This window comes from Oryza sativa, chromosome 9 (genome assembly GCF_034140825.1).
Source record: "Oryza sativa Japonica Group chromosome 9, ASM3414082v1".
Classification (NCBI taxonomy): Eukaryota; Viridiplantae; Streptophyta; class Magnoliopsida; order Poales; family Poaceae; genus Oryza; species Oryza sativa.
This window is the reverse complement of record NC_089043.1, coordinates 17640008-17707781: the sequence shown is the minus strand read 5'-3', so window position 1 is coordinate 17707781 and position 67774 is coordinate 17640008. Positions and strand designations below refer to the sequence as shown.

Below are 67774 nucleotides of genomic sequence, written 5' to 3'. Positions count from 1 at the left end.
CCGACTGGCTGGCTAACCCAGTTCTAGTTCGGAAGAAGACAGGGCAATGGCGCATGTGTGTTGACTACACGGACCTCAACAAGTCGTGCCCTAAAGATCCTTTCGGGTTGCCTCGCATTGACTAGGTAGTTGACTCAACAGCCAGCTGTGAGCTACTCAGGTTTTTGGATTGCTACTCAGGTTACCACCAAATCAGTCTGAAGGAGTCCGACTGCTTGAAGACATCATTCATCATGCTATTCGGCGCTTACTGTTATATCACTATGCCGTTTGGTTTGAAGAACGCTGGAGCTACTTACCAACGCATGATTTAAAGATGTTTTTCAACACGGATTGGCTGCAATGTGGAAGGATGGCTTGATTGCCGATTTGGAAAGAATACCTTTGCTAGTATATGTGCATTCAGGATGAAATTAAACCCTGAGAAGTGCACATTCGGAGTACCGTCATGGAAGCTACTTGGCTTTATGGTGACTCATAGGAGGAAAAAGATGGAAGAAAGAGAAAAAAAAGAAGGAAGAGGGAAGAAATAAATAAAAAAATTCCATGTCATTGTCCACGTGGCGTGCCACATAAGCAAGACCACGGTCAAACGCGGCTTTGCACCGGGATGATACAATAAACCAAGTTTAGGAACCTCGATGTGTGCTTTGAAAGTTCGTGGACCTAAGTGAAACCTCCTGACAAGTTTAAGGACCGCTGGTGCATTTTACTCTTTATATTATTTGCTAAAAGCGGATGGTGAATCCATTATGAGGTTATATTACTCGGATTTTATACCACATATGCTTTGATATAGAGCAAGTTTTAAATTGCTCATTTCATTTAATAAAGCAGTCAGTATAATATTTGGGTCAAGTTATCCAAAGTTTGACACATCGTATGCTTTATCATATGTTCACCTTGGTGATTAAATTTATAAACCACTCGGCTGGTTGTTTTTTCTTCATCATTGACTATATGTTTAGTTTACTCAACTAATCACTTAGTGGGGGCTACATCTATAAGGTGCATCTAGTCGATGCACCTAAATTTTTATTTCAGCCATTCACAGCCTTTGATTCAAGCACTCGGGAGACCAAGGCAGAGATAATTGAAGCACTCAAGATTTTTCTTTAATGACTCGGGGGAAGATTATTTCGTCGACTGTGAAGGATTCAGGGGCTACTATGGAGATTATGGGTACCACATACCCGCACGGCATGGATATCCGACTGGTTATTGGGGATAGTTTATACGTGTAGAATATGTTTAGGAAAGGATTCGGGTATTATGTTAACTTGTATATCAAGGAAATATCCCGTAGTCCTAATTGGTTACAATTGTAATATATCTGTAAGGCCTAATCCGTAAGGAATATGGTCTGTATCTTGTAATCTCGGCTCCTCCCCTATATAAGGAGGGGTCTGGGCGGTCCTAGGGGCATAACTTTTCTCCCAGTTCGTCAGATCAATAATAAACTCGGCGGAATATTTCCCCGGATATGAGTAGGGTATTATTTCTCATTGAGAGAGCCTGAACCTGTATAAATCATTTGTTTCCTAATCCATTCAGTTTTCTAGCTTGATTGTCACCCCTTTAGTATTGTCGAAATCTTGTTTCGACAAAACTAAAAAGATGTTGTACTGACTACTGCATAAATTTTCATTGTTACATGCCATGAAGTAATTAAAGGAAGACTCCTTTTATTATATCTTCAAGCAACTGAGTGCACACATGATCCCTTATTTTACAAGCTTTTCTTTTTTTTTTAAGAATTACACAGTGCATGAACGCACGCGCGCAAACCCATGAAGTAATTAAAGGAAGACTCCTTTTATTATACCTTCAAGCAACTGAGTGCACGCATGATCCCTTATTTTACAAGATTTTTTTTTTAAGAATTACACAGTGCATGAACGCACGCGCGCAAACCCTACCCCTATGAGTATCTTTTTTTTTTTGAGAATTACACAGTGCATGAAAGCACGTATGCAAACCCTACTCCTATGAGCATCTTCGAAGACGCATGATCCCTTATTTTACAAGCTTTTTACCCCTATGAGCATCTTCTTTTTTTTGAGAATTACACAGTGCATGAACGCGTAAACCCTACCCATATGAGTATCTTCTTTTTTTTTGAGAATTACACAGTGCATGAACGCACGCGCGCAAACCCTATCCATATGAGCATCTTCTTTTTTTTTTTGAGAATTACACAGTGCATGAACGCACACGCGTAAACCATACCCTTACGAGCATCTTCGAAAACTGGGCCGGCAAATAAATCCTGGAAAATTCACTTCCATGGGGAGTCAAACTCAGGACCTAAGGTATTACTGAGGCTCCTGTAACTACTAGGCTACTGGCCCTTTCACACTAGCTACTAGTATTAGATTAGCCAGGTAATCTCTGTAGAACAATTCCGTGATGGAGCAAGCAAATATCGCACTCAGAGTGGTTGTTGGCTCAATGCAGAGCATTTCCTCTGATTTAGATCGAACAGTTTCTAGATTAATTAAGTATTAATTAGTAGGAGTACTATCTCTTCATGACACTCCATTATATGGAAGTGCGACCGTGTCAACCCATACTAAGCAAAAATATCCATTATTGATGACTACATCGAAAATGAAAGAAAAATATCTAACCAAAATAAGTTTTTATGGCATACAACCAGGTAATCTCCAGTAGTATACTGTAGTTGTCACCTTTTTTAACGTGGTATTAGCTGCACTGGTAGTCTGGTAATGACGTTTCTCACAAGTTTGTGGCCTTTACAACAACAACAAAAGAAGGTACTCAGTGTAATAAACAACTTTCCTAGCAAATAGGAAAAAAAAGAGTGTACAGTGTAATAAATAGTGAGAATAAAGTCGAGATCGATCTTACTTGTTTCCAACAAAATATAAAAATGTATATAACAAATAGTGAGAATGAAGTCGAGATCGATCTTGTCAATAACAGAATATAAAAAAAAAAGAATCAAACTGTTTCAGAATCAAATCGAATCGAAATTAATGGAATTGAACATCCATGATCATTTCCTCAAATCGAATAGAGCATCTCCCAACCATGCAATCTCCCGGGCAAATGCTTGTTTTGGGCCCCACCTGTCAACGACTGTATCGCGCACCGACAGCGGCGAACTGACCGAGCTGGACCGCGAAGGGGTTGAATGCTACTCCTCCTACCGTGTTCGAGTTTGATCGATCTGTGCATTGATTAGCCGGCTCGGTCGGTCGATCGAGCTTGTAGTACTAGTCGTATGTGGTGTTAATGTGTGACTCGCACCGGCCGACCTAGCCTCGTTCCACGCTCTGCCACACTGTACCAACACAATGGGACACTCGAGTAGCTGACAGCAATGCTGCGTTGTTCCTGATTCCTCTAACTGTTCCATCTGATTGTTGCAAAGCTATAGCTTTTTTTTAAAAAAAATCACAGATATAGGCTTTTTATATAAACGTGCGCATAATCATGAGGGACGAATCTATAATGAAATGAAAAGATTCCATTTACTTATTTTACTCTGGTTTGAATCGAGTTTAGCTTAATACATATACGTAAGTTTTGGATCTAGGAGGTGTATATATGGTGAAAATAAATAAACTACAGCTAAAAAATTTTATGAATCGGGTTCCTGGGCACCCAACTAGATACATGTAGCTCTGGTCTGTACTCATCTCTATGAACGTACACACGCATATTCATCATTATGAACACACATACACATATTCTTTGCTTATGTGAAATATGAAATATGAAATTTTAAAACTCATCTCTAAAACGTACTTGCCGTTGTTAAAATATGAAATTTTAAAACTCAATTTTGGAGTTGGTTTTAGGGTATTTCTTCCAACGTATTTCTTTTCATATAAATTATTTCATTTTGCTAATAAGTCAATATTTCCTACTCCCCGATCCCATAATATAAGGCGCATACACATTCTAAGATTCAACATTTAAAACGTTTGATCAACACTTAGTATAATATGAAATGAATTTTATTTGTTAAAATATATATCATTATGTCAGGGTTACGGATAAGGTATAACCTCTACCCTTGGATGTACGTTGTATACTGATACGGTATACTTGCACGTATACGGATAGTTTCCGTATACATTAAGGAAATCTATCACGTGATAGGGATGGTATCTACAGATTGAAGGAGTTCTACTAGGACAAGACTAGGTCTTTACTATATCGTGAGAGGTCCGATATCTCCGAGTCCTACTTGGAGATCAACTGACCCGCAGTATATAAGGGACCCCCTAGGCAGGACCTAAGGCATTGAATCTCATCGCCAACACATCCACCACAGCCTACGGAGCCGAAGCGCGCAGGAGCCAAGTCGCTGGGAGATCTAGTCGGACCAACTCGACTACGGTCTCATCGGTATCGTCAAGTTCTGCTATTCCTTTTGTAATCTGTGGTTTCAATCATATAATCCCATACCAACTGGATTAGGGCTATTACCTACCAAGGGGCCTGAACCAGTATAATCATTGTCTTTTGTTTGCTTGATGTCGTACTATGTAGATCCTCGTACCAACGGACCCCAATACCCTCTATATCTGGTCTACGGGTATCCACCGTCGACAGTGGCGCGCCAGGTAGGGGATCTTGGTGCTCAGGGTTCTACTACTATGATTTCAAGCCTTCTCGACGACAGCGTCAACACCGGCATCTACCAAGGAGCTTCAACTTCAACGATGCTGGTGTGGACCCAAGTCGGCGAAATCATCTTCCCGGTCTACACCACAATGTCAATCTCGACTAGCCCAGCAATTATCGAGAGCGAGAACGGCGTGGTTACGACCCCGGTCGACTCCATGTCGAAAGATCCTCCCACAGAGGCGGAGAACGGAACATCGACAATATCCAAGCCCGAGAAGGATCCTAATGCGGCCAAATCTTGTCCTTCCCACAAGAAGTACGAGCCGACAAGGACAACTTCCGGGGTGACAAAAGCTTGGTGTCCCATCCACAGGACTAGCAAGCACACCTTGCAAGCTTGTTCGGTTTTTCTCAACGTACAAGCTGAAATCCGCGCCTGCAAAGAACGTGGAATTCAACGTACTTCCCCAACTCATGATGTTTATTGTCCCATCCACAAGGCAAAGACTCACGACCTCTCCAGCTGCAAGGTTCTTCTCAGCGCCATGAAGATGTCACTCCCTAAGGTCTAGCAGTCACGAATCTCTCCAAGAGATGCGAACAAGGAACAAGGTGCGGCGACTACATCAGATCGGTTCGTCGGCGTAATCGATATCGATCCCCACGAGCCATCTGTCCTACATCTGCTCGAAGACCAGGCCTCATCATCGACAAGTACACCACGTGACGTGTACGCCATCGATGGAACCAGCACATCTGGAGGCGTTAACACGGGAACGGCGGATCAATCGGTTACACTGACGTCGGCCCACCATATCAGAACCCTCAATGCGATACTGAACGAAATCCCTTTCGATCCCGTCTTGAACGCTGATCTCGATCAATGGGCAGAACGACTACGGGAATCAGTGGCTAATCTCAGTAACGCGTTCGCAGAGGCCGCCGCCAGGACCCCACCAGAACAACCGTGGGCCGACGGTGCTAATAGGGAACAGCCTGATCAGCGGTCGCCACCTTGTCAAGCTACCCCTCCACCTCGCGGAACCAGTGATCTCCACGACCATCTAAATGGCCGCCGAGAAGCACAACTCACTCAAGATAATGAAAACCGTTCCCGACATCGCGTCTCTTCACGACATCGCGAGAACGAAGAACAAGGAGGACGTCCGAGCGAGAACCGAGACCGTGATGATCGCCACAACCGCCGTGAACATACTAATCACGAGCAGCGGGTGCCATGCGACACCAGTCGAGGTCGGCACCGTGACAACGACAACGACGGAGATCAACGCCGGGACAACAACGATGGGCGACGACGAGGCTCGCAAGAACCCGAGCGTCGTCCTCGAAACCGCTCCCCGGAACCAAGTGACTCATCATCATCGTCGTCATCTTCGTCATCTTTATCATCGGACAGACATCCACGACGAGCATATGATCGCCGACAACCTACTGCCCCTGGCGGTGGGTGCAGGGCTTTCACTCGTACTCTGCGAGATGTTCGATGGCCTAAGAAGTTTCGACCGGGAGCAATAGAGAAATACGACGGAAGCACCGACCCTGAAGAATTTCTTCAGGTCTATTCCACAGTACTCTATGCTGCCGGAGCAGACGACAACGCATTGGCGAATTATTTGCCGGCTGCGTTGAAGGGATCTGCACGTTCATGGCTGGTTCACCTCCTGCCCTACTCAATTTCTTCGTGGGCAGATCTGTGGCAACAATTCGTCGCTAACTTCCAAGGAACATACAAGCGCCACGCGATCGAGGACAACCTACATGAGTTGACGCAGAATCCGAGCGAATCATTGAGGGACTATATTTGACGCTTTAATGAGTGCAGAAATACGATCCCCGAGATCACAGATGCTTCTGTAATCCGCGCTTTCAAGTCTGGCATCCGATATCGCTACACAACCCAGGAATTGGCGACAAGACGGATCACAACTGCTCGCAAGCTATTCGAGATTGCCGATCGATGCGCTCACGCGGATGATGCCCTGAGACACAAGAACAACAAGTCGAAAACAGGAGAGGAGAAGAAACCAGCCAAGGACGCGCCTGAGTCAAGCAAGAAAAAGAGTCGCAGGAGTGGGAAAGGGAAAGCTCAAACGGAGGTCCTCACAGCAGAACACATTGACCCACCCAAGCACCCGTACCCACAAGGCGACAACACGAAGAAAATATGGTGCCCTATACACAAGACGGACAAGCACTCTCTGGAGACTTGTTTCGTCTTCAAAAAGGCACTGACGAAGCAACTGGCGTTGGAGAAAGGCAAGCGAGTACGTGTAGTCGAGAAGACCACCGAAGCGGCTACTCAGGACTCAGACTCAGCATACCCAGACTCCGACCTCCATGTTTCGCACATCTTCGGAGGTTCCATGGCGTACTCTTCAAAGCGAGAGTACAAAAAAGTGGAGTATGAAGTTTGTTCGACATGGCAGGGGGCTGCGTCCAAGATGAATTGGTCAGAGCAGAAGATCGAGTTCTCAGAAGCAGACCACCCCAAGACTGCCGTTACTCCAGGGCGATATCCGATCGTTGTTGAGCCCACTATTCAGAACATCAAGGTCGCACGGGTTCTCATCGATGGTGGCACCTCCATCAACTTACTCTTCGCCAGCAGCTTGGACGCCATGGGGATCCCACGAAGCGAGTTGACACCCACTGATCAACCCTTTCATGGAATCACTCTTGAGTCGTCGTCCAAGCCATTAGGCAAGATCACGCTACCCGTGACTTTCGGCCAAGTAAACAACTTCCGAACAGAATAGATCACCTTTGATGTCGCTAAGTTTGACACAGCATATAATGCCATCATCGGGAGGACTGCACTTGCGAAGTTCATGGCCGCATCTCACTATGCGTATCAAGTACTCAAGATGCCTAGACCGAAGGGAACAATCACTATTCAGGGAAATGTGAAGCTGGCAGTGCAGTGCGTCAAGCGGAGCCTTGACATGGTCGAGCACACTCCCAACCCACCCGCCGCAGTTGAGCCGCCCAAGAAAGTGAGCAAAACCAAAAAGACGCCGAAGCCAGACGGCGCAATCAAGATCGTCCCGCTCTCCAGTGCCAACCCCGACAAGACCGTCAAGATCGGGGCGTTACTGGATGAGAAATAGGAACTCGCGCTCATCACCTTCCTCCGCGATAATGCAGACGTGTTCGCTTGGCAGCCGTCCAACATGCCGGGAGTCCCCATGGAGGTGATCGAGCACAAACTCATGGTGCGACTCGATGCCAAGCTAGTAAAACAAAAACTACGGAGATTTGCACCAGATCGGAAACAAGCCATACGAGAAGAACTAGACAAGCTTCTCAAAGCTGGCTTCATCAGAGAAGTTTTCCATCCAGAGTGGCTAGCCAACCCAGTCATGGTGCGCAAGGCCAACGGGAAGTGGAGGATGTGTGTCGACTTCACCGACCTCAACAAGGCGTGTCCCAAGGATCACTTCCCTCTTCCTCGAATAGACCAACTGGTGGACTCAACAGCCGGTTGTGAGTTGTTAAGTTTTCTTGACGCTTACTCCGGCTACCACCAGATCAGCATGGCAAAAGAGGAGGAGGAGAAGACAGCATTCATCACGCCGTTCGGTGTATTCTGCTCCGTCAAGATGCCGTTTGGACTGATAACCGCAGGAAACATTTTCCAGTGCACGGTTCAAGGGGCACTTAATGACCAGCTCGGACACAATGTCGATGCCTACGTCGACGACATTGTTGTCAAGACAAAGACAAGCGACTCATTGATCGATGACCTCTAGGAAACTTTTGACAACCTCCAACGATATCGCCTTATGCTCAACCCAGAGTAGTGCACGTTCGGAGTACCATCGGCAAGCTCCTCGGATTCCTCGTCTCCGGAAGAGGGATCGAAGCAAATCCCGAGAAGATCAAGGCGATCGAGAACATAAAGTCGCCCACAAGACTCAAGGAAGTCCAGAAGCTAACTGGATGCATGGCGGCATTGAGCAGGTTCGTCGCTAGGATGGGAGAGCGAGGATAACCTTTCTTCGCTCTGCTGAAGAAACAAGACAAATTTGTGTGGACACAGGAAGCCGAAGACGCGTTCATCGCGCTGAAGCACTACCTGTCAAATCCCCCTGTACTTGCTGCTCCCCAACCTAATGAAGAATTATTCCTCTATATCGTTGCCACGCCATATTCTGTGAGTACTGTGATTGTTGTCAAGAGAGAAGGTGCAAAGACCGGTTTACTACATCAGCGAAGCTCTCCACGACGCGAAGACAAGATACCCATAGATCCAAAAGCTGCTTTATGCAGTAATTATGACATCAAGAAAGTTACGCCACTACTTTCAAGCCCACAGAGTCACAGTTGTTTCCTCCTTCCCCCTTGGAGAAGTCATGAGAAACAAAGACGTTGTCGGCCGTATTGTGAAATGGGTAGTCGAGCTAAGCCAGTTTGATGTCCACTTTGTGCCACGAACAGCTATTAAGTCCCAAGTTCTCGCTGATTTTGTAGCCGACTGGACTATGCCTGAGAATAGGTCAGACAGTCCAACGGACAGCGAAACATGGACAATGGTGTTCGACGGCGCACTCAACAGCTAAGGAGCAGGGGTAGGGTTCATCTTGACATCACCTTCGGGAGATCAGTTCAAGCATGCAATTCACCTCAACTTCAGGGCGACCAACAGCACAGCCGAGTATGAAGGACTACTTGCCGGGATAAGAGCAGCAGCCACCACACTCGGAGTTAAACGAGTAATTGTGAAAGGGGACTCAGAACTAGTCACGAACCAGGTGCACAAAAACTACAAGTGCTCTACCTTGAGTTATCCAAGTACCTCGCAAAAGTCAGGAAGCTAGAGAAGAGGTTTGATGGGATCGAGGTCCGACACGTATACCGTAAGGACAACATCGAACCAGACGACGTCCCGATGAGAGCCACTCGAACCTGGCACTTTTTCTGGACATCCTGATAAAGCCATCGGTGAAAGAGGCAAGCGATGATGGTAGCACGGTTGTCCCCGACATCAGCTTGGGGGCTACAGAGGAGGAACACGTCGTTGCCGATATCGAGACCACAGACGACTGGCGGACCCCACTCACCAAGTTCCTGAGTAGCGACGAGTTGCTCGAAGACGATGCAGAAGCTGAGAACATAACTCGACAAGCCAAAATCTATCGTATGATCGGCAACGATCTGTACAAAAAGGCACCAAACAGAGTACTTCTCAAATGCATCTCGTCTGACGACGGCAAACATCTCCTCCTGGACATACATGAAGGGATCTGCGGGTCACACACCGGCGGACGGATGTTGGTAGGAAAAGCTTTTCGACAAGGGTTTTTTTGGCCGACCGCGCTCAAAGACGCCTGCGACATGGTGCAGCGGTGTGAAGCTTGTCATTTTCACAGCAAACACATAAGACTGCCAGCGCAAGCGCTCCAGACTATCCCTCTTACTTGGCCGTTCTCGTGCTGGGGGCTCGATATACTCGGACCATTCCCACGAGGACAGGGCGGCTACAAGTTCCTGTTTGTGGCCATCGACAAGTTCACCAAGTGGATTGAAGCGACGCCCACGGGGGAAATTAAGGCCGATAATGCCATCAAGTTTATCAAGGGATATTCTGTAGATATGAATTGCCTCACCGCATCATAACAAACAACGGCTCCCAGTTCATCAGTGTCGACTTCCAGGATTACTGCATTGGATTGGGAGTCAAAATTTGCTTCGCCTCTTTTTCTCACCCTCAGAGCAATGGGCAAGTCCAAAGGGCAAACGACATAGTGCTACAAGGGATCAAGACCTGCGTCTACGACAGACTCATGTCACACTAGGGTCAACACTTTTTCAACCAAGGCTGGTCAAGGGTCCAAGAGCCTTATCCTCCGAGAATGATTCTCCGATGACAAGGCTGGGGGCTAGGGAGAGTGTATGGCTCAAGTGACTGACCGAAGTCATAAAGTGAAAAAAACACTCATACACAACATACCCAGAGTAAGAAAACTTAGTTAGATAGACTTCATTTCTATTTTGCAAGGATTTCTTACAAGTCATAAATACTTCAAAGTATAACATGCTTTCTTGAGATATTTTTCTACAGGATACAAAAGCTACCAGGACGGCCAACGCCAATCCATGGAGCAGAAAACCTTCTCGGCAAGCGGCACCATCGATTGCGCAAGACCGTCGATCTCCGCGGGTGTCCTCCGAGAACGAGAGAACCCTTCGTGAAGGAACTCGAGGTGCATCTGCAGGCGGTGATCTCGGATGCAAGCCAGCACATGTCCCCCGGCGTAGCGGCTCGCTTGACGGCACTCCTGCTTCAGGGGCTCGTCGATGCGCTTGCCAATCCCTTCGAGCTGTGCGCAGGCCCCCTTCATCCACGAGATATAACCAGCAGTGGACTCCTCGGGATCTCCGCAGGGAACTCGGAGCTCCCTGCAAACTTCCGCCATGGCCGTGCAGCAACTCTTGAGGTACAAGTTGAACCACACCTCGCGACCTCGGAGGGTTTCCACGGCCTGGTCCTTCTTTGCCTCCAGGATGGTCTTTTCGAGTATGGCCACCTCAAGTTTCGTCTTCCAATACTGGATTCGATGATCTCGGTCAGCCAACACGTTCTCGAAATCTGCCCAACACGGAAAGGACTAAGTCAAGCTACTCTTCTCTTTCAAGAACACAGCTAATTAAGTCAATCCGAACACAAGGAGCGAAGGAAATCAAGACGCAAACCTAAGGATGTCATCGCCATGCTCGTCTCTGCGGACGGGCTTTGATTAATTTCCACTCTCAGCGCGTGCGGCTCAAGCGTGAGCGCCGGAACGACAACCGGCGTATCGGGCTGCCCGTGCTGCTGGACATCCTCGACATCAACGTATCTACAACGATAAAGGTACTCAGGATCACATGCTAAGGAAACAAGGGAAACAACTGTTCAAATAAAAGCAGTTCGGACCCATAGGAAGTTTTACAGCATGTAGATTAAGGAGTACAGAGGAAAATAAAAGTCCTACTCTTCAAAAAAGGGGAGGACGGACTCCCCCAAGTCACCGACTTCCTCCATCGTGTCCTTGCGAGCGTCATTGGCGACCCCCGATCCAAAGCCTCTTTAAGGTCTATGTCGGGGTGCGCCAGCCTCATACACACGAGGACATGGCACGCCCCGGTGAGATGCCGTTAGACGTCTCCTCGCGAATCCTGGCCGCGTGCTTGGAGGGGATCACCTCCATCGCCTTAGCTAGTTCCGCGAGCGATGACGTCAGCGACCACTCGTCAGGGTATGCCGGGATCGAAGCCATGACACCGCACTCCCTGGCGAGTTGGTGCAGGCCGGTGAACGATGTCCGCAGCGAACCTCGGATGTCTGTCATATGGCCCTCGAGTTCCGATATCCGGTGCTCGAGTCCGCGCCGCTGCATCTCGTTGCCAGCTACCAACTCCTTCATCTTTTGGAGGTCTTCCCGGGCCTCCGCCAGATCATGCGCCAGCCTGTCGGCGCGCCGGTTTGCCGAACACGCCGCTGCCCTGGCCTCCTTGATCTCGCGGTATACACCGCGAGCACCAGCCTGGAGGATGCGCTCCATCTCTTCTTGGAGCTCCCCCAGGTAATGGCATCGGCGGACAGGGGCCGGGTAGACGCGAGGCTGATGACAGGGCTATTCGGTGCCGCCACCTTGTCCTTAGTAGCAACCACAACTTCCGTTGAGGTAGCCGCAGGGGATGCACTGGAAGCAATGTCAGCCCCACTGTGCGCCGCTTTCGCCTGGGCCATCCTGCCAAGGTTTTTTCTCTTCCCCATGAGGCTGGGTGATCAAAATTTAGAGAGCGAAAAACACCTCAAAGACATTTACTTACTTCTCGCCGACCATCACCAACCTCTGCTTTCGCTGAGGTGGTAGTGACGCGTCCGAATCCTGAGTAAGATGATATGATGTGAGGTTAAGTCGTTCCGACTACACACTCAAGGACGAAAGAGAACCTTACCGCTGGGCTCGTTGCCTTCCGGCAGGTTCCGAGCACGGAGGAGAACATCCTCCTCGTCTTCGGAACATTACTGCCACTTGTGGTGGCAGCAACAGCGTCTGATGCCTACTTGGCGACGCCCTCCTTCAAAGACGTCGCCGCCTGGTGATCTACAAGTGGTCCGATGGCGTCCGTCAGAAGGAGAGCCTGCACAACGTGAAGTCACGACGTGGTCTCGAAAAGAAAGATGTAAAGGAATCATCGAGTACACTCACATTAATCGCGGCGGCGCGTTCGGCCGAGTCCTTGTCGCAGAGTGGGACGGGGATGGCGTCCGCCTCCGAGGGTGCGCTGATCATTATCTGGCCGATGCGGCGCCCCACAGTGTCACTGTCTAGACCTGTAAATCGAGAACGAGAACTCGATAAGTCAGAAGAAACAGATGCACTTGGAACAAAATTAGAAATGCGAGAATAAATACCCCGAGGAGAGACCCGGGTCACGTCATCTGGCCCAGAGTAATTGAAGGCCGGATGGGTGCGGGCCTGTAGCGGTTGAATCCGCCGACCTACGAAGTCGGCAGCGACTTCATATCCCGACAACCCCCGTTTCCGGAGATCATCAATGATGTCAATAAAAGATTGGAGGGAGGGAGTCAGGGTGGGTTTAGCGGTCCACTCGTGGACCTTTTCTGGCTGATCCTCTGGGTTAACAAGGACGGGATCCGAGTTCTCTATCTGGAGATAAAACCATCTCGTCCGCCACTTGCTGCGAGAAGAGGGGCACTTGAAGGGGATGTAACGCGACTTCAGGCTATCCCGAAGTCGGAATCCGATGCATCCAGCTACCCTGTTGGATTCCATCCAACGCAGTTCGTAATAAAAATGGAAGAGGTCAAGGAAAGGCACTACCCCAATGTAGGCCACGCAAAGATGAGAGAAGATGCTCAGAAAGGCGATGGAGTTGGGGTTCAAGTGAAGCAAAGAAAGGCCGTAGAAATTCAAAACATGGAGAAGAAACTTGGAAGGCGGAGCAAGAAAACTACAAGAAACATAATCTTCGACAACGACCATGCGGCCCAAGATGGGTTCAGGTTCCATACCTCCAGCCTCCCTCTGCATGGTCCGCACGACCGGGGAGGGCACCGTCGTCCTGCAGCTTCTTCATGGATGCAGTGTTCGAGGAAGACTTCTCAAGGTCCATCGCCGCCGGAGGATCACCGGAGAATAGGATGAAGGAAGTGAGCTAGGGTTTTCTTTTTTGCGGGGAGCGGAGAAGACGAAGAGCGCTGGAAGGCAGGAGAGTTTTCTGGCAAACGGACTTCAAATGGATCCCCAAAATCCCTTTAAATGAGTGCACTACCGACGGTGCGTATCCCAAGGAAAGGAGAGAGAGTGCCGCCGGAAAATTCTGGGTCCGTTGCGCACGGTAGTTTTCAGACTTCAATTTAAATTCACTCATGACCGTTGAACTTCACGCGGTGTTGTCGATGGCTCTCTGTCTCTACGGTTTTCACACCGAGATCGATCAGATGAGAACGACAACAATTCTGACATCCGAAGTCGTGATCGATAGCATGAGCTCATTTAAGCAGAAGTCGGGGGCTACTGTCAGGGTTACGGATAAGGTATACCCTCTACCCTTGGATGTACGTTGTATACTGATATGGTATACCTGCGCGTATACGGATAGTTTCCGTATACATTAAGGAAATCTATCACGTGATAGGGATAGTATCTACGTATTGAAGGAATTCTACTCGGACAAGACTGCGTCTTTACTATATCGTGAGGGGTCCGATATATAAGAGACATCCTGGGCAGGACCTAACGGATCGAATCTCACCGCCAACACACCAACCACAGCCTACGAAGCCGGAGCGCACAGGAGCCAAGTCGCCGGGAGATCTTGCCGGACCAACTCGACTACGGTCTCATCGGTATCGTCAAATTCTGCTATTCCTTTTGTAATCTGTGGTTTCTATCATATAATCCCATACCAACTGGATTAGGGCTATTACCTACCAAGGGGCCTGAACCAGTATAATCCTTGTCTTTTGTTTGCTTGATGTCGTACTACGTAGATCCTCATACTAACGGACCCCAATACCTTCTATATCCGGTCTACGGGTATCCACCATCGACACATTAGATTGACATTTAAATTTATTCAGTAAATCTCACAAAACTACAGATACTATGACCAAACTATCACAAAACTACAGATTTAAGGAGTTGTATCACAAAACTACACATTTAGCACCAAATTTATCACAAAACTACATATTTAAGATGAAGTGTCACAAAACTACATGTTTAGTAACTAAATTATCATAAAACTACAGGTTTAGAACCAATTTAATCACAAAGTAATAATGTTTATAGCTCCAGCATAACAATGGTGCTAGGGATTTAAACTCCAAAAGTTGTAGTTTTGTGATAAGTTCAATATTAAATATGCATTTTTGTGATACCTAACCTAAAATCTGCAGTTTTGTGATAAATTTAGTGCTAAATGTGTAGTTTTGTGATACAACTCCTTAAATATATAGTTTTGTGATAATTTGGTTAAAATACCTGTAGTTTTGTGAAATTTACTCAAATTTATTTTCATATGGTTATAGTTTTGTTGCTAGAAACTCTACAGTATATGAGAAATTATAGGTTAAATATTAGTTTTGGAGACTATGCCAATTTTGGAGACTAAAAGATAATATATAGTTGTTTAATTTGTGTGAACTTTCACAGGTTTGGTGTTGATCTCATGATATCGGTTTTGGCACTGAGTTGATTGATCATTGGATTAATGTGAAGATTATGGGTACCCCATACCCTCATGGCATGCTTATCCGACTAGTTATAGGGGATAACTCATATCTATGGAATATGTAACGGATCATGACTTGAGTATTACGTTTCCTTGTATATTATGGAATGGCCTAAAGTCCTGATTTGATAATATTGTAAAGTAGATTTAGGAAATCGATACCGTATTGGTTAAGATTTCTATCTTGTAATCCTACCCCCCATCCTATATAAGGTGGGCAGGAGGCCCTCTAGGGGGCATGAGCACATATGATCGTCAGATCAATACTACACCCGGCGGATTCAAATCCCCAAACAGGAGTAGGGTATTACCTCTCATCGAGAGGTCCTGAACCTGTTTAAATCATTGTCTCCGCATCCATCCACTTTTAGGTCTCGTGCGCTACCCTTTTTCATATTTCCATAAATTTGTTTCGACAGTTGGCGCACTAGGTAGGGGTACGCCGTGTTTCCCATTAAGAAGTGCGATGGAATCAATTTGAGTAGAAGGGTTAAGATCAATCTCAACGAGTTCCGTTGCTCGAACCGGTGACGCCGGCCTCCGGACTGCGTTCAAAGTTTTTTTGTCGTTGATTGCACTCGGGACTACCGGCAACCAGGAGAAAACACATGCATTAGTTGATTAAATTAATCAACATGCACGATTTACCTAATCAATGCATGCATCACGCATCTATAAGGGATTAATTTCCTAATCCTAACCAGATTTTCTATCTGTTTGCATGCATGTATCGCTGGAGCTACCGTGTCATATCGTGGCAGTCGGATTTTCGGAGTCGTGGCCACGCGGCAAGCATCATCACGGATTCGGCTGGCAGTGGTGGTTAATTTTGGGAATCGCCCCCGCTGAACGCCGACCATGACTATTGGCTATACACCTGCGCACGTAAATTCTAATAATGCACAGTGTGACACCGGCCACCGCTCATGATCCAAGCCAGACCGCACAACCCGGGCCCCAAAGTTCTGCTTCCAAGGCACACGGCTGCTACCGATTGGTTTCACCGTCGACCGACTTCATTGCTACCGATTGGTGTCATCGTCTACACGGTTGGTTGGTTACACCACCGTTGTTGGGTGTCTACGACTTCACTGCCGGCCTACCTCCGTCGCCGCCGACTGGTGTCTCCGCCTACACGGCTGGCCTATTTGCCGCCGCTGTTGGGCGTCTACGACTTCACCGACGGCCTGCCTCCGTCGCCGCCGACTGGTGTCTCCGCCTACACGGCTGGCCTATTTGCCGCCGCAGTTGAGCGTCTACGACTTCACCGCCGGCCTGCCTCCGTCGCCGCCGACTGGTGTCCTCGCCTACACGGCTGGTTGGTCACACCACCGTTGATGGGCATTTATTTACCTACACCGCCGGTTGCCTCAACTGCATACACGGTTGGTGTTTTCATCACCATTGATGGACTACTTTGTTCCCACTTCGGCTACTTCTGCTGTCACCGAGGGAATATTACAAAGCTAAGTCATCGTTATTTTATTCTTTATATGATATTTTCCTTTTCCTCTGCCCCACTACATCAACTGATTCGCCGGTTCGCCGTTGACTAGTGAGTCATGGGCTACAGATGTCATATCAAATTTTTGAACACTTTTTATAATATTTATCTTGATTGCTTGCAACATAATCCGGGTGCAAAAGTTCCTATCGAGTTATGGATCTCTATTTCCCTATGCTTTCCGTTTGGTTTGTCGATGGATAGTTGCCTTTGGGCCGATTCCTAGCACCCGGGGGCTCGTTGGATGGAGTGTATAACGCAAGGTGCTAAATGTTACTCGGAAGAAATCAAAAGCATAGAGATAAGATAATTTATTTTCTGCTCTTAACAATTGCAAAAGTACCCAAGTAGTAAATTCTTATCCGTGAAACTTTGTTCCATTAATAACGAACTTATGTCACTCATTTGCATGTCTAGGAAGTGCTTTGGCCGACTCCCGATGCGTGGGGGCTATCACTAGTCGGGCAGAGTGTTTAAACGTAATGAGTCATCTACTCAGGGAAATCAAAATTGACAAGAGGAGAAATACATATTTATAAACTTTTTTAAATGCTTGAATTTTCCTCAACTATTGTATTTACATCAGATACTACTCATCCTATATGTTTGTTCTGCAGGATCCAGATCCAGTTATACATAATGGGGATTCATAGCTTTAAGCTTATCTCCTACGCTTCAGGAATGGATCAGTCAGAACATCACCACTAGCTTGTTATCGTCGCCGCCGACTGGTGTCTTCGCCTATACGGGTGGTTGGTCACACCACCGTTGTTGGGCGTCTACGTCTTCACCGACTGGCTTGTCTTCGTTTGCCGCCGACTGGTGTCCTCGCCTTCACGGTGGTTGGTCATACCACCGTTGTTGGGCGTCTACGTCTTCACCGACCGGCTGCCTCATCCCCCGCCGACTGATGTCTCCGCCTATACGGTTGGTTGGTCACACCACCATTGTTGGGCATCTACGTCTTCACCGACCGGCTTGTCTTCGTCTGCCGCCGACTGGTGTCCTCGCCTTCACGATTGGTTGGTTACACCACCGTTGATGGGCGTCTACGTCTTCACCCACCAGCCGCCTTGCCCGCCGCCAACTGGTGTCTTTGCCTGCACGGCTGGCCTATTATGCCGCCGTTGTTGGGTGTCTACGTCTTCACCGACCAGCTTGTCTTCGTCTGCCGCCGACTGGTGTCTCCGCCTATACGGTTGGTTGGTCACACCACTGTTGTTAGGCGTCTACGTCTTCACCAACCGGTCGCCTCGTCGCCGCCGACTAGTTTTCTCACCTTCGCGGTTGGTTGGTTACACCATCGTTGATGGGCGTCTACGTCTTCACCGACCGGCCGCCTCGTCTGTTGCGGACTGGTGTTTCCGCCAATACGGTTGGTTGGTCACACCACCGTCGGTTGGCGTCATCATCTTCACCGCTGGCCGCCTCGTCCGCCACCGATTGGTGTCTCTACCTATACGGTTGGTTGGTCACACCGCCGTTGTTGGGTGTCTACGTCTTCACCGACCGGCCACCTCGTCCGTCACCGACTGGTGTCTCCGCCTATACGGTTGGTTGGTCACACCGTCGTTGTTGGGCGTCTACGTCTTCACTGACCGGCTTCCTTGTCGCTGCCCGCTGGTATCTTCGCTGTCATGGTTGGTTTATTATGCCGTGGTTGCTGGGCGACTACATCTTCACTACCGGCTTGCCTCCGTCACCGCCGATGGGTGCTATCGTCTTCACTTCCATGGCTGCATGACTCTGTCATCGTCAGTTGGCGTCATCATCTTCATCGCTAGCCGCCTCGTCTGCCACCGAGTGGTTCATTTGCTGCTACGGGTGCATGGTTCCACAACTGTTGATGGGCGTCATTGTTATCATCGTCGGCCGCTCTCGTCTGTTGCTGACTGATTATCTCGCCGCCATGGATGCACAACTCCGTCATCACTGCTGGGCGCCTTCATCTTCATTGCTGGCCATCTTGTATGACGCTGACTTGTTTCTTCACCTCCACGGCTGCGCGTCTTCGTCACCATTGACTGGCGTTATTGTCATCACCAGTTTGCCTTCCCCGCCGCTGATTGGTGTCTCCGCCTGGATGACTGCCCTATTATGCTGCCACTCATGGACGTCTTTGTTTTCACCATCTACTTCTTCTGTCGCCAACTGGTTTTGCCATCACTGACTGGCGCATCTTCGCCACCGGTTTGCTTCTGTTGTCGCCGACTCATGTTCACGTCATCACGGCTATGCAACTTTGTCACCATGGTGGAGCGACATCATCTTCATTGTCTTCGGCACCAGCAAACTCTATTTCCTCTACTTTGCAAGCTTTGCTACTTCACCAACCACGACGTCTCCAAGAGCTTCGACATCTTGGCATGCACCACCATATTCGATGTCGTGTTATTCTACTACAACAAGTGGTTCTCCAATTTTCAAGATTTCTACTCGGACTTCACTCAAGAGATAGCTACTCGATGACAAGAAGCTACAATTCTCGACTCTATGTTCAGTTGTTTCCCAACTAACCAAAGAGTCGGGGCTACACAAATACAAGGCTCAAAATTCGACAAGCTTTATGTCAAGATGAAGCAATCAATTCATGAATCAGCCAACGAGTTCTATGGAATCTACTTCGGGAGTCATAAGTTTTCTTTTCACTTCAGAGCAAGCGCTCTACTTCAGACCTGAGTTATTTCACCGGCAATTTTGGCTTCTGGACTTCCCAAGTTCAGGCCTAAGGAGTTTGGGGTTATCAACCAATCAACTCAGATTTGATGAGCTGGACAACATCATTTACTTTCCTCCAAGTGAAGCATCTGCAACAGCTACAACAGCAAGTTCTACTGCCATCTTTATAAATCAAGGGGAGTTGCATCAGTCTTCGTTATGAACACCCTCACATCAAGGAAACTACTCGAGCTTCCATATCTTCTCAACAGTTTGATGGATTATTGTCACTGACATCATCACCAACACCTCTACTTCATCGGCCCTGACGTCTCCACCGTTGCTAATGGGTGACTACGTTTTCACCTCTGGTTGCTTCTGTCATTGCCGACTTAGTATTTCGCCTTCACGGTTGACCTACTACGCAAACATTGATGAGCGTCTTTGTCATTATCATCGGCTGCTACACCGCTATTGACTAGATCACCGGCATCATCATCTTCATCAACATCCTGTCAAGCCTTTTCAACATAGCCTACTCCACTGCTATTGATGGGCAACTTCGTCATCATAGTCGATCGTCTCTGCTGCTGCCAGTCGTCATTACTGCTGGTTGCGACAGCCGTCGCGGATTGTTTTCTTCATTTCAATGATTGGTGGATTTAACTATTATCGTTGATGGGCGTTTACTTTTTTATCATTGGCTTGCCTTCGTCGCCATCGACTGATGTTATCATCTTCACGATTGGCTAATTGTGTTGCTGCTAATGAGCTTCTTCATATTCTTCACCGGCCGTCTCATCTGTCGCCGACTGATTATTTCGCTGTCATGGCTGCATAACTCTGTCGCCGTTGCTAGGGGCCTTCGTCTCTACTGTTGGCGGATTCGTCTGCTACCGACTGGTTTTTTTCGCCTCCACGGATACACGACTTCATCACCTTTGATTGGTGTCATTGTCTTTACCATTACCGACATCTTCGTCATCTCTGATGGGCGATATCATCTTCATGATTGGTCATTTTGCTTCTATGCCGATTGCATAAGCTATTGCCAATGGATAATTTCGACTACGACAAAATGACAAGCTATATGTTCAGGGGCTTATCAACTTAAGCATAAGGATCATACCCTCAATTTGGACTTATCTGGGATATATGCGACACATATTTATAGTCGTAAGTTTATTTCCTACATCCAAGGTCTGGATTAATCATTGTTTCCCATGAGGGCCATTGGCTGAGTATTTGCGCTAGTCGGAATTCAATTATCATATTTACTTCATTATACGTCACGAGGGATAACTATTTGGACCATAAGCCACTCGGATGAGATGCACTTGGTCTACATTACCCGGAAGATTTATTACTCGGGAGCATGTTACATGCGTCATTTTTTAAAGGGTATCGAAGGCATATTTTTTGGCCTAGGCCTAATATGTCTGTTGCCCATATTTTCAGGTTTGGCCTGTCACGTTCTTTTAGGGACTTAGGCATTTTTTTGCTTAGGCAAAAGTGCGTGTGATCAAGTGCCCAATACCTTAAAATCCTTTTATACCACTGTTACTCAACTTTTTAGGAGTTGGTACAATTCATTTTAAAAGGTGCCAAACAGTAAAGCTTTATATAGCTGCCTTGCCAACTTTTTTATATAAGTCAGGGCGCTGTTTCGGTTTATAAAGCAATTGATTGGATACAATATCGTTGCTTTTTTGCCACGTAAGTGTGCATTTTTATTGACCAATATTATGGCTTAGGCTGATTATATATTTTAGTCGTTTTCCAGGCGGTTGGTAAATCCTTTATGAGTTATTTACTCGGATTTTATACCACATATGCCGTATATTTTCAGGAGTGGTGAAACCATGTGTCTTTTAGGGACTTAAGCACATCTGTTAAAGCAGTGTGTGCATGGCGTATGCCAAATACTTTGGAAATTTCTTTATTCACAGCATACAAGCTTCTTTATAGTTGTTTTTCTATGTGAATTTTCAAAGATGTTGTCAATTCTAGGTTGCACACATCATATTTTGCAAAGCAGTCGGTATATTACTTGGATTATGTTATTCGGGGATTCACACCGCATATGCTATATATTAAGTCACTTGGTTGACTACAATTATCAAAATCACTTAGTTGGTTGGATTATTTACTCCTTGACTATATGTTCAGTTTGTTCAACTAACCACATAGTCGGGGGCTACACTTATTAGGTGCATCTAGTCGAGGCACCTAAGTTTATATTTAATTATTCGTCATCCCTCCACAGTCTTCAAAGTTGGTAAAAGTACTCGGGAGACCATGGGAAGATGAGTGAAACACTCAGCTTTGAAGTAATCTAGTTTGAGAGAAGATTATTTTTTCGACTGTGAAGGTCTCAGGGGCAACTGTGGAGATTATGGGTACCCCATACCCTCATGGCATAGTTATCCGACTAGTTATAGAGGATAACTCATATCTATGGAATATGTAACGGATCATGACTTGGGTATTACGTTTCCTTGTATATTATGGAATGGCCTAAAGTCCTGATTTGATAATATTGTAAAGTAGATTTAGGAAATCGATACCGTATTGGTTAAGGTTTCTATATTGTAATCCTGTCCCTATCCTATATAAGGTGGGCAGAAGGCTCTCTAGGGGGCATGAGCACATATGATCGTCAGATCAATACTACACCCGGCGGATTCAAATCCTCAAACAGGAATAGGGTATTACCTCTCATCGAGAGGGTCTGAACCTGTCTAAATCCTTGTCTCCGCATCCATCCACTTTAGATCTCGTGCGCTACCCCTTTTCATATTACCGAAAATGTCTTAATTTGTCATCGTGTCGCAGATGCTGCTGGACGGCGATCCGCAGGCGGCGCGGCACCGCAGCGTGCTGGAGAAGTACAGGGAGAAGGCGGTGCACTACTAGGGAAGGGGAAAATTTTCGGGGGTCAGCGAAATTCCGAAATTTCGGAATTCTTTCGGAAATTTCGAATGAAATTTTCAAACAAATTTTGAATTCAAACAACAAAATTAAAGAAATTTGATCTAGATCAGAAGATAAGCATTGAGTCCATCCAATCCAAAGTAGAGACAGGAGAATGAGACAGTCACACGCAAGCCGCAAGGATGGGAGGTTTGTGTCGCCGTTGTCGTCGCCGCGCCGAAGAGGCACGCCACTCCAGCCATGCGAGGCTCGCGGCTTTGTGTCGTCGTCGTCACAACAATGTTTGATATTTTGATATATTTTTGCTTCCATTCCGATAACACCTATAGTTTAGGTAATTATATGTTCGCAGATTGACAAGAGACTGATAGTCTGAAACCATTGTTTTCTTTTTACACTATAGAGCAATCTAATTATTCTAAATATAGTTTTATACCGACTACCGGGCAAGATTTTTACTTCTCCAATGATGAACAGAAGCAAGGTTGCATAGGTTGGTTCCAAGCAGGTACAATATACATCCTCACAAGAAAGTTGTAGTTATAATCTTAATATAGATAAGTTCACAGTTAAGAAAAAAACTGGTAGATAACAAATTTGACTTGTATATTCTGTACAAACGACAGAGAACCATACTTTGAATCAGCCAGATCTATGAATTATATACCCAGCCAGAAATTTCAAAATAAAATTATAGAATCATATTGTATTTTATTGTCAAATTAAATGATTTTCCCCTACAATCTAACTATACATATGATTTAGAATTCATTATTGAGTATGATATAATGTAAAGTTATAGCACCTTACAGATCAAACTCATCAACTGTCAATGTGAGGTTATAATCTCAGGTTTTAGTAATCTCAGGTAATACATTGAGTTTACTCACATTTTTAGGTTCATTGATACTTTTGACACAATCATCTTTGAGGATCTCTGAATGGGGGCTGAAACCTGTACTTGAAAGCAGATCATTCAATTGGTAGTGCCCTGGTCCCTGGGTGAATTGATGGGCAGTTCCTAGCTGTGCTGGAATTGAAGAATAGTGTGTTCACTTTGAAAGGGGCCATGCACATCCAGTGTGCAGCCATTTTGATATGGGATTGTGAGGTTGAAGCAGGACAATGCGAGGCACAAGTTCGATGAGAAGTTGATCTTGGATACTTGGATAGTACCGAACAAACAGTTATTGTCAGATTTTGTTGTGAAAATAGTTTGTCATACTATACATGGTTGTTGGACCCTTTAATTTATTTTTAGCATTGTTATTCATTGCAATTTTCTGCCAAGAGCACTCATTAGAGATTATGGAAAAACAAATTAATACGCATGCATGGACTACAAATGAAAATTTAGTTTCAGAGTATGCACTTTACTTTTTTTTTTGGTCAATTAATAAAGTTATTCTTCAAGAATCCGTACTATACTTGAATTTATAATCAAAATCTATTGTTGGATTATTTCAAGATTATATTATTGGATGTGGTTTTATAAAATTAAACGAAGCATATAGTTTGCCTATTTGTGTTGCTTTGTATGAATATACTGTAGTGTTTAAGTAATTTGCATAGCAATATGTTTGATTTAATTTATTTTTGCTGTTACGTGCATTGCACGTACATGGTTACTAGTTATAATATAAAATGTGATATCTTAGCTGTAAGCAGCAAATATGATATTAATCCACCAGCGAATAGTACTTCCAACTTCCACGTACAATTATTGAAGTTTAAATATGGTACGCTTGCAAATGGATGCTGCAAGCAAGATATATTAGGCCCTACCACACCACAGTAGAAATGCTAAGCCAGCTAGGTGGAATCATTTTCTAGAGGTATTTGTAAATGGCCTGTGCCACGCCGCTTTCGTCGTTGCTCGCGCCGATGACGTCGGCTACCACCTTTGTCACCTCACAGCCGTTGCAGAGGGCGACACCAAGGCCGGCAAGTTGGAGCATCTCTTTATCGTTTTTTCCATCGCCTAGTGCCATGACCTGGTTAAATGAAACAGGAAGAAAATATAAGTACCTTTACTGACATGTATAGCGAATTAATCACTGTGATGGTAAAAGTAAGAAGACAGGATTAGTTACCTCATCTGGACTAGCACAAAGTGATTCCAACAGAATTTTTACCCCATTTCCTTTGGAAGTCCCGAGCGGTACAACTTCAAGCACATCACCCTGTGCCTGAACGACCTGTGCCTTTCCATCAACCCTCCTCGCCCAGTGTGGCCTCAGCACAGAAGAGATCACTTCAGGAGTTTCTAGGAACACAAACTTCTGCATTTTTCCATTATAACAAATGAAACAATATGATAATAGAAGAAATGAAATGCTTGAACTTCTAAGGAATAAAAAGGAATCCAATATGATTTATTCAGAACTGATAATGATTCAAACCTGTATGTCAATGGTACTCAGAAAATGGTCAACATCTGATATTATCTTTGCCTGAAAAAAGATAAAGAAGCATAGATAAAAGTGAGCATATAGGCAAAATTATAACTTTTTTTTTATTTTCGTCTGGCTGCATTTGGCCCTCTCCCTCACGTGGAAGATGACGGCCTTTTGGCCCTTCTGACATAGAGCTGCCAGATGCACTGTGCTTGTTATGGTAGGACATAGAGCTTCTTGCTCAGATTATAATCTGTTTATGTGTAGACCTTTAATGTCTGGTTTTTTTAACAAGATAGTATAAACTGAGGCTTCTAATTAGTCATATTTTTTGTTTTTTTGGTCTTAGCTTCCTCACTAATTGTTCTTATGTACTGATGTCTTGATGAGAAGTATTGCTTTATGGATTGTTGTGAAAGGATCTTCAGATTAGTTCATCCATATTTTTGCTGATTCAATGCATGAAGGGAGCCGTGTTCAAAGCATTTTATTCGCTAAAATTAGTACTATGTAACTTTCACTTGCATGTTCAAAGCATGCACCAAATCTCTTACTTTCCCCGCTTAAGATTTTATCTTCCAATTCTCCCCGCTTATGATTTTCTATTCCAACCGTTGGATTGGTGCTAAGATCCAGCCAATACTCAACTTTGCAAATTTGGTTGATGGCAAGGTACAGTGGGAAATTGAGTGGTCTCATGGTGAGAGGTTAAAGCAACTGGAGCTTAGTACTTTGGCCTCGTGAGTTTAAATGTTGAACTAGACCTGGGGTTTTCCTGATGCAAAAGAGATTACTTGTGCATATTTATTATGTTTGTTTTCCATTGGGTGGTTATTCAGTAAAATTTTCTCTTAAACAAGTACACTGAAGATATCTATTTGGAGATTGGTCATCTATTTCATTTTCAAACGTTGAGGACAAAATTGTCTATATATTTTGACAGTTTGGGCTTCGGATGGTCTAAAAGGTTTTAGTGAATGAAAATTAAAAAAGGGAAAGTAGCAAGCTCATGCTGTCTTTTTAAATTAAAAAAAACAGCTAAAAAGTTTAAATGTCAAAGCATATAAGCTCCAAAACTGCCAAAAAAAATACACTGTTCCGCACTAATAAGCATCAATAGTGATCTTGATAAATATTGCGGTTGACCTGTTTTCAGGTTTTTACAGAGGAATCAGCCCAGGTGTTACCGGATCTCTTGCGACTGGCACTACATATATCAGTGTTATTGAATCAACTAAGACATGGTTGGAGATTGTTAATCCTAAACTAAGTGGACACTGGTCACATTTTATTGCTGGAGCGATTGGTAAGCACTCTATTTTCCCTTTTTTTTTCTGTATTTTACTTGTTGAAAATTTTCATGACATTGCTTAATGTAGTTAGATTTGTACTTGGTTTTTTCTGAATGGGGACTTTATATCTGCACCAACAAACTTTTCTAGCACCCCTGGTGTAGGTTCTGTTGGAATGCATGATGTCTCAAGATAATTTCCTATTTTGCTTCATGGATACTACATATATGTTTCATTCTTGATTTCAGGTGATTTCATTCTTGTGAAGTCATGAAACAAAGAATGCAAGTCCAAGGTACCCAAAAATCTTGGGCATCAGCTGTAGCTAAAGGAAGTATTTCTCAAACTCATGGAACTCATATATATGGGTAGTACATTGCTGGCTGTTCTATCTGGAGAGATCATGGCTTGAAGGGGCTTTATGCAGGGTATATTGGCACTGTTTTCTCCCGCATGCCTGCCACAAGTAAGACTTACTCGGACTGTGTGCAGCGCTGCCGCCTTACTATCGGATCGGCGGGGCCAAGCCACAGAGCTTGAGGCACGTCACCTTGGGCCTGCACGCCATGCTCCACAACCTGATGCGTCGGGATCTGCTGTCCCTGCGCTCTAGCCTCTCGACCCTGGTGGTCAGGATCCCCACACAAGGTATCTGCGCCGTCGTGCTCGTAGTCTCGAGGCTGGAGCTGCTGCAAGGGACTCACGCCACCACAAGGAGCTTTGCTCAGCGCAAAGGCTACCGCTGCTTCGTGCGCAAAAGATCGTAACAAATTTTTCTACATTTAAGGCTTAAGCCCTGATTTATATTAACAAGACAACTTTTTTCCATCTATTTTTTGTCCACCTTCCTTCAAGGCTTTAACTATTCGTACGGTACAGAGTTTCCTTTGTCCTCTACTGAAGATATCAAGTCTTATTTTTATATGTATTGGATTTCATTGTAATGCACGAACATGTTTTACTAGTAATAAGAGATGTGCCGCCGCACCTTTGGTTCGTGGTACATAACATGGAAAAAGTCCACCAGAGGATGATCATCAAGCGTTGTGTAGCAGTCGTCCTGGCTGAAGGCCACCAGGGCAACTCTGTGCTTCAGAGAGTATAGAAGCGCCTGAAATGCCGAGAGCACCAACCTTAATTACAATGGCAGACAAGAGTTTAAAAACATGTTAATAATCAATAGTGTTGGTGCAGCTTACCTCTCTGCACACTTCTATATCTAAATTCTGTTGATATAACTTTTGGCCCCCCTCGCCGTAAACTAACAAACCCTGCAAGCATATAGAGGAATAAAAAAGAACTTACAAACCCTGCTAGCATAGAAAAGGGCCAAGCTATTGCACCCAGCTAACCTGAAGAAATACTCCTGGAGACGATTCTGAAACGATACCACCTGTGCCAGCTAAATTAACCTTGCCAAGAACTTCAATAACAGCAGGGCGGGACTGTTTTCAAAATTAACATGGAAATTAGTTAACATTGAGACAGGAAATAAACTTCTCTTTAATTACAAGATTACCTGAGTAGAACAAAGTTAGCATTACCTTTCCTGTCGCAATGATTGTTTGTACCCCTCTTGACCTGGCCACCCTAATGGCCTCAGCGTTGGTTTCTGGAACTAGACCGCTACTATCCAGCAGTGTGCCTTGTGCAAAGAGAAACTGAATAAGATCCTAACACATCTCAGTGGAAAGATAAGTTGAATAAGAAAACATACCATCCATATCACAGAAAATGTACTTGAAGTTGGGCTGATAAAACATGCCGGCTCCCTCGTGGACATTGGCCAAATGTCCTGTAAATATTTGAGCAAGCAATACCAAGCCGGGGTTAATTAATTACCAGCCATCAGACAGGCATACAAGAAAAATTCATGAAATACCACTCCTTTTTAAATTTACTCATGTTTTGTATAATAATACACTATTGAAGATTCGCCATTAACTCATATATATGCATGCATACTCTTACTACACATGTTTATAATATACTCATAGACTCATTTGAATTGGGTATATACTCAATTTCAACCATGGTGCCCGGGCACCATGGAGCACCAAACAAATTTACTATATATATATATATACACACACACGCGCTTAGACTCAGTACAGTAATAAATACACAGATGCTCCATTCTAAAAACTATATATGTACATGAAAATTCTTCTAAAAATATATATATACCTATTTTTCTGCAAATAATATATATACACACATACTCCCTTCTAAAGTATGTACATGTACTCCCATCTTAGAAAGAATGTACGCAGACTCTTATCACAAAAGTATGTATACGTGTGTGTATATATATACATATACATATACATAATATATAGATACCCATATGGGACTCCATGGCGCCCCGGCTCCAAGGTATGAAACACACAAATTCTCTCAAATTTTGAAAAATTTCAAATTGTGAGTATATATCTAAGTATAAAAATTTGATTCATACCTATACCTAGCAACAAAACAACTCAAACTGAACTTTATTTCACAATTCATTATTACATACCTAACTAATTATATGTTTGGATGTTATATACCTAGAACCAAAATGTAACAAAAAAAAATGTTCAAACTTGTTTGAACTTGTTAGTAAAGGAGTTAATGTTCATACTTAAACATTTTTAAAAAAATCATACTGATTCAAATTGGGTATATACTCAATTTAAATCTTAGAGCCCAAGCACCATGGAGCCTAGGCACCACCGATGCCGCGCCCGCGGTCGCCCATAGCCACCGCGCCCGTAGCCGTTCCGCCTCTCTCTCGTATCCGAAAAAATAGGATCGGGATATGTGGTTGGTTACGCGGTGGGAGAACAACACACACACATATATATATATATATATATATGGTAAAAAGTTGGGTAACATCAAGTAAAAAATTTACTCGAACTATAGGAGTGGGGGAGGGGCGTAGGGGTGGGATCAAGATGGGTCGTCAGTGAGTTAAATTTTAACTATATATATAACTACTAAGAAGTTGGATAACATCAAGTACAAAATTTACTTGGACTATGGGAGATGGGAGGGGGCGCAGGGGTGGGATCAAGATTGGTCATCGGCGAGTTAAATTTTAACTGCATACTATGGATCTGGTGGGGGGCAGGGTGGGGAGCGTGTGTGGGTGGGGCTTGGGGCTGTATCACGCTTCGTTTAATACGTAGCGTCTTAGGGTGCTTTATAGGATATATATATATATATATATACATACTTGCTTTCAAAAAGTGTATATAAGTTTATATTTTATTGATATACACATACTTATTAGATCCTTTTATTTATTTATTTAATTTGCTAACAGAACATACCTTAGTACATACACCCATAGTACTATGAACCTATGCATGTATACTCGCAGTTTCACTAATATGTGCTCATACAGCCGGCGATAAAAAATTATATATGTACGTCTTCATACTCAATAGGTATATATGCATACTCCAAATACAATCCTTAGGTATACATACAGCCGGCATTAGTACATATGCATATACGTTCGATAAAAATTTGGGTATTCAACAATTTTTTTTCCAATGCATATGCATGCACGTGGAAACGAGATAGAGAGAGAAGTGCATACCTCCTGATCGGGCGAGCGAGTTCGAACTGCCCTCGGGATCGCCGTGCGCGACGATGTTGTTGACGAGCGGGACGTCGTCTTTCTCCACCGTCCACGACGCGGCGTCGTCCTTCTCCACCCACGGCTCGCGTTGGAACTCGCCGCCATGCGCGGCTAAGTTGTTGAGGAGGTGGACGTCCTTCTCCACCGTCCACGGCTCACGTGGGAGCTCCTCCTCGCTGCTCGTGTCTCTCTGCCTCTGGTGCGCCATGTCTGAATGTCTCCTAGCTAGGACCAAGGGACCCTTAAATAGAGGAGGAAGCAAAAGCTGGTCCATCATCACCCAGTCCATTCCGACTCCTCTCCTCTATAGATGGCCATATGGGCCGCCCAGCCAGGCCCGGCCCAAGTACAGCCCAAGTGCGATCGGGCCGGCACGGTCCAGTCGGCACTTCGTGCCGTGGGTGGGGGGGGGGCTAGCTCGCGTGTGCGCACGAGCAAATTAAGTGGCGCGCTTGCCAGGTGGACCCTCGATCTCCTCACGACCTTTTTTTCGCACTTTTCCCCTCTTTTTTTGTTTGTATTTTTTTTTTCCAAATTTTGCGAGCGCGTTTTTTTTTTCACCGTTTCTTTCCGATCTTTTTTTAATCTTTTCGCACACCTCTTTATAAATGTAAAATTGAAAGTTTTTAATTTTGGTTTGAAAGTTTTTAAATCTGGGTTAAAAGTTTTCAAATCTGGGTTGAAAGTTTCAAATTCGGGTTAAAAGTTTTCAAATCTGTGTTGAACGTTTTCAAATCTGGATTGAAAGCTTTTAAATCTGGGTTCAAAGTTTTTCAAATTTGAGATGAAAAGTTGAAAGTTTTCAAAATTTGACTCCAATAAAATTCAAACTTCAAGTTGAAAGTTTTTAAATCTGGGTTGAAAGTTTTAAAATTTTGATTTCACGTATAGATTTCTTTTCAATCTGTTACTTAAAAAAATCTTTGAAAAAAAAGACAAATCTACAAAATCTTACCTTAATTAGGTCATTATCTAAAACTAATCGGATTAGTTACTTTATATGTACGCTTCTCCGGAAAAAAATCCCGAAAAGAAAAAGGAAACCGTGCAAAAAAAATCCCAAAAAAAAAGGTAACCGCTCCACGCGTGTTCCCTGGAAAAAAAACCTACCACTCGCGTGCGCGCCGCCAGCGCGCGCGTGCGAATTAGCTTTCTTGTGCCGTGCTTGCAGGATGCACGTCAGGCTTATGCACGACCCACTAGCTTTCCGGTCATGCCGGGCGGGCTAGAAGGCACGATCAGCCCAACGGGCACGGGCCATATGCCAACTATACTCTCCTCTCAGCTGGCTCGATCGGTGCACAAAACATGATAAGAAATCTCTCTCTCGGCTGAAGCTTCTGCGCTAAAGGAAGGGTTGATGTCAGAGGGAGAGAAGGTATGGAGAGCATAAGGACACATTAGAAGTAGACACGCTTGCATCGATGCCTTCAACAAGGAAAATGACGTCCACGGACGCCACACCGGACAGCGGGCTCGGGGAGGGACGTGTCTACAGTTAAGGTAAGGGAGGCTACATCGGCGCCTCCAAGGAGGTGAACGACACCAGATGGCATTGCTGTCGATCGCACAACCAGGTTGTGCACGGCTTTCGCCCACACTCCTCAAACCCATGAACTGTTTGTAGGTCACGAGCTCCCCAAATCCATGAGTTGCAGCTCTGGTCAGCTGCGGTCGGCTAGCCATGCCCTGTCCGAAGCTCTGGCCATCTGCACAAGCCTTGGCAGCCGGCTACCCACGGTCCGGGCCTGCCAAGTCGAGCAAGCCACAGCCGAAGGGCCGTAGACTGAAGCCAGGAGCGGTTGCTCCCACGCCCTCACATCCGCACTGGCAGATCGCGTGGCCGACGAGGTCTGTCCACATGGCGGCCTACTGCCGTTCGCTGTGCACCGGACCGGGGAAGGGGGGGCCTCCGCCAACGCTCGCACGGAGCCTTCCATGGAGGCCCGGAGTCGGCCATCGTCACGCCCATTAGGGGGACATAGCGCCGCCGCACGCGGTAGTCGTAGATCTGGGGAGGGGGGCCCGATTCATCCCTGAGGGCGTGCGACATCCTTCGTGGAGGCACTGCAGCTCAACGAGCTAGCACATGGATGACACTGCACACTGCCACCGGCGACGAGTCAGCTCAAGCGTGCCCCGCAGAGCATGACTTCTATGATGGAGGGGAAGGAGCCGAGTCGGCCACCTCATCCGCGCACCGTCCCGGGCGAGCTAAATTTGGGGCGTTAGCCACCGGATCTTGACCCATGGGGAACAAATCCAGCATGACACCGGTCATCTAACTCGCCGCCGGCCATCCTTCACGCCAGAGTTTCTTTGTTCGCCATGTGGGAAAAGAGGGGAGGAGATGGGGGGAGGAGTTGTGGCTGTTACGGTGGCTGCAGCGAAGGAGTTGTGACAACAAACGATGTCGTACCAACCGTGACGTGCGGTTGATGCAAACGAGAAAACACTGCAAGAACAAGATAAGATGCAATCTAAATATTGCAAATAGGTGATTAAGCAAAAAAAATAGTTGCAATTGAAGTGGTAGATATAATATCAAGTAATATAGATTGGACTATTGCGCCGCCGCCATTAGTTGTTCATCAGGTGTTCCTACTCGGCGCGTGCTCGCCGGCGCTTCCTTCTATGCTAATTATGTAATCAATACTAACTATAGTAAATTAGGGCTAATTATGGTAATTAGCATTAAATATTTAAAAAACATAAATATTTAGTTAAAAGTTTTAAAAGAATAGTTGAAAATTTTAAATTTGAGTTGAAAGTTTTTTATTTTTCAATTGAAAGTTTTTGAATTTTGAAATGAAAGTTTTCAAATTTGGATTGAAAGTTTTCAGATTTGAGATGAAATTTTTCAAAATTTGAGATGAAAGTTTTCAAATTTGAGTTGAAATTTTGAGTTGAAAGTTTTTAAATTTGAGGTCAAAGTTTTCAAATTTTAAAATGAAAGTTTTCAAAATTGTGTTGAAAGTTTTTAAATTTTGATTTGATTTTTTTCAATTTTTTAATTTGAATAGTTTCAATTTGAGTTGAAAGTTTTTAAATTAGTGTTAAAACTTTTAATTAAAATTTTAAAAACTTTTGAGTGAAACGTGTGCATGTGGTTTAAAAAAATTCACAACAAAACATGTGAAAAAAATCACGAAAAATAAAATCGTGCGCATATTATTTAGAAAATCACGAAAAAATATTCACGGTGATTCGGCTTCCCACGGCGCAGAAAAAAAGGCAAAAAAACTGAAAAGGCAGCGGCGCAGGAAAAAAACACGAAAAACGGAAAAAGCTGTTGGTGGGCGACGGCGCGCGTAGCACACGTGGGCCGGGTGGGCCGGAGTAAGCGCCCACGGCGCGTATGCGCGAATTAGCAAACTCGGGTCAGTCCGGCCGTGTCATTAGTTTGCATCTTAATTAATTTTCTGCCGGTTATCAGTTGCATGATCACGTTAAAGGAACCGGCCGGGACGACAAAGATTTTGCACTTGAAGCATTGCGACGTATGGCCGTATTTGCACCGGCGCCAGTGTTTGGAGAGGCTAATAGCTCCTTGTGTGATGCACTTGCATGATAACGATTGAACGAGCCACTGCCACATATTAATGCCTACACATCTGTGATGCACATGCACTTGATGGCGACCGAACGAGTCGCTGTCATGACACGAGGAAGTTAGAGTTAGGTTTTGGTCAGTTGTCACACATTTGCGATGCACATGCACTTGACGACCGAACGAGTCGCTGTCATGACAGAAGGAAGTTAAAATTAGGTTTTGATCAGTTGTCTAGAGGTCACGCAAGGAAGTTGGAATTAGGTTTTGATCAGTTGTCTAGAGTCATGCAAGGAAGTTGGAATTAGGTCTTGATCAGTTGTCTAGAGGTCACGCAAGGTAATTAAGTTCAGACAATACTCATGCCTGAAGTAGCTGCTCAAGCCTTCTTGAGATAACGTCTTCATCTTCTTCACGTCATGTCTATAATTGTTTAGGAAGCGTTATCATATCTGTTCTAGGCTGCACGTATATATTGATATGAGTTAGAAACAGTCTCCAACGTGGCAGGTATTTAGAAATTTCGGTTACAATCCAAACCTAACTCTATATCCTAATCTGTTATCACAGGTACTTGCCACATAGTCGTGCATTGCACGACTTTAATAAGATGCCTGTATAATCATTATGAGATTGTAATTTGAATTTGTTGAGGATCAATCCTCTCTAGCAGGAGATCGTGAGACCCCCCTTTCGTGAGTTCGGCCGGGGGGAGGAGGCGTGCTCCGGACAGTCGATTATCCGCGGATTAAGCCGCTAAAGCTTGCAAAAAACACAGGGATTATACAGGTTCAGGCCGCTATGGAGCGTAACACCCTACTCCTGTGTGTGTGGGAATCTCTCTCTCTCTGGGGAATACAAGAGTTCTTCTCCTTTTCTACTTTGATGGACTCTAGAACTGCACCAAGGGCATCATCAACCTGAGGTTAGAGCTAACCCTAGCTTTTTTCCAGTCCATCCCCCCCTTTTTCGGTGGGCATGGTCCTCTTTTTATATCTCCAGGGGTTACCACATGCACCCCCTCTATCTATCCCTTCATGGAGACGGGAGGGAACTCCTCCCCCGTGGCTAATCCTCGATCCGTGCTTTTACCCGGAGGACTAACCGCGGTCGGCCCTTCGGTGGGGCCCAGTGTCGTCCTCTCCCTGACACGGGGGACAGCCCTGTCATTCGCTCTTAAATGAGCGAATGCCTTCGCCCGGAAGCCAAGCCACGATTGGCCCCTTGGTGGGGCCCGGCGCCATCCCCCGCCTGACACAGGGGGAGGCAGGCCTGTCATTCGCCCTTAAATGGGCAAAGACCGGTGGCCGCTCTCCTCTGACGGAGAGGAGTCCAGATGGTGTTCTTGATGTGACAATACGTAGCTACCTCCACTCCGCCGGGGACAAAAAAGGCGTGGAGGACTGTTGCACGCCTATCGGACGTGACCGGTGACAAGCCGGTCACAGGCTGGTCACGTCGAATTTGACGCTGGCCAGTGGCACGGCTCCACACGTCCGCCCTGACAGCACTAAATGCTTTGAGGGGCGGTTGGGGCACCGGCCATTAATGACCGCCCAGCCTGATCCTCCCTCGCCATGCGGCAGCTGGGCAAGGGCCTCGGGCTTAGGTGAGGCAAGGCCCCGAGGGGCCTGACGTGGCACCTCGATGGGTTGACGTGGCACCCCGAGGGGTCTGACGCCCCACCCCGAGGCCCCCCAAATCACGTCCGCGCCTTGCGCGACGCGGGGAGCGGAGGTTGGCCCAGGCTGCGGGGCCACGTATGAGGAAGTAAGGGAATTTCCCCTTACTTCGCATACCCCCAGGCCCACATCTCCGACAGAATTTATTATTTTTTGCAAAATCTTAGTATTTGATACACTTGCCTTTGAAAAGCTTTCGGTTTTCATGCTTCTACCGTATGTTCTTAAGAAATAAGAATATTTACTCCGTAGTTTGATGCATAAGGCTTAAGGCTTACAGTGACAATTTATCGAACATTAATTATAGTTGGTTTTCCTTTTTCTACTAATGTCTATTACAATTCCAATAGTACTTTAATTAACTTTGAAGATGTATGAGGCCATGATAATCTATAGGTGTCCAAACGGGCGGCACGGCCCGGCCCGGCACGGGCACGGTTCCGGCACGGCCCGTTAGGCACGGCTGATGAAACGGGCCGTGCCGTGCCGGCCCACGTGCCGAGCCGCCGGCCCAAGCACGGCCCGTGGATGGCCGGGCCGTGCCCGTGCCGGCACGGCACGCCCGCGGCCCACGGGCCGTTCGGGGCACGGCGGCCCGTGAAGGCAGGCCGCCAGCCCGCCAGCCTGCAGTGCACAGTGTTTTTTTTAAAAAAAAAGCAAAGGAAATGTATAAGGAAAAAAAAATTAAAAATGGAAATAAAATGTTTAAAAAAAAGTAATGATTTACTAATGTTAAAAAATGAAAAAATGGTATTTAAAAAATGGAAATAAAATTTTTTTAAAAAAGTAATGATTTGCTAATGTTAAAAAAAAGAAAAAATGGTATTTTTTTGTTGTGTTGAAAAATTTAAAAATATAGATTGTGATTCATTATTTTGAAATAATTTAAAGATAAATCCACACTTGCGAAAATATTGCAAAAGAATTTGTTAAAAATAGTAATGACCTTTATTGATGTTTATATCATTACAGGATACAATGATACATGCTGCCTCGTTAAAAACTTTGTCATGTAAAAACTCATAGGGGAAAATGAGAAAACCATGACAAAGAAAAGAGTACAGCTCAAAGGTCAGAACTACTTCTAACAAAATTCTACTGGGGTTGGTCTGGATCCAGGTAGAGTTGCTCGAACTGGGCGGCCAATTCTTGGTTGTCCGCAGTGTATTGGGCATGTTGTCGAGCAAGCTCCCAGTCTTTAACGCTTAGTAGCATTTCGACGTGGTCGCTGCGCAGAGTCGTCCTCCGGTCTTCGATGATTCGGCCGCATAGACTGAAGGCCGATTCGGAGGACACCGTCGACACGGGCACCGTCAACACATCCCGTGCTAGTTTTGAAAGCACAGGATATGTTATCTTGTGGTCATTCCACCACCTGAGGACGTTGAAATCTTGTGCTTCGTGGTGGATGGCGTCGCTGTCCAAATAACCGGACAACTCTTCGGCCACAACATGCGAAGAGGCGTCTCCACTTGTAGCCGACGAACTGCCACCACCTTGGATTGAACTTGAAGACGATCCACCCCAAATCCTACCCCACTGTATCTTCTTCTTACCTGTAGTGGGGATAGGAGGGGGTCTCTGCTGGCGAACTTCCTGAAACTTTACTTCATATCTTCCAAAAACCTCATATAATTTACGTCTAACCTCAGTATAAAAAGAACTATAATCTACACCTATAGTATCTCCAACAAGTGATAAAATAGCAGACAATCCTCTTAATTTACACCTAGGATCTAAAACAAAAGCAAGAGCATACAACATAGGTATATTTTTCCAATATTTCAAATATTTTTGTTTCATGTGAAAGACAGGTTCAGTTAGAACGTCATCATTTTCGTATTCTTTAAATAAAGTAGCAATTTCAAGAAGGTTGTGCAAAATTATATTAGCAGTTGGATAATAAACTTGTGACAAAGTTAGAGTACAATCATAAAAAGTTTCTAGAAATTGGTAAAATTTTTGGACAATTGCCCAAACATGCTCGTTCAGTACTGAAGACCCGTCACTGTTTCTTGGGCCACCACGTGACTGAACAAAATCAGAAAGTAAACTACTATAAGGTAAAACAACTTTTAACATTAAATACGTTGCATTCCACCGATGCTCTGCATCGGTGGCAAACTTACGAGCTTTCACACCGGCCGCATTGCAAAACCTCTTCCATGCAGCAATCCGCGGGTTAGAAGCAGTTAACCACGCGATTGCTTGACGAACAGCATCGATGTGGTCACCTACCCTCTTCATGCCAGTCTTAACAATCAAATTAATTATATGACATGCACAACGCTGATGGAGTAGAAAAGATTGAGCATACACACAAAATAAAGGTTGCAATATTTCAATAGCCCTAGAATTAGCAGATGCATTATCTAGGGTGACAGCAAATATTTTATCAGCAAGATTAAATTCATTAATTACTTCCCTAATTCTTTCAGCTATGTTTTCTCCTGTATGTGAGACATCTATTAACCTAAGCCCTAAAACTCTCTTTTGTAATTGCCAATCATCATCAACAAAATGAACAACTACGCTAAGATAATCCTCTCTAGCTCTACTACTCCATATATCTGAAGTAACACTAACAGAGAAAGTACATGTACTAAACAGTTCCTTAAGTGCAGTTGCTTCCTTGTGATAAACATTCTCTAAATCTCTAGTTGATGTTTGCCTACTCACAGCTTTAAACCTAGGGTTATGAGATTGCTGAATGTAATGTTCAAAAGCAGGGGACTCCCCAAAGTTCAGGGGTAAATCTTGCCTGGCGATTAACCGGACAAGAGATTCCCGAGCAACCATGGGATCGTACTCCCAACTGTGTACCGTACCGTCTGGGTTTACCATAAGTTGCTGCTGCCGGAGTTGTATTCCTTGCTTCTTGGCACACGACTCCGCATGGCGCTTGAGGTGACCTGTACCACCAGAAGAACGAGCAGATAAAATTTGCCTACATATTCTACAACGGGCTTTCGATACCTCCCTTCCGTCGGGGCATGTTTCCTTTATCTCGTCGAAGCTTTGCCACACACCGGAGGTTCTCGATCTCTTCGAGCCGGTGTGTGTCGAAACACTTCCGCTCGCGGTTCCGGAAAATCCTTCCGAAGCTGTCTCCGCCTGAACCGGTACCTCCTCAACGACAGCCGTATGAACCGGTACCTCCTCCACAGATGGTGGAGTTGGAGCCGATCCGGAGGTACCGTCAAACCCCGACATGTAGTTGGGGTCGAAATCACCCAAGGTGAACGACGGCGACTGGTATGGAAAGTTCGGATCCATTCTGAAAATTTAAACCGACATAAACAAATTTTCGAATATTTATTGAATTCACAAACACAATACAAATAATACACAAATTTGAATATTACTTACATCTTTCCAACTGCGAGCTCTTCAAACCTCTGCGATCAAACTGTTGAACTACGAAACTAATTTTGATTTTTGACAAAATTTGAGCAAATTTTGTCAAAATCAAAAAAAATGCACACTTGAGAACAAAGAGAGCACTTAAAACACTTGAGAGCACAAGATGAGGAGTGTGGGATGAGGAGAAATGGCTGGGGTTCATGCCCTATTTATAGGGCGAAATTTGAGATTTTTTGGAATTTTTTCGAAATTTTTATGAATTTTTTAGCCTCCCAACGGTTATTTTCAAATTTGAACGGTCAAATAGCCGTTAGTGCCACGTGGCGCCTTCCCATTCGACCGCCGCCCGCCCTGTCCGCGCCTGACGGGCCGCCGGCGTGCCGTGCCGTGCCGTGCCGCGGGCCGTGCCGTGCCGGCCCGCTACAGTAGCCGTGCCGTGCCGTGCCGGCCCACGGGCTCGGCCAGCGGCCCAAGCACGGCACGGCTACTCGTGCCGTGCCGGCACGGCCCGTTACTGTAGCAGGCCGTGCCGGGCCGTGCCTGCTACAGGTTCGGCCGTGCCCCGGGCCGCCCGTTTGGCCCGGTCCATTTGGCCACCTCTATGATAATCTAATCGAACTGCAGCTTTTTTAATTCACATCTTGATGTTTCTGATTTTCCATTGACAACACATCCTTGCTATTGTCCGTGCCTAGAGTCAAAACACACATCCTAATTACACTTCCATTAGTAAAACTATTATAACACCACCAGACTTGGGGTCTACCCTTAGGCCGAAAACCGTCAGAAAAATACGAATTGCCGTCAGAAAATATTTTTCTGTGAGTGCACCGACAGAAAAAAGAACACGGGAAAATTCAATGTTTCTGTCGGTTTCCCGACAGAATGACATTTCTGTCGGTAATTCCTGTCGGTTGGCTCACAGAAAATATCAGCTAGCGTCAGGTTTTTGAAATCTTACTTCTGACGTGGACCCGTCAAGAAAAACTTTCACTCACCGTCAGAAAAAATGACTTCCACACCCAAAAAAAAAAGAAAAAGAGAAAAAAAATACACGTGACAATTTGGATAAATATATGTCCATCAATCTCAATTCGTACATCAAAATTCAAGCTTTCAATGCTCACATAAATAGTCCATCTAAGTTCAGTACCAACAAATTTATTCAAACTGGATTTAGTAAATACAAAGGGTCCATAAGAAAGTTCAATGTGTATAAGAAAATTGTCTTCCAACAGCAATCATGCCTGTGGTGCGTCAACCTTTGGCATGGTAGCAAAAAGGTTTAAATAAAAGATGTTCAATTGGCATAATTTTCTTCATCATTACAAAATAAATAACAATGATTGTGAACACCCTGGTTATAGCGAAATAAATACATTAGTACAGGGAAAAACTGAAGTGAGCAAGATAAATTTCTCAACTCGATCTGTACAACCATGAAAAATCAACTATGGTAACTGAAATGAAAAGTGGCCATCAAAATACTTCCAGTAGTACTCTTCCAATTCAGATAAGACATGAATGCTAGGAACAAACTCATTTTCTATTGGATGCTTAACTGACAAGTTCGTGGTGCAAATGCTAGGACATCTTAGACTAAGAAGATTTCATCCACTGAATGAGAAGCAAGCATACCTTGATTTTCATGCTGTACAACCTTTTGTAGATATTTAACTGCAGCATTTAAGCTGAAAGCTATGGCCTGTTTAGCAAAATACAGACTGACATGAGCAAGGTAAATTATAAGGGACATTTGCTTATTTGACCCTATTTGGAGGTCTAACTACTAATTTGACCCTACTTTTTCTACTTTGTGTTTTTGACCTTGCTTTTCAAAACCGAACATGCCGTCTGACCCTGTTTCCTCTTCACCGTTATGATTTCAATTAAATAAATAAATAAATACAATTATTTTTCGTAATGACCAGAATACCCTCGAGGAAACCATATCTAGACCTTACCCTATCCAGAACAGTCGCGACTCTCTCTGTGTTTATGCTTCATTGAATGCAATTTGGGATCCACAAAATAGGATTATATGCTGTTGAAATTTTGTACAAAAATCTATGATAATTGTGTCAAATTTTGTTCAATTTATTTTGTCAACAATCTGTCAAATTTGTCAAATTGACTTGTTCAATTCAATTTGTCAAAAATCTGTCAAATTTAATCAAATTTATTAAATTAAAGCAAAATCTGTCAAACTTATTACAAAAATTGTCAACAGATCAGAATATGTACACGTTGTGGCATAATAAAGTCAAATAAGCAAGATATATCAGGGTCAAATAAGCAAGGGCAAAATAGACTATTTGCTCCGAACTTAACACTGTTAACCCACCTTAACGGAACAGGGTCAGATGGTAGGTTCGGTTTTGAAAAATAGGGTCAAAAATTCAAAGTAGAAAAAGTAAGGTCAATTTGGTAGTTAGACCTCCAAACAGGGTCAAATAAGCAAATGCCCCAAATTATAAAGGGTTTGTACATCAGAAAATTTTAGGCTTAGACTTGTGAAGTATGTATATGCTGTATCAGAGACTGGAAAGCACTAATGTTTTCATTCATACAAACTGAGCTAAACCATGAATGGCAAGGCAAAATTAGCATAAGAAAAGCATCTGCATCTGCATTGGAACTAAAATTATTTTTCTAGGGAATATATTAACCAACTTCTGCATTCTAACTAATTTTCTATGGAAAGCCACTAATAGATTAATTCCATGTCAAACAAAATCACCACTTGCTAGTTCTGCATGTATATCAGCATAAGCTGCTCCAAAACAGCAAACTAAAATGGGGGACACTCTGATTGAAAAGGCAAAAATAAGTTTACCTCAGATTAGTATTCATTAGCCTTTCATCCATCCTTGATAGTGTCATCCATATGCATGTCATTAGTAAAAAGAAACGGAAATACATCAACTCGCAGGAAGCTCACCATTTGTAAAAAGAACTAGCGTCTAATTTGTTCAGCTAGCATAGAAATTGGGGGATTTGTAGAGTATCCAAGAACACACACAAAACAACTTCTGCTAAGAGGTCAAACAAGGAAAATCACAACAGATCTAGTGATGCATCAACATAGAAAAGAAAGCGAAACAGCATATGTGCTCACTATCCAAACAAAATACTAGTACACAAAGAGCAGCTAACTAATGATCCAGTAGCTCACGATTTTTGATGGGGGTAAAGCTCAGGATCTGGAGCACCCAAACTCGGGATGGCTGGATCCGCGACCTCTGAGTTCAGGGTGTTCGGTGTCTCCGAACACCCTGAACTCGGAGGTCGCGGATCCATCCATCCCGAGTTTGGGTGCTCCAGATCCCGCGGTCCTAGCTTCAGCGGCGCCAGATCCGTCCGCGAGGTAAGCGGTCCGCCGTCCGCACCACCTCGTGTCGTCGAGGTCGACCTGCCGTGGGGAGAGCAGGCGCCGTCAGCACAGATCCGCTTATTTTGCGGATGGATCTGGCGCCGCTGAAGCTAGGACCGCGGGATCTAGAGCACTCAATTTCGGGATGGCTGGATCCGCGACCTCCGAGTTCAGGGTGTTCAGATCTGGATCACGAGTTTGGGCAGGGTGTTCGACGACACGAGGTGGTGCGGACAGCGGACCGCTTACCTCGCGGACGGATCTGGCGCCGCCGAAGCTAGGACCACGGGATCTGGAGCACCCAAACTCGGGATGGCTGGATTCGCGACCTCCGAGTTCAGGGTGTTCGGATCTGGATCACGAGGGGGGGAGGGGATAGCCGGCGCCTGCTCTCCCCACGGCAGGTCGACCTCGACGACACGAGGTGGTGCGGACGGCGGACCGCTTACCTCGCGGACGGATCTGGCGCCGCTGAAGCTAGGACCGTGGGATCTGGAGCACCCATACTCGGGATGGCTGGATCCGCGACCTCCGAGTTCAGGGTGTTCGGATCTGGAGCCCCCGAGTTCTTGGTTGCTGGGACCGTTAGGGGGAGGGTGGGCGGATGCAGATGCTTGTCGTCGACCGAAGATGAGCGGTGATGGACAGCGGGGCTTGTCGATGGCGTCGGGCACTGGCGTTGTCTTCGTCTTTGGCTCGATGGGGATTGGGGAGAATGAGGAAGAGCAGTGGCGGCGAGCGACCGGGAATGAGGGGAAAAAAATTTTAGGTTTTCGGCTGCCTGATGGTATGGCCCACCAGTCAGCGCTGATTTTCTGTGAGTCCTAGCCACAACCGTCACAGAAATACCAAATTTTCACAGAAACTCAATTTTTCCGTAGGTCGTGGTAGTGTAATATATAAACCTATAATAGCAGAGAGAATGTAATATGTACATCCATTAGTAAAACTATTATAAGATATAAACCTATAATAGCAGAGAGAATGTAATATGTACCTCCAAGTATGACTCTTAGTTTCTCTTCGGTCCATTTTGTTAACACCTGTCCTTAGGGAAAATGAGTCACCTTAGTTTAATATGATCATAAGTAATAAGGTTTTCGATCATTTGGGAATATATTGGAGTTCATTACTGCTAAATAAATAGTAGCCGAAACTGCAAGTACATTAAGTATTTTTCATATGGTGGAGCTTGAAGCATACTTTCATTAGTGAAGTTCATTATCGTGCCTTTTATATTACATGGAAAAAAGACAAAAAAAACTGTTTTCCAATGACTTGTCTATATCCAACCAAGGCAAGTGTTCTCTGATCTCTACCCACTGGTGGAGAAACTATGTTTGGTCGGTTGACCCAAAAATACAATAGTCCCGGTTCCAAAAAGAACCGGGACTAAAGATGATCTTTAGTCCCGGTTGGTGGCAACAATGGGATTATTTGATCTTTAGTCCCGGTTGGTGTGATCTTTAGTCCCGGTTCTAAAACTATCAGACCTTATCAGGCCCCCCGGGATCTTTAGTCCCTAAAGATCCCCTTTATATATGTCTTATTCCTCCTCCAGCCCGAGCAAACTTCAAAATTTCTTCACACAAGAGGGGATGTCATGCCAAAATTTCTTGTAAATTTTTTTTTGGTGATTATATACAAATCGGAGGTGCCTAAAAGGTTAGCAACTTCATCCTCCAATGTTTTTTGTTGTTATATTACTTTCAGAGCTATGTTTCGCATACTTTTTTGTCTCCAAAACTTTGTTGTAAGTTGATGAGAGAGAAAATTTATGTAGGCAAGAAGAATATATAGAAATTTTGTTTATTTACTAAAAAAGGTTTTATAAAATAGTTGAGAAGGGAAATATAATGAAAATTAATCTAAAATAATGGGAAACAAACTAAATTGAATATTAAAAGAAGTACAACACATTAATATTAGTTTAAAACTTCAAAAATAATAAATAAGAATTATTTGTTGGATTATTTTATAATTGTTGTATGAATAATGATATGTCAATATTGTATGACTGTTGAAAGAGTTTTTAATTATTTTATCATTATTGTATGACTGTCATTATTGTGCGAATAATTATTTTTGTACGATTTTTGTTCATTTCATGTAGATGGATCAGAAATGGATGTACGCTGACCGGCGGTCGAAAGAGTTTATTGACGGCGTGCATTTTTTTTTGAGAGTGACCGAAACTAACAAGCATAAGGGTTTTATTTGTTGTCCATGCAATAAGTGTAAGAACTAGAAGGAGTATTCTGCATCCAGGACTATTTATTTCCACTTGTTTGAGCCGGGGTTCATGCCAAGCTATAATTGTTGGACATCCCACGGAGAGCAAGGGGTTGAAATGGAAGAAGATGAAGTGGAAGATGAGAACATTTCGGACTGGGCTCAGTACGCTGGAATTAAAGAAAATCAAACGGGTGAGGTGGACAGGGATGCTGACGATAACGACGGTGCGGATGATCTTGGTCAGATGTTGCAGGACGCCAAGGAGGACTGCGAAAGTGAAAAGGAGGCCCATAAATTGGAGCGTATGTTAGAGGACCATAGAACGTCGTTGTACCCAGGTTGCGAGCAGGGGCACAAAAAGTTAGATACCACTCTGGAGTTCTTGCAATGGAAGGCAAAAAATGGAGTTAGTGACAAGGCATTTGGCGATTTATTGAAACTCGTCAAGAACATTCTTCCGGAGGGAAACAAATTGCTCGAGACAACGTACGAGGCTAAGAAGATAGTCTGTCCTCTAGGACTGGAAGTTTAGATTATTCATGCATGTCCAAACGATTGTATCCTATATCGCGGTGAGGAGTACGAGAACCTAGAAGCATGCCCTGTTTGTAAAGCACTACGATACAAGATTAGACAAGATGATCCAGGTGAAGTTGACAGGCAGCCAACGAAAAAGAGAAATCCTGCTAAGGTGATGTGGTATTTTCCTATAATACCACGGCTAAGGCGTTTGTTCAGGAACAAGGGGAATGCTAGAATGATGCGTTGGCACGCAGAAGAACGTCAACAGGACGGGATGCTGAGACATGCCGCCGATGGTTCGCAGTGGCGAAACATCGACAGGACATTTCAAGACTTTGGAGAGGACACACGAAACATACGGTTTGGTTTAAGTACGGATGGCATGAATCCTTTTGGAGAGACGAGCAGCGGCAATAGCACTTGGGCCATTACGATGTGTATCTACAACCTCCCCCTTGGCTATGCATGAAGAGAAAGTACATAATGATGCCGATTATTATTCAAGGCCCCAAGCAACCTGGTAACGACATTGATGTTTACCTAAGACCACTGGTCGAAGATCTGAAACTGTTGTGGAAGAAAGAAGGTGTCCCCGTGTGGGATGAGGACAAACAGGAGGAGTTTAACCTACAAGCGCTGCTGTTCGTAACCATCAACGATTGGCCTGCACTTAGCAATCTATCTGGGCAATTTAACAAGGGGTACAAGGCTTGCACTCACTGTATGGATGAAACTGAAAGTACGTATCTTAAGCATTGTAAGAAGGTTGTGTACATGGGCCATCGTCGATTCATTGCTGCAAACCACCTTGTACGGAAGAAAGGCAAGCACTTTGAACATAAGGCAGACCACCGTATGAAGCCTAAACATTGCAACGGGAAAACAGTGTTTGCTATGGGGAAAGATCTTAAAGTAGTGTTTGGAAAGGGGCCTAGCAGCCAGCCTATAGAGAGCGAAGATGGTCACGCGGTGATATGGAAAAAGAACTCTATTTTTTGGGAGTTACCCTATTGGGAATTCTTGGACGTCCGCCACGCAATCGACATGATGCACCTCACTAAGAACCTTTGCGTAAACCTACTTGGCTTCCTAGGTGTATATGGAAAGTCGAAAGATACACTGGAAGTATGTAATGATCTGAAGCATATGGAACAACGTCGCGACCTTCACCCGGAACCAAAGGAGAAATGAAGCCATTACTTGAGTCCAGCCAGCTACACTCTAAGCAAGGCAGAGAAGGAAAGTATGTTTGAATGCTTGGAGAGCATCAAGGTACCGTCTGGATACTCCACGAATATAAAGCGAATAATAAGCACGAAGGAGAAGAAGTTCACAAACCTAAAGCCTCATGACTGTCACGTGTTGATGACACAGCTGCTACCAGTTATAATTCGGGGTATCCTTCCAGACAATATCCGGGCAACAATAACGAAGCTATGTGCTTTCATGAACACAATTTCACAGAAGGTCATCGATCTGGATAGATTAGAAGCCCTTCAAAATAATGTGGTGCAATGTCTTGTCAGCTTTGAGTTGATATTTTCACCTTCATTTTTCAATATAATGACCCATCTGCTTTGTCACCTTGTCAAAGAGATCGGTATTCTCGGGCCTGTGTACCTACACAATATGTTTCCTTTCGAGAGGTATATGGGTGTTCTGAAGAAGTATGTTCGTAACCGTGCTCGTCCAGAGTCAAGCATCGCCAAGGGGTATGGAACAGAGGATGTCATTGAATTCTGCGTAGAATTTATTGAAGACCTTCGCCCAATCGAGGTGCTTGAATCACACCATGAAGGGAGACTACGGGAAAAGGGGACTCTCAGAAGGAAAGCAATAATGACGGTAGACAACAATTTATTCCATAAAGCCTATTTCATGGTTCTACAACAATCTTCTTTGGTGACTCCTTACATCGAGGAGCACTTGGCTCTAGTTCGCGCCAAAAACATCGGTAAGTCCGATGCATGGATTACACGACCTCACATTGATACTTTCCCCGCGTGGCTGCAACAACATCTCATGGGTAACGAGACGATTAACCAACAACTGGCCTTCCTGGCGATGGGACCATCTGGCTCGATCGCGACATTCCAAGGATATGAGATCAATGGGTACACATTCTACATGAGAGCCCAAGACATAAAGAGCACGAACCAGAACAGTGCTGTTCGTATCGATGCCATTGGACACGATGGTACAACTGGCACATATTACGGTGCCATCGAGGACATATGGGAACTTGACTATGGATCTCTCAAGGTCCCTATGTACCGGTGCCAATGGATTAGGCTGACTGGTGGAGGCGTAACGATTGGTGACAGTGGGATGACAACGGTTGACCTTAACAAGGTTGGATACTCGGACGAACCTTTTGTCCTTGCCAATGATGTAACGCAAGTTTTTTACGTGAAGGACACGTCTAGCAAAGGAAAGAAGGGCAAAGGGCCTGACGAGCCGAAGCGCCACGTGGTTCTCCCATGCAAAAGAAAAATCGTTGGAGTCGAGGACAAGACTGACGAGGATTATGATCAGTTTGATAGGCAACCCCCTTTCACGGTGACGATTGACCCTAGCATCCTCCTATCAAACGAAGACGCCCCTTACTCACGCAACGATAACAAGGAAGGAACAGTAGTGAGGAGAAAGTACGTGCGGTCAACCGTCACCGCCGATGTATTGCCGTAATTGTTGTGTACACGATGTAAACTGTTTTAGATGTATTGAATATCCATATAAATCAATTGTTGTATGGCATATGATAATTACATATGACTGTTAGAATTTTTAACAATTTTAAATCATGCATGTGGTATTTACATATGATTATTAGAATTTTTAACAATTTAAAATCATGCATATGCTAGTTATATATGATTATTAGAATTTTTAACAATTTTTAATCATGCATGTGGTATCTACATATGATTATTAGAATTTTTAACAATTTTAAATCATGCATATGCTAGATATATATGATTATTAGAATTTTTAACAATTTTTAATCATCCATGTGGTATTTATATATGATTATTCGAATTTTTAACTATTTTAAATCATGCATGTGGTATTTACATATGATTATTAGAATTTTTAACAATTTAAAATCATGCATATGCTACTTATATATGATTATTAGAATTTTTAACAATTTTTAATCATGTATGTGGTATTTACATATGATTATTAGAATTTTTAACAATTTTAAATCATGCATATGCTAGTTATATATAATTATTAGAATTTTTAACAATTTTTAATTATGCATGTGGTAGTTATATATGATTATTAGAATTTTTAACAATTTTAAATCAAGCAGGTGTTATTTACATATGATTATTAGAATTTTTAACAATTTAAAATCATGCATATACTAAATATATATTTATTAGAATTTTTAACAATTTTTAAGCATGCATGTGGTAGTTACATATTATTATTAGAATTTTTAACAATTTTAAATTATGCATGTGGTAGTTATATATGATTATTAGAATTTTTAACAATTTTTAATCATGCATGTGGTAGTTATATATGATTATTAGAATTTTTAACAATTTTTAATCATGCATGTGGTATTTACATATGATTATTAGAATTTTTAACAATTTTTAATCATCCATGTGGTATTTACATATGATTATTAGAATTTTTAACAATTTTAATCATGAATGTGGTATTTACATATGATTATTAGAATTTCTAACAATTTTAAATCATGCATATGCTTATTATATATGATCCACTTAGTTTACTATAGACAACAATATATTTTAAATGTTTTGTCATTAATTTTGTGACTTTAAATCATTTTAATGCATTATTTACTATTTTAGAAACCCATATGTAATGAAATTTAATATACAGTGTTATTATATTTAGTCCCAGTTCTTAACCCTAACTGTTTTAAAACAGAATTTGGAAATAGCGGGAAAAGAGCTTTAGTCCCGGTTGGTGATAACAATCAGGACTAAAGATAAGATCTTTACTCCCGGTTGTAGCCACCAACCCGGACTAAAGATATCTTTAGTCCCGGTTGTTCTCACCAATCAGGACATCCGCCTAGGGCATCCCTCGCTCCGACGCCGCCGTCGTTTCGTCGTCGTCGTCGTCGTCGTCGTCACTGCCGACGCCGCCGCATCTCAGGGGTGAGATCCTCTCGCGATCTCGATCTCTCTCTCTCTCTCCAAACTGCCGCCGGCCGCTTCGTCGTCGTCGTCGTCACGGCACTGCCGACGCCGCCGCCACTGCGCCACGCCACCGCCACACCGCCGTCGCACCACACCGCACCGCGCCACGCCACCGCGCCGCGCCACGCCGCCGCCGCCGCCGCCGCGTCAATGCCGAACGGGAACGAAACGAGAACGTGAACGAACGGGAACGAACACGAACGAACACGAACGAACGCGAACGAACGTGAACGAAACGTGAACGAAACGTGAACGAACGCGAACGGGAAACAGAACGTGAACGAACGGGAACGAACGCGAACGAGCGTGAACGAAATGTGAACGAACGCGAACGAAACGCGAACCAACGTGAGCGAAAAGTGAATGAACGCGAACGGGAAACAGAACGTGAACGAACGGGAACGAATGCGAACGAACGTGAATGAACGGAAACGAACGTGAACGAACACGAACGAACGTGAACGAAACGTGAACGAAACGCGAACGAACGTGAACGAGACGTGTACGAACGAGAAAACGAGTGGAAAAATATATGTTCCTTTGCATTTGGACTAATACATTTTTTTGCATGTTGCAGAAAAGACGTCGTCGTCGTCCCTCAAGCCTAAGTGGTAGCTAGCCCTAGGAGGAATTTGCGCAGGCAAGTGATATAAATATAAGATTATTATAGTTTTAATATATGATTATTACAGTTTTAATATATGATTATTAGAGTTAGCATATATGATTATTAGAGTTTTAATATAAGATTATTATAGTTTTAATATATGATTATTAGAGTTAGCATATATGATTATTAGACTTAGCATAGATGATTATTAGACTTAGCATATATGATTATTAGAGTTTTAATATAAGATTATTAGCGTTTTAATATATGATTATTAGAGTTAGCATATATGATTATCAGACTTAGCATATATGATTATTAGAATTTTAATATAAGATTATTATAGTTTTAATATATGATTATTAGAGTTAGCATATATGATAATTAGACTTACCATATAAGATTATTAGAGTTTTAATATAAGATTATTAGAGTTTTAATATATGACTATTAGAGTTAGCATAGATGATTATTAGAGTTTTAATATAAGATTATTAGCGTTTTAATATATGATTATTAGAGTTAGCATATTATAACAAGCGGCTGCAAATATTTCTTGTATGAACAGATGGCTGAACGCGATGATGAACAGATACTATATGATACAATCGCAGAGGGAAGCAGCCAGTACTAGAACGACTAAGAGGGGAACGAGGATCCAAACCAGTACTTGAACGAGGAGGGAAACATGGAGAGGGATGCAGAGGGAAAAGAGGAGGGAAAGGAGGAGGAGGAGGCTAGTGGAAGTTAACCCTTCGCTGGACAGAAGAGGGCACACGAATAACGAGGTGCCGCGAAGAAGATAGAGGGTCGGCACATCATAACTGAAGTTGACGAAGACGGTTGACCTAGTGCCCCGGCAGAAGCAGCCAAGAATTACATACGATACAGCGGTTGGGTTGTGAGGGATAACGTGCCTGTCAGCAAGGTGTACTGGCATAGAACAAGGGCACGCGGGGATTATGACAAGTTTGTCCCGGAATCAGAAAAAGAGATGCTGTGGACCACAATGCTCGAGACGTTCACGCTCCCTGCGGGTACGGAGAACATAGTGAAACAGTGGACTCTTAAGAAAATGGCAGAACAGTTCCAGAGCTTCAAGGGAGATCTCTACAAAAAATACATCCTGAAGGGGCTGACACCGAACTTCGACATATTCCCGAAGCTAAGGGATCATTAATTGGGACGAGTTTGTTGCTTACAAGACACGGCAACAAGGGCAGGCGCTGATGGAACGAAACAAAGAAAATGCCGCTAAGAAGAAGTACCATCAGCACCTAGGGTCAGGCGGCTATAGCGTCGCAATGCCGAAGTGGGAGGAGATGGAAGCTAGCTTGATTGAGAGGGGTATCAAACCGGCCACCGCTAAATGGCCGGATCGATCGAAGTTCTGGTACTATGCTCACGGTGGAACGCTTAACCCCGTTGATGGCTCCCTGGTGTTCAGCGATCAGATACGCGATGCTGCAAGTCGACTAACGCACGCAGTGGAAGCGTCTTCTCAGGGCACGTTCCGACCCGACAGAGAGAAGGACAAGCTGTCACTCGCCCTGCAGACTCCCGAGCATCCAGGACGAACGCGAGGGAAAGGCGTGGTCCCTTGGAAGATTGGATTCAAGGAGGACATCCACATGTACAGGAGTCGGATGAGGAGCAAGAGAGATACCGAGGCGAAGATTGCAGATCTTGAGTACAGGGTATCGAGTTACGAGCTCAGCATGCAAGAGGAGGTGGCAAGGAAGGTGGATGAACGCATGGCCGCACATCGGAGCCAGGATCCCCAACCGTACATTCCTCCTGTAATGGTCAGCCCCTTAGGCAATCGTAGCAGCTACGCCTCAACGGGGCAGGTAGGATCACAGAGCATGGACGCCATGCAAACTCAGGACGAAACCACCTGTCCCGTTGATGAAATCACGCAGCGAACACCATGTGAGCTGTATATTCCCTTCAAGAACTTATCAATCAAGGTATGCTCGTAGTTTTATGAATTTTGACATGTACATTTCGCAAGTTGCTGCTTAGGTTGATTACTAATAGATAACCTCTCATCACGTGAAGGTGGTGTCGGGAATGGCCATCCCAACAGACCCTTCAGGGACTTACCACTGCAGGCCGATTCCACCAGGATACTCGAGGGTCGAAATTGAGCTGGTGGAAGCCGCGTACGAGGACCTCGAGTTGGACTACCCTGGGGGAGACGGTGAGACGCATCTACGAGACACAAGCCACGCCATTATACTATAGCGCAAGCGCTACATCATCCTCCCTGGGCAACAAGCAGCGTCTCCTGCACCATCTCCTCCGGCTCCGCCATCTCCTCCACCTCCTCCGCCTCCTCCGCCTAGTGCAACATCTCCTCCTCAGGCTCCTGCACCGTCTCACCGTCTCCTCCTCAGGCTCCTGCGCCATGTCCTCCAGCACCTTCCAAGTCAAGGTCTCATCAAGCTCCACCGCCTGCCCGCACAAGGGCAACGAAGAAGGCGGAAGTTGACGCCATCGAAAACAAGGAGCCGCCGTACGACTGTACGCAAGAGGAGCTTGACGCTTATGTGGCAGCAGAAGTGAAGAGGCAATTGAAGCCTCGGAGTCCAGAAAAGCAGATTCCTATAGACCCGAGTACCAAGAACTTCTTCAAGAAGATGTCGGGACCAGTCAAGGAGGCCTTAAAGCTAACGGACTATGAGCGAACTCTTAGGAAAGCATATTATGGATAGTCCAAACCAGTCCCTCAGCTTGGAGAGCAACCAAACCAGGAGGTCAAGCCGTTGGTGACCGTGGAAGAAATTGGAATAAAACAATTTATTTCTGACACCGGGCTAACTAAGGCTCAGTTGCTTAAAGGCGCACCAATCCCAAAAGCGGAAGTGAAATACCAGTTCGAACTCGGTAAACCGCTTGTCAAGCCTGAGCAGTTGCAGTCCGTACCGACATAGATGTACCAATTCTATGAACGGTACATGGAAATGAGCGCCAACGGTAGAGAGATGTTCGGAGCGAGGATTGGAGACTCCGACTTCTTCCAAGGAGAAGATGTTCTCTGGATCCATTTCAAGGGTATCTACGAACTATACCAGCTGGACGCCCTCGACGTCTCTCTTCTGAGCGCACGGATTTTGTAAGTATCGTTGACTTAGATTTCTTACGTTCCTTTAATTAGCTCCTTGTATATATGTACACCATATATAATAATTCCTTTTATCGTTGTAGAATGGAGATTCAAAGGGCCCGACGACGGGGGGTTTTCAATACTGGATTCATCGACCCTCGGAAAGTAAACGTCGAAATGATCGACAAGTTTCCGAAAGACACAGAGGACAATCTCATCCATCTCTTGATGAAGCAGCATTACAAGACGAAGATACTACTGCCGTACAACACAGAGTTAGTTTTTACTGTCTTCCTAACAAATTTCGCTCCCGTACATACATGTACAGTGTTTCATATATCATCTCAAACAAATTGCAGATTCCACTGGTCCTTTTACTTTTCGACTTGGAGGCATGCAGAGTCAATGTCTATGACTCAATGAATAAAAAGGTGTCTACTTTTGACCAGGTTTTTGAACTTATAGACAGGTAATGTCATATGTTTCAATGTTATTACGAATTTTACTATTGCTAGCTACTATGGGGAGGATCTCGGATAATAATTAATCATAGCTTTAAACTCCATGTAGGGCTTGGGATCGGTTCCGTCAATTGGTCCGTGGCACTTGGAAAGAAAAACTTAGCCGGAGGTTCAATTTTCCAGTGAGTACATGCTCTAAAATTATATTGAATTGAATCTCTAATTACAATTAATATAAGTGTATATTAAATCTCTCTTCGCTTCTCATGTAGTGTGCAAAGCAGGACCAGGGAACTAACTTGTGCGGCTACTACGTATGCGAATATTGCCACTGCCTTACAACCCAAATCTACACCACAAGAGAGCTCGATGTACGTATAAACCATTCAAAATTTCATTGCGTACGTATCGATTTCTTGTTAACTAATTAATTTCATACATTCATAGGTTATTCACATGAGGGACAACCTCACACACAAGGAATTTATCGCGGCTGTTCGAGAACAACTCATGGGATTCATCAACGAACAAGTCCTTGATCCCGAGGGTGAATTCTACTACGACGGATCGACAATTCATAAGTCGTTATCTTCTGAGATAACGCCGACGTCGAAGCCGTAGCTAGGACATAATACGCCGACGTCGAAGCCGTAGCTAGGACATAATACGCCGACGTCGAAGCCGTAGCTAGGACATAATGAATTGTAATACTTGTCTATATTTATATATGTACACATTTACTTTAGTGTAAATATATATTTTTGTCATATATGCACATAAAATGTTAAGTGCTTTAAATTTTACGTGTCGTCTAATATATACATATATGTGTATTTTGTACATATACATATGCATTTGCATATATTATGTACAAAAACATATATATTATGCATGTATATATATGTATTACATATATATACATGCATAATGCATAATATATGTATTGAAACATATATATATATGCATATTATATATATAAACCATGCAGCAACAGGGCCATGCAAATAAAAAAAATGGATCTTTAGTCCCGGTTGGTAACAAGATCGATTTTTAGTCCCAGTTATTTCACCCGGGACTAGAGATAGCGATCTTTAGTCCCGGATTTGTAGTCTCGGTTGGATAACCGGGATTAAAGGGGGGTTACGAACCGGGAGTAAAGATGGTTTCTCCACCAGTGACCGTTCGTTAGCAATATTATAAGTTAAAACATATGCTTTATTTTGTACTAATCATATATAACTCCAGGAGTTGAGTCTGGAGTGGAGTTGTGGAGCTGCCTAAACCCAGCTCCACAACTCTAGGACATTTTGTGAGAGAGCTCCACCCAACTCCACTCCCAGTTTTGGTAGAGCTAAAACTGTTTGGCTGAGCTCCAGCTCTAGGAGGGGTGGAGTTGGAGCTGGAGCTGTGCCAAACAGGCCCGAAGTGACATGAAACTCTGCTCCAGTTTCAGAATATCCCGTTATAATAAGTAATTATTTATTCAGGAACACATGCTAAACTGAATAGGGAGCAAATTAAGGTGACATATACCATGTACCAATCCTACCACCTGAACTTCTTACTGTAACAGGGATAAAGAAAGAACTCTATTATCAGATTCAAATTATCTTGATTTTGTTACTAAAACAGAATAAAGAAGGCACTCCAAATTAGTTCTACGGTTTTTCTTTATCAGGTTAACACATATCAATAAATAACCCATCACGTAAGAGTTATCATACTTCACATAATCACCTCCCTGGGGTGGTCAAGAATTGTGGACAACAGAGTAAAGTAAGGAATTGTGGACAACTCGTGGTTCTGCATTATTAGATTCAGGATTTTTTTCACCTAATCATTAATTTTTATTGAGCAAATGGTTAGGACTTTGGAACCAAGAATAAGCCATATGTATTATGTTTCCTTGCAACTTCTCATCTAATGGCTAGGATCTAGTAAAAGGTAAAAAGACTGTAGACAACCTAGTATCAAGAAATTATTACCTCACCAAGTATAATTACCTTTTCATCAGTGTGAAACAACTGCTACCCTTGCAACCTAGTAAATCTACTCAATATGCACAAATATTTTCGGAAATAACTACAATATAACACTATATCCTGCCTTAAAATTTTTAAAATAAGTCATTTTGCTACGTGCGTAGAGCATGGACTGAAAAGGACAAGAAGGCATTGTAGTAGAATCTTTTTTACATATTGAAGACCACAGGAAGGTGTCATGTTGGCCAAAACTACACAGATCATCACATGTTGCTCTTCATAATCAAGTGATCCTGACATTCTATCACTGCATGAGTGTGGCCTACAATAATACAGGGATAGATTATGTCCTTATTTTCTCATTAGCCCAAAGAAACTAAGAATATGTATAATTACATAGTAATAAATCTGAAACTAATAGCAAGAGTGAAATTCTTATTATGATAAATCAAGTAGTTAGTACACCTAGCATCAATGCTAAACGATTGCTCATTCATTGTGTGGCCATTTAAGCTGTCATGATAGGGTTTTCCTTCATAAAAATTTAGAACAAAATCCAATCCCTCTTAGCATGGTTCTTGTTTTCAAGTTACACATTCTACAAAACAGTATTATCTTGAATTATTTCGTGATAAACTATATATTCTTCCATCTGAAGCTATCTAATATTTCTTCTACACTACTGGAGAACTCCTCATCTCTCCCGGTTCACAACCCTCTTTACTCCCGGGTAGCGAACCGGGAGGGAGAATCCGGGACTAAAGATGTCGGTATTTAGTCCCGGTTTAAGTAACCGGGAGTAAATATACATCTTTAGTCCCGGTTGGTGTTATGTCACGCCCAGAAATTCACAAACCAGAATTTCTAAGCTGAATGTGCATTAAACCCCTGTCCAGGACCAGCCAGGGTACACAAACGACAATTGTTGACATACAGATCCACGTCTTACAAAAATATAAAAGATTACAAATGCAGCGGAAAAGATAAAGGCAAGCTAAACGTGAAAGCTTGACTCCTGCAGCGGGCGACTCCACTCCACAGGCATCCATGACGGCTGCGACGAAACCAACTTCTCCGAGATAGCTCCAACTGGGAAGAACTTCAGCTCTGGTGTGGGGAAGAGAGAGCAAGACTGAGTACTACCCATTGTACTCAGGAAGTCATACCGGAAGATGAGGTATGATGCAGGATATAACCAAAGGAGGCTAAAAGTTCATTTGTATAAATCATGCATTTAAAAGCAGTAGTTGAAAATAGTAAAACAGTTGTAGTTGATTAAGAAATATTAACCAATCACTGCTCAACGCTACACCACGTTGAGACAGGCCCAAACCACCACCTGAACTAACCAGTTCCATTAAGCTAAACTAGGGGTGGGACTAATCACGGTGAATCTGGTTGATCGCCCATAACCGCGGGCACGGCTATTCAAATAGTTTTACTCTGGCTAGAGGTGTACAACTGTACCCACAAAACACGATTCCACACATATCGCCATGCCCCGAAGTACCACCATGGCACTACAAAGGGGGAAATCGTGACAAGACCCTTCACGTAACCCTCCCCTAACCATCCACATCACACTAATGTTTCACCCCCACCCCTCAACAGGCAGTGGGCAGTCTCCTCGTGCGCCGCGGTGAATCCAGCAGCTGGACAACCGGACACCCAAGCCGACCCAACTCCATCACGCCCACCCTCGCCACGGGTGCCTAGGGAAAGGGTCGAGCTATACTACAAGTCAAGCAGTTACCACTCCCGCTTGTGGTAAGCACGGTAAGTCTCCCAGGGCTCCCCGTGAACCGGTCCTTAATTGCCATGGGTGCGACCAGCAAAACCATGCACCCACAGCCCACCATTTAGTGTATTTTGATTAACTAACAACATTGCGGTGGCAACAATCGAAAGTCATACTAAAGCTAATGTCTATGAATTAATGTGATTCCTCATTTGTGTACTAGTTGAACTAAGCATGGCTAAGCATTTCCTAAACCAACATCTAGTCATTTTAATACTCAAGTTATCAATGGCATAAGGTAAACAATGTATGGCTGAGTAATAGGACCCATCCCATATGACATTGTAAAATAATGCAACATTTAATAGAAATGCGGGACATTTGTAAATTGGGTACAATATGATCAATTGTAATGCATGACTTGCCTTGCTATCGCACTGATGAGATCTCAGCAACGTCTTCGAGAAACCGCGTATCGACGAAACAGCCGAAATGTACGCGACAAACAAAACACACAAGCAAAACATGCTATAAGCCTACTGAAACAGGAAACAAGACCATTTTTAATCGATTCTAGGGATTTTTATGAATTTACTGAGACTTGAATGTACTTAAATGGAGCTCGGATGAATTAGTTATGATTTTTAGAAGATAATCTGTGTTTTTACTAATAAAGAAAAACCCTTATTTGATTTATTGCGCAATATTCCCAGGGCTGACGTCATCAAAGGAGGGGCTGGCGGCACCGACATGCGGGCCCCACTAGACAGTGACTCAAGGGAGAGGGAGGGGCGCTGGCTGGTGGGCCCCACCTGGCAGCGACCCAAAGGGGGCGGTCCACCGTGGACCAAGTCCACGGGGCCGAGGATGGTGCGCCAGGTGGTACCACGCGGCCGGCCACACGGGCCACGGGATGGACGGCCACCATCTGCCGAGAGGCAGATCGGGCGGCTGGGGATGAGGGGCGCAAGGGCCAGCCCGGGCATGGCGCACGATAGCGAGGGACGACTAGCCGGCGACGCGGGCGACGGCGCAGACAGCGGCGCAGACGTGATGGCGCGCATGCGGGGAGCGGCGACGTGTGCGGTAGAGGAGAGGAAGGGGAGGGAAGGGGTCCTCTCTAGCGAGCACGGTGGCCGGCGCGAAGGATGAAGGCAGCGGCGACGGCCCGACAACGCGGAGGGGCAGACGGGCGGCGGCAACACCTAGAGGAGGGGAGGAGAGGAGTTAGGGATAGATGAAATGGCCACGGCGGTCACCATTGACGGTCGGAGGCAGAGGGGAGGGAAAATCTCACCGGCGCGCGAGCGAAACGGGGCTTCGGGGGTGATTAGCGGAAACCAAGCGGCGACCGAGGAGCGGGCGGCACCGGCGAGCGCGACGGCAGCGGTTTCACGGCGCGACAGCGGCTATAGCGGCGGTGGCGCGCGGCCGGAGGTCGGCAACGGCAGCGGAGCTCAGGGAGAGCGGCGCCGCGGTGGTAGGAGGCACGGGAGGGAGCGGCGAGAGCGGAAAAAGTGAAAGGGGGATCGCGGAGTGTTTTATAGGCAAAGGGGGAGGCGGACGTGGCTGGGGAGGGGCCGATTTGGCCAGCGACTTGGGAGAGGTGGGGGAGAGTGAGAGATGAGATTCAAACGAATCCCGGCCTCTTGTGGGCGCGCGCGTGCGGGCGGGAAAGCAGGGCGTGGGCGACGATGTGGGCGCGGGTTTGTGGACGCGGAGTGGGGCGCGGAAAGAGCGGCCTGGGCGCGGCGGCATGGGCGGTTTCGGCGGCGGTTGCCGCCGGCTGGAGGAGGAAGACGGGGCCGACAGGTGGGCCCCACCTATCGGTGACGCAGAGAGAGGAGGGAGGCGGCTTGGGCCAGCCCAGCCGAGAGGAGGGCGGGCGCAGGAGCTGATGGGCTGATGGCCCATCAAGAGAAAAAGGGAGGAAACGAAAATGAGGAAAAAGAAAAGGATTTTCCTGGGATTTAAATATTGCAGTTTATGGATTTTAATTGGTTAAAAATTATTTATAGGGCTCTGAAAATTCCACTAAAAATCCTGTTAATGTATTGTGACATGCGGAACCCAAGAAAAATCCCACAATGCCATTTCCAATTATTGATTGCATTTATTATTTAAGAATTAGCTCTATGTTAATTTAAACAATTTCTTCGGACGATTTATTCTACAAATTTTAAAGCAAGAAAGAAGGGGAAAACTTCAGGACGTGACACACCTACCCCCTTAAACGGAATCTCGACCCCGAGATTCGTAAGAGCTGGCGAAGAGGTGCGAATGGGCGGCCTTCAACTCATCTTCTCTTTTCCAAGTGGCATCTTCCTCTGAGTGGTGGCTCCACTAAACTTTGCAGAATCTGATCACCTTGTTTTTGGTCCTTCTCTCACTGGTTTCGAGGATACGAGTCGGCTTCTCCACATACGTCATGTCTTCTTGGATTTCGATGTGATCCGAACTTGCCTGTTTGTCACGTCCAGAAATTCTCGAATAGAATTCCAAGCAGAATGTGCATTAAAACCCCTGTCCAGGACCGGCCAGGGTACACAAACGACAATGTTGACATACAGATCCATGTCTTACAAACATATTAAAAGTCTTACAAAAATGCAATGGAAAATTAAAGGATAACTGGAGCTAAGCCTTGACTTGGATAGCAGCGGGCGACACCATTCCACAGGCATCCTCGACGGTACGAACGAAGCCTACTTCTCTGAGAAGCCACCATCCGACGCGTACTCGAACTCTGGGCTTGGGAGATAGAGCAAGACTGAGTACTACCCACTGTACTCAGCAAGACATACCGGGACGGAGGGAATGATGTAGGATAATAACCAAAGAGAGCAAGAGGGGTTCATTTGCATAAAGCATGCATTTAAAAACAGGAATTGAAAGCAATAAAATAGTGGTAATAATTAACCATCATTTAACCCAATCACTGTTCAACGCTACACAACGTTGAGACAAGCCCAAACCACCACCTGAACTAATCAGTTCCATTAAGCTAAACTAGGGGTGAGACTAATCACGGTGAATCTGGTTGACCGCCCATAACCGCGGGCACGGCTATTCGAATAGTTTTACTCTAATCAGAGGTGTACAACTGTACCCACAAGACACAGCCCCACGACACGTTCCCGTGCGCCGACATGCCACCACGACATACTGGAAAGAGGCCGTGACATGACCCTTCGCATAACCCCCTCTAACCAAACACACCACACCTCAGGTTTCACCCCCACTCCTCAAAAGGCAGCGAGCAGTCCCCTCTCGTGCCTAGGTGAATCCGGAAGCGACAAAGGCCGTCGCAGGGCCCATCCCGCTCCATCATGCCCACCCTTGCCTGGATGCGTCGGCTAGAGGAAAGCTACACTACAAGCCCATCCGTTGCCCACGCTGGCTTGTGGTAAGTATGATAGGTTCTTCCAGGGCATCCCGCAAACCGGTCCTTAATCGCCATGGGCACGACCATCAAAACCATGCACCCACAGCCCACCATTAGATGTATTTTAATTAACCAACACCATTGTGGTGGCACTAATCCAAAGTCATACTAGATTTCAAAGTCTATGCATTAATGTGATTCCCCCTTTGTGTACTAGTTGAACTAAGCATGGCTAAGCAATCACTAATCCAACATCTAGTCATATTACAACCCAAGCTAACAAAGGAGTAAGATAGACAAACAGCATGGCTTAGACAGTAGGCAACATCCCATGGTAACATTATAAAACAATACATAATTTAAAGGAAACAGTGGAACATTTGCAATATGGGATCAATATGTTCAAGTGACAAGCATGACTTGCCTTGCTCTGCGACTATTTCGAAGTACACCGGAGCGTCGGAAGAGCCGGAATCTATGCGACACACAAAACAAACAATGCAAACAGGCTATAAGACTACTGAAACAGAGAACAAAACCACTTTTTATGGATTCTTTGCATTTTTCTTGATTTACTGAGACTTGAATGGGCTTAAACGGAGCACAGATGAATTTTCTATGAATTTTAGAAGATTCACTGTGTTTTTACTAAAACAGAAAAATCCTTAAATGATTTATTACGCAATTAATAGGCCTGGATGACGTCAGCCCGAGGGGGGCGGCGTCGACATGCGAGCCCCACATGTCATCGGCTCCGGGACGCCGGTCCACGGTGGACCGAGTCCACAGGACCGGGGAAGGGGTGCACCACGTGGCGCGCACACGTGGCGCCGACGTGGCGGCCACGCGGGCAACCACACGGGCGGTGGATGGACGGCCCCGATCTACCGCCCGGTAGACCGGACGGCGGAGGTGGCGCGCGGCTGGGCGCGCACGGGCGGCTTAAGCCGACCCGGCGGCCATGGTGATGCGGCGGCGCGACGCTCAACAGCGGCGGCGCAAGGCGGCGAGCGACCGATAGCGGAGAGCGGCGGCGACGCAGCGGCGCGGGCGGCGCTAGCAGCAGCTAAGCAGCGGCTAGGCAGCTAGGCGGCACCGAGAGAGAGAAAGGAAGGGATGGGGAAATCCTCACCGGCGACGATCGACGACGACGAGCGGCGGATGGCGACGGCGACGGCGGGACGAGCTCCGGGGTTGCCCTAGGAGCACAACGAGAGAGATTAGAGAGGGACAGAGGGACCACGGACGGCTAGGGCGCCGGCCGAAGGCAGTGGCCTTGGCGATGCTCACCGGCGCAAGATGGACGGCGGGCTCCGGTGGCAGACTTCGACGGCGAAGGGGTGGACGGCGCGGCTCACGGGACGGAGAGCACGATGGTGTCGACGGCGCGGCTCGGCGCAGCGGCTAGCGGCAGCTAGCGGCGGCAGCGGAGCAGATGGCGACGGCGCTAGGGCGATGGGGTGCACGGGAGAGCTCAGCTAAAACGGGAAAAAGGTAGAGGGAGATGCGGGGGTGGTGTATATAGCCGCGGGAAGGTCGGACATGGCCGGGAGGAGCGGGAATCGGCTGACGAAGTGGGGGAGGTGGGAAGAGAGAGAGAGGCGGGATTCGAAGTTTGAATCCTAGCCATTTCTCGGTGCGGGCGCGGGCCGGGAAGTGGGGCAGCGGTTGCGGGACATGAGGGAGAGGGCGTGGGAGGAGGGCGACATGCGCGGGAGGCGCGGGAGAGACGAGCGGCAGCAGTTACGGCGTGGCGCGTTGCAGGCCGTAGGTTGGGGACGGGCCCGATAGGAGGGCCCCACCTGTCGGTGACCCGGAGGGAGGAGAGGGCGTGGCGGTCGCATGCTGGGCCTTGGCCTTGTGCTAGCCCAGCTAGCGCGCGGGGAGGGGGAGGGAATCGGGCCGGTGGCCCAAAAGGAAAAAGGTGGGGAAAAAAGAAAGAAAAAGGGAAAAAGGATTTCTAGGGCATTTAATAATTGCTTTTGCTCATTTTTAATTGATTAAAATTATTTCTAGGGCTCTGAAAATTCCACTAAAAATTTCCACATGCCAATTCCGATTATTAATTGCATTTATTAAATTACGTTTTCTCTCTTGCCATTACACAATTCATTTCTTGAGACCATTTATTAATTCAATTTAGGCTTGGGAGAAGAACTTCAGCGTGTGACACTGTTCCTCAGGAACTCTCAAACATTTCTTCAACTGAGAGACGTGGAAAACATTATGGATGCCAAGCATGCTGGAGGGAAGCTCGAGCTGGTAAGCAACTTCACCTTTGCGTTCCAAGATCCTGTATGGTCCCACAAAGCGTGGTGCCAACTTTCCTTTGGTTTGGAAACGATGTGCTCCCCTAACCGGAGTGACACGAAGATACACATAGTCCCCTACTTCAAAAGTGAGCTCCCTTCGGCGGTTGTCTGCGTAGCTTTTCTGTCGAAATTGCGCGATTCTCAACCTTTCCCTGACAGTTCTGACTTTCTCCTCTGCCTCAGTTAACACTTCTGTACCAAACAACTGGTGTTCCCCTGTCTGATCCCAGAAGGGCGGAGTGCGACACCTCCACCCATACAGTGCTTCAAATGGTGCCATTTGCAGACTAGCGTGGTAATTGTTGTTGTAGGAGAACTCAGCATACAGCAAGCTTTTGTCCCATACTCCACCAAAGTCAAGCGCACAGGCTCTCAACATATCCTCTAGTATTTGATTGACTCGCTCGGTTTAGCCATCAGTCTGTGGATGATAGGCTGTATTGAAGTTCATATGGGTTCCCAATTCCTCTTGCAGTTTCTACCAGAACTTTGAAGTGAACTGGCTCTCTCGATCAGATACGATCTTCTTGGGTACCCCATGTAAGCACATGATTCTTGCCAGATAAAGCTCTGCCATCTTCTTCCCTGAGTAGGTAGTATGCACCGGAATGAAGTGAGCAATTTGTGTGAGTCGATCAACGACTACCCAAATGAAATCATGTCCAGATGACATCCTGGGCAAACCGGTGATGAAGTCGATTCCGATTTCTTGCCACTTCCATTCTGCAATTTGAAGGGGTTGAAGCAAACCTGTTGGTTGTTGGTGTTCTGCCTTTACTCACTGACAGACGTCACAGAGTGCGACAATTTTAGCTATTTCACTTCTCATGCTGACCCACCAGAATTTTTCTTTGAGGTCCTGGTACATCTTGGTACTGCCGGGATGAATAGAATATTGAGTTTGATGAGCTTCTGTGAGTATCATGTCTTTTAACTCGTTTTCAGGTACAACCAATCTTTCTCCCATCCAGATTGTTCCCTACTCATCCTCAATAAAACCTCGGGCTTTTCCAACCCTCATGTTTTTTTTTGAGTTTCGCTATCTCAGGATCACTAGCTTGAGCTATGCGATCCTGCTCCACCAATGTGGGTTGTGCTTCTAGGGCAGCCACGAATCCGTGCTCAACTATACCAATGTTCAGGTGTTCCAAATCACGTTGAACCTCATAGCATAGTTCCTCTACCCATGCAACATTGCAGTAGCTCTTCCTACTCAAGGCATCTGCAACCACATTAGCCTTGTCGGGATGGTACTGTATGCCCATATCATAATCTTTGATTAACTCCAACCATCTTCGCTATCGAAGATTCAAATTGGGTTGGATGAAGATGTACTTTAGACTTTTGTGATCTGTATATACCTCATGACGATTACCAATGAGATAGTGTTGCCAGATCTTTAAAGCATGGACAACTGCGGCCAATTCCAGATCGTGGGTCGGGTAGTTGCCTTCATGAGGACGCAACTGTCGTGAAGCATAAGCAACAACTTTGCCATCTTGCATCAACACACACCCTAACCCTTGGCGGGATGCATCGCAATAGACCTAGAAGTCTTTCATCTGATCTAGCAAAATTAGAACTGGTGCAGATACTAACCGTCGTCTGAATTCTTCAAAACTCCTATTACATTCAGCAGACCAGATAAACTTTTCTTCCTTCTTCAATAGCTGTGTGTTAACAGTGAAATTTGGTAAAGCTCGAAGTCATCATCGTATTAGAGTCAATATCGGCTTTAGAGTACTGGAATCAACCGATTGGAGGAAACAGCCGATGGGAGTCATCAAGTTGCCATGCTGTCGTGTTCTTGGTGGAGTCGGATCAATCAAAGGAAGCTTATCTAGAAGAGTTCGAGTTCAAGGAGGATGCGGCATGGCAGTTTATCTATTAATTAGGCATAGTTTGTTACTTTCCTTTTATCTTTAAGATAGTTTCTTTCTTGTTCGACAAGGACTTGTATCAACCCATGGGTATAAATATGTACACCCGGAGTCTATGTAATCTATCTCCACAGATCAATACAATTCGGCGCATCGCTACCTTTTACCTTTTCTACTTTATTTTATCGTTCCGGCGGAACTTGGCACCCGACGCGGGGCTGCATCGTCTTCGATCTCCGGCGAAGGGATAAGTCCAATGTTCAGCCGGTCCAGGCAATTGCATCGTTTATGTCGGCGTCGTTCAAGGCTGCATCAGTACATTCGACCTCTTGGATTGCTCTGGTTTGGATGATATATTTGCCTACCTATTTATCATATGTCTCTGTTAATCTAGTCTTAGCATATCAATTTAGCTCTTTCGGCTGCTTCTCGTTTTAGGGTTTCTGCCGGTATTGGCTAAATCGTGTTGCTAGATTAGATTAGCTTAAGACATCTACCACCCTGAAAACTTAGTCAAAGGCTTGATTGTCTAGATATTATGTTTCTTTGCATACTCTGAGTTGCATCGACCTTAGTCGTGCTTAGAACCATAGCCTCTAGCCTGTCTTTGATTACAATAAGGGTTTCATCGGGGTTTCAGCCGATGAGTTATCTAGACGTTGCATCGGCTTATAAGGATTTCATATATATATATATATATAGCCGATGACAACAAAGGCCTCACTGTTTAATCTAATATGCGGATTTTATGACATCGGACCTCCAGCCGATGTGTGTTTTAACCTCCGGATCAGTGCTCATTATATATTGTTTCTAGCCGATTGGTTTCTACTGGACTATATTATTGTTATACTTTATTATCAACAGCCGATTGCCTTTATATCATTATCTACATTGGACATATAGCCGATTACTTAAACCCTATCGCTATCGGCTGGTATCGGCATCGGCTGGAACTACTCCATCGGCTTGTCAGCCGATCGGCTGTTTTGTCTACTATTTGCATATCTTGTCAGTAGCAGGATCAAACTGACTGGCACGCCCGCATCTCATCAAGATTTGGACCTGCACAGGAGTTAAGCAGATCTCCCAGGCCGGTGTGTTCGATTTTTTCGTCAACACTGTGTCATCGTCTTGGCAATTTTAGAGAAGTTCTCAATGAACCGGCGGTAATAGCCCGCGTGTCCCAGAAAACTTCGAATCTGAGTGACTGTCCTTGGTGGGGTCCACTTGGTAACTGATTCCACATTTGCTGGATCCACAGCCACTCCTTGAGCATTTACGACGTGACTGAGAAACTGAACCTCCTTAAGCCGAAGATGATGCTCATGTTCTTCCTTGGACTTGGAGTAGATAAGTATGTCATCGATGAAAACCATGACAAATTTGTCCAGAAATTCCATAAACACCTTGTTCATCAAATTCATGAAGAAAGCTGGTGCGTTAGTGAGTCCGAAAGACAACTGTGCACTCGAACAACCCGTACCGAGTGATGAATGTTGTCTTTGGAATATCCTTCTCTCGGATCCTCAACTAGTGATAGCCTAATCGCAGGTCTATCTTAGAGAGAACACAGTAGCTCCTTTCAACTGATCAAACAGATCATCAATCCTCGGCAAAGGATACTTGTTCTTCATAGTGACCTCATTGAGTGCACGGTAATCGACACACATCCTCTTGGTTTTGTCCTTCTTCTCCACAAAGATTACCGGAGCACCCCAAGGACACATGCTCGGGCGGATGTACCCCTTCTGTAACTGTTCATCGACTTGCTTCTTGACTTCCGCCAACTCGTTAGCTCCCATTCTGTAAGGCCTCTTGTGAATCGGTGCAGTTCCAGGTGCCAAGTCGATCCGGAACTCGATATCCCTTTTCGGTGGCATTGTTGTCAGGTCCTCTGAAAAAACCTCTGGATACTCTCTGACTATGGGAATATCCTCCAACTTCTTAGGGGTTTTCTCCACTGCTACTTCTTGTTCCTCACCAGTAGCCTGGTTTAGATTGATCCCTGGCTTCTGCGGCACTGGAGACTAGAAGGTAACCACTTCTCCCTTCGCATTGGTCAACTTGATGGTGCGGCTAGCGCAATCAATCACTCCTCCGTGCCTTGTGAGCCAATCCATTCCAAGAATGACATCTAGGTCCTTGGATTCGAGACGAATGAGGTTGGTTGGAAAAGGCGACCCTTGGATTTCAACTGTTACTAACGGGCAGTGATGAGTTGTGGTCATGCCACCTCCAGGAGTATGAACTCGCATAGGTATCTTGAGCTTCACTAAAGATAACCCATGTGCACCAGCAAAATGCTTGGAAATGAAGTGCGTTGCACCAGAATCAAACAGTATTATTGTCGGTGTCGAGTTGACAGGAAATGTGCCTATTATGACCTCTGGTGTTGATTGCGCCTCCTCTGCAGACGCATGATTGACACGGGCCTGAACGAACTTGGGTCCGGCACGCCTGGGCTTCGGGCACTTATCAGCCATTTGTCCGGGCTTGTTACAATTAAAGCAGAGTTCGGGCTTTCCTCCAAACTCCTTGGGCTGATCAGGTTGAGCTGGCAGGACTGACAGAACTAGCAGAGCTGGAGTCATTAGTGGACTTGGAGTTGGGTTGAGGCTGTGCTGCTCACTGTAGTTGTGACTACCACTGTTGTAGGTTTTATTGAAGCTGCCTGGGTGGTAGGGACGGTGCTGCCGGATAATCATGGTGGAAGGTCCACCCTGATGTCCTGTCATGAAGTGAGGCTTCTGACTGATCCCCTGGGAAGTCCTGAATTGAGCTGCCTTCCTTTTGCGATCCATTTTGTTGCGCTGCTCTTCCTAACAGATAGCCTTGTCCACAAGCTTCTCAAAGTCCTCATAATCTCTGGAGATCAGCTGGTTGGTCAATTCATCATCAAGACCAAACAAAAACATATCCTGCCTCTCGGCATCGGTGTGTACGTCCTCAGGGGCGTAGCGCGCGAGGCGGTTGAACTCGTGAAGATACTCTGTAACTGTTCTGGTCCCTTGTTGCAAAGAATGGAACTCTCTCTTATTTTGTGCCACGATCCCCTCGGGAACCTGTGCCTTCCTGAAGCTTCGACAAAACTCCACCCAAGTAACCTCCGTTGCAGCTGGACGGGTTGCCATGTAGTTGTCCCACCAAGCAGAAGCAGGACCTTGTAGCTGGTGTGTAGCAAAAGCAACCTTCTCCCGGTCATTGCATTGCAAAAGGTTCAGTTTCTTCTCAATACAATGAAGCCAGTCGTTGGCCTCCATTGGGTTGGTGGTGCTTGAGAAAGTAGGTGGCTTGACACGGAGAAACTCGAACAGTTTGGACTGGGTGGTGGTGGAGGACCAAATTGTTGGTTCCGTTGCTGCTGTTGTGCTTGCTGCTGCACTTGCTGCAACACCTGATGGTAATGTTGTTGCATCTGTTGCATCATCTTTGTCATCATCTGTGTCTGATTGTCCAACACCTGAGCGATCGTTGGGTTCTCAGGCGGTGGAGATGGACTGTTGTTACATGCATCGTTGGCACGTGCTCCATTGATCTGCTCTTCGCTGCCACTGGCGTCGTTGGAGTCACGGGGGCCATTCCTTGTCTTCAC

General features: G+C 45.2%; 1 protein-coding gene, 1 long non-coding RNA gene and 1 pseudogene across 3 annotated transcripts; 1 reads left to right on the top strand and 2 right to left on the bottom strand.

Moving 5' to 3' along the window:
* Positions 1–24122: 24122 nt before the first annotated feature.
* LOC4346956 (endoribonuclease YBEY, chloroplastic) lies at positions 24123–30057 on the bottom strand. Of its 2 annotated transcripts, XM_015755125.3 has the most exons (9): positions 29746–30057; positions 27874–27951; positions 27701–27801; positions 27509–27601; positions 27356–27427; positions 27145–27267; positions 24871–24921; positions 24562–24750; positions 24123–24462 (listed from the first exon to the last, which is right to left on the bottom strand). In XM_015755125.3, exons 1-9 carry the CDS (start codon positions 29993–29995, stop codon positions 24298–24300), a joined length of 1122 nt encoding a protein of 373 aa, XP_015610611.1. In that variant the 5' UTR covers positions 29996–30057; the 3' UTR covers positions 24123–24297. The 2 variants fall into 2 exon arrangements, with proteins under 2 accessions (XP_015610611.1, XP_015610612.1); XM_015755126.3 differs by lacking the exons at positions 24123–24462; positions 24562–24750; positions 24871–24921 and adding an exon at positions 26479–26845 and having other exon boundaries at positions 29746–30026.
* Positions 30058–35944: 5887 nt separating this feature from the next.
* Positions 35945–42528, bottom strand: LOC136351666 (uncharacterized). The gene is made up of 5 exons (XR_010734851.1): positions 42005–42528; positions 41219–41251; positions 40021–40087; positions 38389–39739; positions 35945–38296 (listed from the first exon to the last, which is right to left on the bottom strand). It is a non-coding gene; the product is annotated as an uncharacterized lncRNA (long non-coding RNA).
* Positions 42529–44105: 1577 nt separating this feature from the next.
* On the top strand, positions 44106–47200 carry LOC136351708 (uncharacterized; annotated as a pseudogene).
* Positions 47201–67774: the final 20574 nt, after the last annotated feature.

Coding starts and splice junctions, on each gene's coding strand:
- LOC4346956 (XM_015755125.3), bottom strand. CDS start 29,995: ATGGCGCACCAGAGGCAGAGAGACACGAGCAGCGAGGAGGAGCTCCCA. Junction 27,802..27,873: donor CATTTTCTGTGATATGGATG/GTATGTTTTCTT, acceptor TCTTTGCACAAG/GCACACTGCTGGATAGTAGC. Junction 27,428..27,508: donor CTCCAGGAGTATTTCTTCAG/GTTAGCTGGGTG, acceptor ATATGCTTGCAG/GGTTTGTTAGTTTACGGCGA.